This window comes from Cibotium barometz, chromosome 10 (genome assembly GCF_041138505.1).
Source record: "Cibotium barometz isolate CiBa-2024 chromosome 10, ASM4113850v1, whole genome shotgun sequence".
Classification (NCBI taxonomy): Eukaryota; Viridiplantae; Streptophyta; class Polypodiopsida; order Cyatheales; family Cibotiaceae; genus Cibotium; species Cibotium barometz.
In genome coordinates, this window is record NC_141055.1 from 35,465,144 (window position 1) to 35,535,521 (window position 70,378).

Below are 70,378 nucleotides of genomic sequence, written 5' to 3' on the forward strand. Positions count from 1 at the left end.
TTAAGCCTAAGGCTTTACATTTATGTAGCTCATTGTGCTCTTCCAAGGAATCACACACATGTTCAAATACTTCAATGTGCTTCCTAACATCTTCGTTACCACCACTGAAGTTCTGAGTGGGCAACTTGTACCGCCTTGCTTCTAGGCTCTCTCTCAGGCATGCCACGCATGTTTTCTGCAATAGATCGTCCGATCGTTTGAGCAAACGCTGCTAGATCACCTAAGTGAGTAGGCATAGCTGGTGGAGGCACTTCTGGGATGGCCTGGTTGACAAGAGTTGGCAGTGGTCTTGATATGTATGTAACTAATTTGGGTTGGATATGTGACTAGGCCTAGCTCCTCTTGGATAAGGGTTGTGGTAAGGCATTTGGGGAGCATATGCCATTGGCATAAGAGGAGGTGTAGGAGCTACCTAAGCATGAGTAGCGATAGGTACATATGGTCAATATGCACTGGTACGCGCTGTTGTAGGTACTGTACCACTAGGTAGCGGTGTTGTACTAACTACAGTGGTAAAACAAGTGCACTTTCCGTCATGCTCATCATCGGAGTAGGCATTGTGGATTCCCTAATGCAAAGTTGAGCCAAAGTTAGAAAGCTAAAGTTACTGCTCATGGGCTCAACCTGCATTGAGACTCCAGGCGAAACAACATACGAAGGATCTATGGGACTCACCGACCAATTGCGACAGGGTTGGTTGTTTGGCCTTGCGCATATCTAAAAATCTCATAGGGCCAATGGAAACTAGGTTCACTCCCCTATTCTGCCTCTCGAATTGGATAATTCTATAAATAACCTCACATATCATTTGTTGTTGTTATCTAAATTGGTGGCACTAGATGTAGATCGTATGACTTCTAACCAACCTACATGATATGTGTGACCCATGTATAGGTCAGTTAGAGTCTCCGTGTGTAGATCATATTCCCAATTTTCATTGTTGAGAAATATCCCATCTAAACTGGGCGTGCTAAACGGTTCTCTTGAAGTGGACGTAATGTAACTTCTTATGGATTGACTTCTAGGAACCTCTACTTTAGGAAGAGTGTCAGAAGGTGGTAGCTCAGTAGGGCCTTCATTAAACGAAGTGGGTAGAATATCCACATGGACACTCCTTGGGAGGGTAGGGTCTACATGAGATGTGAATGGCGAATCTACTTTCCCTCCTCCTTCGTTTACTTCACTTGTCGCATGTTCAGAGCGTGTAGCTCTACTAAAGGTCTCTATTAGACGACTAAACATGCTAGATCCGGGTTGTGGGGCCCAAACTACCACATTTTGACTTGCTTCCTCAGAGTTCTTGGTAGGGTGCCCTTCCATGACTCCAAAGTCGGAGGACGAGTCACTAGCCGCTATTCGTGGATCTTGGGTTGCACTTCCTTGGGTTCCAACTGAAGGCCAAGATGCTAACGTGGAGGGATGGTGTGAGCCTGCGTAAACTGAAACGCTTTCTAGTTTCTCAGACTCTAGCACCCGACCAGAGCGTAGATGCATGTGACGTGGGTACCCTACGGGTGTTGGTAACTACCCTTGAAGCCCACACAAGTGGTTTCTTAGGTGTTTCGCACCCCGTTTTTACTTGTTTTTATATTGTTTTCAACCCATTTTTTACCCCCTTACTTATGGTCGAACCTCGACTAGGGCGTGTGATAGCTCAAGAGCGTATCATTCAAGGGATCCTAGCGTGCTTTATAGCACAGTGTTCGCCTATCCGGAGCTCCTGTGGTCCTCAGAACACTCTAGTTGCTTGTGGGGGGAGGGTGAAGGCTTTATCCCACATGCCCACTCCACTCCTTGGGAGGTAGACTACATATAGAGCTCCACTCCCCTTAGGCCTTCACTTGAAAGAAAGCTATGGAGGCTCACTCTCCTATATATATATATATATATATATATATATATATCAAAAGACGGAGGCCGGGGCCAATTGGGAGTTTTTTCTTTTCAAAATTTTTTCTCCAAATAAAAAATTTCTTTCCTCTCCACGCGGTTTTTTTTTGAATTGGAATTGTTTTTTTTTCATTTATTTTTTTTCTTGCAAAAAAATATATATTCTAGGGTTTGACCTTGGCCGCGGCGCCTTGCTGCTTGCACACAGTGCACACACGTCGCCTTGCTGCTTGCACACAGTGCACACACGTCGCAGCGCAGAACTAGGAAATCAGAAATCCCCTCGTCCGTGTTCACGCACACACACACAACGCAGAAAAATAGAACGCACACACCCACACTGCACGCAGAACAGAGATATACCGGGTAGAACAGAAGTACAGAAAACGAATTGCATAAAACGAAAATGTCAACACCATACACACAATCACACCGCTCTATGCCTTTCCTACAGTATAAATTTCACTTCACGCAGAAGCTCGAACTGCATTTGGAGCTTGGTACAGGGCATATCCCCGGCAGCGGCGCCAAAAATGTGCGCTTTTACCACACGTGTCAGAGCTGGGGACTTGCGAGGCACCATAAGCGAGCCACGAATGGCTGCAAGCATACAACCAGAAAAACTAGCAAGCTCAACAGGGAGCAAAGGTGTGTCACTCATCCCTCGGACCGCCGTCATGAAGGATTCTCATGCCACAGTGGAAGAAGGAGCCGCCGCTCACTGCTGCTCTACCGCCTCGCCCCGCCACCGTGTCGCCATGCAATGCTCGATTGCTATCTCTCTCTCTCTCACACACACACACGTAGGAGAATGGGATGGAGAAGATAAGGCAAGAGCACTCCTTGTATTCAATACATTGAGAATGAGAGTTTTTAGGGTTACATTTGACTCTTATACATTGAGAATGAGAGTTTTTAGGGTTACATTTGACTCTTATACATGACCTAGCCATTCACACATGGGCGTCCACAAATGGCCGGCCGATCCTAACCCTTATCCTAATGACATTTGAGGTGCGCCTCTCATCGGCAATCACCCAATCCCTTTATCCTTTACATGTGGTGCCGACAAGCCCGGCCCATGACTCATAATACTTAAATTAATTACATGACGTAAAAAGTAATACGTCTCAATGTCCGCCATAGGTTAACACTACATTAAATATCCTACTATCAATCTCGAGGAAATCCCTAACTTACAAGAATTTATAAAATCTCACAAGCCTAGCCACCCACCCCCAGGGTAAAAAAGAATCATCATCCTCATCTTGAAAGTCAACTTACCCCATCTATTCTAATGTCATTTATTAGTAAGCTACTTAACCCTATCCTAATACACCACCTACTACTAACACATCTCAAGAAGCTGATCGCATTTTCTCAACCTTCATTCCTTCAGCAAACAGCAGCAGCTAGATTTTCCCACCAACCCTCTTGCCTTCGAGAAGATACTAGTACCTCACCCATCTCCAAAATCAACGACACTCTCAAGAGGTATGCTATCCTATTCCACAGGATAATATTAAAGCCTTCACTGATGACAATTTCGGAATCATTGTCTAAAGTAGAGTACGAGGGTTTCATTTGCACTGGCCATTTGCACTGGCAATCCTCTTTTAAAGCCAAAATTGATGTTCAAGGTCCTCATGCAAGTCATCCCATTTGAGCCAACTCGACGGATCATGCCAGAAGCCTACTCTGAGGTCACACCAACAAAGCAGCATAATATGCCATACCCTCTACAAGCTCCTCACCCTGATTTAGAAGAATTAATTCCCTTGGCTGGAGAGGGCACATTATGGGCAAATGTGGTAACCCTCAATTTGCTGACCTGCTGGAAATAAGGATCGTCACCTTTATGATTAGCTACTACTTCCCGCAGGTGGAGGAAGGCTCACCCTGTACACACAAGAGGCGGCTATGCCGTCATTATCACCGATGAGGTACAACCCAAATTGGAAGATTTTGGAATACAACCAGACTGGCAAAAGGAGTACTTAACAATTCTGGAGTATAGCCAGGTCTATATGTGCATGCCACCAACCTAAGTGGGTTGACCCATTATACATGCCAGTTAAGAGAAGATGAATGCCGCCATTGTCACCGATGAGGTACAACCCAAATTGGAAGATTTTGGAATGCAACCAGACTAGCGGAAGGAGTACTTAACAATTCTGGAGTATAGCCAGGTCTATATGTGCACGCCACCAACCCAAGTGGGTTGACCCATTATACATGCCAGTTAAGAGAGAAGATGAATGCCGCTAGAGTTTAGGAAGCCAAAAGGCGCAACTCCCATGTCTACTACAACTTTTTGATCTTCATGCTAGCGACATTTGCAGACATACAGGAGAAAAGAAAGCAAATGCTTACATGGATACAAACATGGCAAATAATTCCAGACCCAGCAATTGTGGCAAGCATTAGATTTTTGAAATTGCTGGTGGTGCTGATTAATCAACCTAAGGAGCCCTATGATGGCTATATGAAGCTGAGCAATTGAATTTTGACATGAATCAAGGGCATGATGTTCTACTACCATCGTCTCAGATGTCTTTCGGGCTACATGCATGTCACATTCGAAGACATGGTGGACACAGGATTTTGGTGCTCCCACTTAGCGTTTAGACGCACACTTAGAAAGCTCCAATCTCAAAGAAATTTCTACCAACATGAGTTTGGTGACCAGGTCTTTAGACCTCGGTAACAGGTTCTGCAGATAGAACCTACATTAGAAAGGGGGGATGTTAATCCCATTTCGGATTAACAAACATGATCCTCCAATTGAGGACATTAATAAGTGTCATGAAACGGCACTATAAAAGTTATACATTATGAGATATTGGCCACCCAAGGCCTAGTTAAGTAAGTTTTGGATGCCCAAGTGTGAATAAGGGCCAAATGTATATAAGGCATTTTCTCATAATAATGAAAAGACACAATCCCCTTTGCTACTATAGAGAGCTCTTCTTTGTGTCTTGAGAGAGATTGAGAGAGAGAGAGAGCATTCTAGCATTGTTCCTCTTCTATGCTTGTATGATTCATGCTTGTGTGGGAGAGTGAGAGAGAGTGATTGCCTTATGCGACAATGCAAGTGACTCTACAATGACAGTGTGGAGGTGCTGCTTGGAGGTCTGGAGCTTAACAAGTGAGCTACTCAAGTTCAAAGCATTGGTAAGTGCCCTACGACAGTTGTGATCTATCGCTCATCCTTTAGGTGAATGCTTTGAGTTCCCTCTTGGAGGTGTGGTAGCCCATAACACCAAGAGAAAGAGTCCTTTGGTAATCTACTCCATCAAGAAATACAAGCATTATCTCTTAGGGAGTGACTTTAAGAGTCCTTGGCAATCTACTCCATCAAGAAATACAAGCATTATCTCTTAGGGAGTGACTTTAAATTCCATGTGGATCACAAGGCACTCTTGTACCTTGTGAACAAGTTGGACTTGACTAGAAAGCTAGCTCGGTGGATGCTGTTGCTATAGAAGTTCAACTTCACTATCAAACACTCTCTTGGGTCTCAACATGCACAATGGAAGATTTCCTATCTAGATTAGAGTTCAAAGAATCCCCAGAAAGAGTGGAGGATGATTTTCAGGATGCATAGCTCTTTGCAGTAAAGGGAGAAAGACTGAACTAGCATGATGAGATGTTGCAATTCCTTTCTGACTTATCTTTTCTGGACTACATATCGAGACCAGAGGATGATTTTTTGGATGTGCAACTCTTTGCAATAGAGAGAGAAAGACTAAACTGGCATGATGAGATTTTGCAGTTCATGTCTGACTTATATGTTTTGGGGTACATGTCAAGAGACCAGAGGAAGAAATTGATGCTCTAGAGTAAGTCATTCATGATAATAGTAGGACAATTGTACAAGATGGACGTTGACCAGATTCTAAGAAGATGTGTTCTAGAGCATGATTAGTAAGCTGTATTGGCAGAAGCACACCAAGGGGTCAATGGTGGGACACTTTTCTCTGGAGAAATCACAAGAAGGAAAGTGTTCCACACAAGTCTGTGGTGGTCACAACAACACTCAAGGATGCACACTTGTTATGTGACACATGATAAAGGCTAGAGCAAGTAAATGCTTCCTATAGAATGCCACATAACCCAATACTTACCTTGGAGCCATTCCAAAAGTGGGGGGCAGACTTTCTGGGTTAGTTTAAACCCACAGTGTGGAAAACAAATAACAAATACATTTTGGTAACAAATCGAATCCTAAAAGGAATCATGATTAAGACAGTGGATGAAAATAGGAAAGATTGGGACACAAATCTACATTTAGTGCTATGGGCATTCATGATAGATTATTAAGAATACCATAGGACTCACACCATTTAGCATGGTGTATGGGCTAGAAGCAATGATTAAGACAATGGATGAAAATAGGAAAGATTGGGACACAAATCTACATTTATTGCTATGGGAATTCATGATAGATTATTAAGAATACCATAGGACTCACACCATTTAGCATGGTGTATGGGCTAGAAGCAATGGTACTAACCATGAAGTTCTTGGTGCCAAGCCTCAGGATTGCTATTGTAGAAAGGCTAACTTCGGAAGAATCAAAAGTGTAGATAATAGAGCAACTCTTAAAGCTTGATGAAAAGAGGATGTTCAACACATAGGTAGTAGAGATTGTCCAAAAGAGGAGAAAGCTACAAGTGGAAAGGAGCATGAAATTTAAGATATTTGAAGAAGGGGATGTTTAGCTCCTTTTCTCCTCCAGAATGGGATCACATCTAGGTAAGCTCAAGATGAGGTGGAAAAGCCTATACCGAATCTCAAGGAAACTTGGGACTAGGAAATTTGAATTGATATGGATTGAAACCCTGTTGTGGGCAAGCTTCCAAAAGTGGCAGAAAGGGAGCTAGATCACTTAGAAGAAAAAGGGAAAAAGTTAGAAATTGATGATGATGAGAGTTCAGATTTAGTAGCAGTGTATGACTGTGGCAGCTAGAATAAGAATTTAAGAAATTCACACCGTTGTACATAGCAAAGGTGTTCGGGCTCCCCGCACAAGGCGAAGTAGACGTGAAGCCTGCTGATAAGTCATAGAGAAATTTGGGTCGCTTGAAGGTAGAGCCAAAGAATACAAAATCACAAGCAACCCAGATGAGGACAAGCAAAAGAGGATGAAATTCATTATAGAAATGATATCCCTTACATTCAAGCCCTACTACGTCTAGGAGGAGCTATGAACTGGTAAAGATTGTAGAGGCTGGGACAAGAGTGGCAATAACCTTAAGGAGTTGTTGAATAGGCCTATCAAGAAGACAAAAATCAATGGCTATCTAAAGGCAATGTTCCAAGGGATAGGGGTAGAAGCAAAGGAGAAAATAGGATCAGACAAGCAAACTCCAGAGGGGGCCTTGCTACTCCTACCACCACAATCTAAGAAGACAGTGGAGGAGGCTACTTCCCTCGGCATGCAAGGAAAGAATAGAGTCTTCTCCTTTGGCAAATGGGAAAAGGTCACAAAAGGAGCAAGACATTCAAAGCAAAAATGGGGGGACAGAAAGACATGGCCCAACAGCTCTCATAATAGGTAGGAAATGAGCTAGAAATAGGTGGGATAGAGTAGCCAAGAAAACAAGTGCAGCTATAAGACTCTCTACATTGGCCTTCCCTAAAAATGTCAACATGGAATGGGTGTAGGGAGCCCTAAACTATTTGCAAAAATGCTTAAATAATCAAAAGAAATAGGTGGGATAGAGTAGCCAAGAAAACAAGTGCTGCTATAAGACTCTCTACATTGGCCTTCCGTAAAAATGTCAACATGGAATGGGTGTAGGGACCCCTAAACTATTTGCAAAAATGCTTAAATAACCAAAAGAAATAGCAAAACTACAATCAAGCCTCAAGGAGAAAATTTTGCCTTATTCTCAATGCAATAGGACTTTGCAGAAGTAAAAAGATTCCTTGCAAGAAGATATGGAGAAGATGAAGGCAGAAAGAGCACAACAAGACAGCCTGCAAGGCAGCTTCAAGAACTTCAAGAAGCAATAGAACAATGCACAAGGAAGTGGAGAGCTTAAAAAGCGATGTGTCAATGTAGGAATAGGAGAAGAAAAATGTTAAAGCAAAATTGGACATGGTCCTATGTCCCCTATAGGGGTACAGAGGCCCCTGTGGCCCAGATATTGCAACATTAAAATGTTATAAGGGAGGTGTAGGAAAGAGCTGACAAGTACAAAGTCAGTCTAATAAAGGCAGAAGCATGACTGGTGGTACTAAATGAAAAAGAGTACCCATAAGTGTTTAAGCTTGATGTAGAAAAGATGGAGTGGGAAGTGCATGCCACAAAGGAACTCAAAGGGGTGTGGGAGGAATATCTGAACAAAATACAAGTAATCATGGAAGCCCCCACTTGTTGCAAAAACAAATATCCCAAACCAGGAGCAGGGCAGGAATCTAAACGATACAACTTGACAGTCAGACTTGGCCAAAATAAGAGAAACTTCTTGAAAATAAAATGACATCTTGACTGAAAGCCTACCCAGAACAGGAGTGGCCAACGGGCAGTGGAAGCAAGGAAACTGAGGAATTAAGGAAAGAAAACGTTAAGTTGTGAAGTGTGGAAAAGAAAGTATCGGGCACTAAAGTTTGAAGGCAAGATAGCTATTGCATAGCCAATCCAGAAATAAAAGGTAAGGAGATAGTACTACTACGGACTAGCTCAACAATGGATAGCATACCATCGAATGAGCTCAGAGAGCACATGCTAACCTTCACAACCAAGAAATTTGAAGAGAAAAGCAATGATGAAGCTGCTTTAAAGATACAACTTGATGAAATGGAAGCAGTAATAAGAGTATAGGAACATGAACAACAAATCAAGGATGGCAAGACCATCAAGAAACTAACCAAAGAGTTGGAGTCGACAACAATAGTACCAAGAGCAATGAGGGCAAGGGTGGAGCACAATGAAGAAAGCAAAGGTATTAGAGCTAAGAGTTAGAGTTAATGTCAAATCAGATGGAGAACACACACAAGGTGCACATCTATTTGCACAATCCACCAAAGTCACTAAGAGCTTAGCGGATCATGGCAACAACTCTAGGCACACACAGACACTATAAAGACCTCATTAGAAGCTATTTAAAAATTTCAGAATTGCATTGAGGGGTCTTGGAACATACATACCTACATATATGTGAGTCCACATTCATAGAGATATCCATTTTCAGACCCAGTCATGTGTGCATGCACATTCTAAGTCAATCTGTATGCACAAACCTAGTTGAGGGAAGTACAGTGCACAACCACGTGAAGAATGAAAAGAAGATCAAATGCAAGGTCACATCCAAATCATCAGAGGTCATCCAACTGAAGATCACCCGGCACACATGGAGGAGATTAGCTTGGGAGTGATTTTCGATTCAATGCCATTGAGTGTGTGAGGGATTTGCTAGCGTGTCCGTTGTATAAGGTGATAGCCATCACCTTTATATAAGGGACAAGTTGGCAAATCATCAAGGCCACCCACATCCACCTCTTGGATCAAGATAGCACAATGTGAACCATTGGGTCTACTATGTTGAGAAATATGATGCCATATAGCAACACATAGAAGGTAGGGAGTGAGTGTAAGTCTAACAAGATCCTACTGTTACCATATTATAGTAGTGATGTGTGTGAACACACTTAGGACCGCCGGGGCACTTTTTCCCTCACTAGGAGGTTTTTTCCCCCGTGCATTGTATATACGCCCATTATCTTCTAGGGCTTGTTATCTTTCATTTTTGGCACTCATAATACACTACTGTGTTGTGCTCAAGCTTCCTCATCTTCTTGAAGTTGTGTGTGCATTCCTGCAACCCTAATTCCAACAATTGGTATCAGAGCAGGCTTCCTCCTCCCGGGCAGCATCACCGGCACCTGCCGCTTCATCTCCTCCGATTGCGACGAGGTTTCACGAGCGTCTGCAGGTTAGTATATGCCGTGGGGGAGCCCGTACGGCTCAGTCATTTCAGAATTTTGATCTGAGGTCATTTCGCCCTCCGTTTTTGCATTCCAAGTACTGCGCAGGCGAAATCGTCCTACTGTGCAGATTTTCTGTCAAGATTAAAATCTGCAGGACAGGTGCCCATTCGTCTGTTTTGGGCTGTGCTACATAGCACAGGTCGATTTTATACAGGTTTACCTCTTACAGACAGCATTTACATCTAGTAGTACAGTCATTGGCCATGGCTGACAACAATGATGTATTCCGCATGTTGGCTGCTGAGGATAAGTTGGATGGCACCAACTATCCATTGTGGGCATATATGATGCGACATGTATTGGTAGCAAAGGGGTTATGGAATATTGTGCAGGGTATTGATGCACGTCCTATTGTGGCTGGGAATGCTGCAAACACATCAGAAACAGGTACTGTTGATGATGGTGCAGGCACAAGTGCTGTAGCAGCTGTTCGAGAACCACCACTTTCAGCAGAGCAGATTCGGTGGGATGGTAGAGATGCGCAGGCTCATGCCTTGATTGCGCTGTCTGTCAAACGTACCATTATCCCACATATTCGCTCTTGCAGGACTTCTAAGGATGCTTGGGATGTACTTGCCACATTGTATCAGGCAAGAAATGAGGCTCGTGTTGCTTACCTCCGAAAACAGTTGGAGAGTGAGCATATGAACGAAGGTGATTCTATGGATAGCTTTTTGACAAAGATCAAGGATTTCAAAGAGCAGCTCATTTCTGCAGATGAAATCCTGTCAGACAGTTCACTTGTGCAGACTGTTTTGAATGGTTTACCAGATTCTTATCAGGGTTTTGCTTCCACTCTTCGCTTGATGATGAAAGGCAATCCCAATGCCTTATCATTTGAGGAGTTAGTTTCTGTTTTGCTGCAAGAAGACCAGTCAAGGCAAAACAGGAATATTATGCGTGTCGCAGATCAAGCTTTTGTTGCTAGTCAGAGAAGCGGGAAAGGTAAAGCTGGCTTTTCTTCTAGTAAGCAGAAATCTGCAAATGCTGCGCAACCAAAGAAGGAAGACAAAGATGAGAAGAAGGGTGACAAACAGAAGACATTTTGCAAGTACTGTAAGGGAAATGATCATGTCATCAAAGCGTGTCCTAAGCTGGCTGCGAAAGAGGCTAAGAAGAAAGAGGCTGGTATGGCTGTTGTTGCAGATGCCTCTCCTTCTAACAATGAATCTGCTAATGTTGTGCTAGATACAGAATGGGCATTCAATGCGCAGTGCAGTTATGACCCATCTTTGCATGACACATGTATGTCTGCAGTAGATTCAGATGTATGGTACTTTGACAGTGGTGCCACTAAGCATATCACCTCGCAGCGCAGTTTATTCACCTTCCTTGAGTCTGCTCCCACAGGGAATACTGTCACTTGTGCCAATAACTCCTCTTATCCCGTTGAAGGAGTTGGACAGATTGTGCTGAATGTTGCAAATGGCAACACCTTTACACTTTTTGATGCATTGTATGTGCCAGGGATCAAAAAGAATCTGCTGTCAGTATCCGCATTTGCCAAAACAGGTTTGGTTATAAAATTTGTGGATGACAGATGTACTGTTCATGATCTCTCTTGTGGTGACATCATTGTAGCATCTGGTTCACTATGTCGAGGGCTGTATAAGCTCAATATGGATGGCAAATGTGTAGAGGATTCAGCATGTGCTATTATGGATACGCAGGCTATTTCAAATGCAAAACTGTGGCATGCACGTTTTGGTCATCTGAATTTTGCAAGTTTGCTGCGCCTGCAGAAATCTGAAATGGTGTCTTCTTTGCCTAAGCTTGAGGCACCTGTCAAGCATGTTTGTGAGGGCTGCATATTGGGTAAAATGCAGCGTGCTTCCTTTCCCAAAGATGGATCAGTGAGAGCTGAACGCAGATTGCAGCTTGTTCACAGTGATGTTTGTGGTCCCATGCAAACTCCATCATTTGGAAACTACCTTTACTTCGTGACTTTCATTGATGATTTTACCAGGCATGCATGGGTATATCCTTTGAAGGCAAAGTCCGAAGTGTTTTTGTGCTTCAAACAGTTTTTGGTCATGGCTGAAAATGTGTCACAAAGTAAGATGGGCACCCTCCGTTCAGATCGAGGGGGGGAGTATATGTCTTCAGAATTTAATGCATTTCTGGCTAAGCGTGGGATAAAACACCAATGTACAGTGCCGTATACACCACAGCAAAATGGTGTGGCTGAGAGAAAAAACAGGTCTCTCATGGAAATGGCAAGATGTATGGTTAAGAGTCAAAGTCTACCACATGGTTTTTGGCTTGAGGCTGTCATGTGTGCCACTTATGTACTAAACAGGTGTCCCACCAAAGCATTACAGGTTGTCACTCCATATGAGGCTTGGCATGGCCGCAAGCCATCTGTTGGCCATTTACGTGTTTTTGGTTGCCTGGCATATGCATTAGTGCCTGTGCAACATCGCAGAAAACTGGATGACAAAGCTGTCAAATGTATTTTTGTTGGATATAGTGCTGAGAGCAAAGGCTATCGTTTGTATCATCCACAGACAAAGCGCATTTTGGTTAGCCGTGATGTTGTATTTGTGGAAGATGCAGTTCAGCCCTTGGTTTCATGTACTAAGGAGACAGATATCAGCTCACGTGATGTCTATGATACATTGTTGCCTCTTTTCAGTGGTGCACAGTCAAGTGCAATACCTCATGAGGCAGTTTTTCAGCCTATGCAGGTTTTAAATGATGGCACAGATCAGCCTATATCTGATGCAGATGTGCATGATGCACTTGAGGATGAGAGACAAGAGATTGAGGGCTCTAAAAACATGCCTAGATGGCTGGTGCAGACTTTGCGTGACAGCAAGTTGGATGCCCCTTTGTTTAGTCGCACTCGTTCTGGCTCTCATGGTGCCTCTTATGCGTCAGATTGTTATGCATTGGCTGTTTCTAGTATGTGCGATGAAAGTGAGCCTGTTTCATTTGATGAGGCACAAAGTTCAGAAAATTGGATGGCTGCTATGCAAGCAGAATACGATGCTATTATGAAGAATGGTACATGGTCTTTATGTGACTTGCCCCCTGGCAAGAAGGCCATTGGCACTAAGTGGGTATACAAATTGAAGCGTAAGCCTGATGGCACAGTGGATCGCCATAAGGCTAGGCTTGTTGCAAAAGGTTATGCTCAAGAGAAGGGCATTGATTTTGATGAGACTTTTGCTCCCACATGTCGTATGACCACTGTTCGTAGCATCTGTGCATTAGCAGCTCATAATGGTTGGAATGTACATCAGCTGGACATAAAGACTGCGTTCTTAAATGGAGATTTGCATGAGGAGGTGTATGTATCGCAGCCTCGTGGTTTTGTTCAAAGAGGGCAGGAAAACAAAGTGTGCAGGTTAAAAAAGGCTTTATATGGTTTAAAGCAAGCTCCACGAGCTTGGTATGAAAAAATACATGCATATTTGACTGCACATGGGTTTCAGAATAGTCCAACAGAAAGCACTTTGTATGCTAAACGTGTGGATGGTGTACATCTAATCATTGCTCTCTATGTCGATGACATGCTGCTCACAGGACCAAATGAGAGTCATATTGCTGATTTTAAGGCTGATTTGAATGCCTCTTTTGAGATGTCAGATTTGGGGCATTTGCATCATTATTTGGGGATACAATTTAAGCAGTGTGATGGAGGTATTGCTTTGTGTCAGACAAAGTATATTGAAACATTGTTGCAGAGATTTGGCCTTGAAGACTGCAAGCCTATTGCTACTCCAATGGAGACAGGTTTGAAGTTGAGTCTTCATGATGCTGGAGATCACTTTGATGTCACACTCTATCAGACAGCTGTTGGTTGCCTCATTTATGTATGCATTACGAGGCCAGACATTCAGTTTGCAGTCTCACAGGTGAGCAGATTTATGCATAGCCCAGGCATTAAGCATTGGCAGGCAGTGAAGCGTATCTTTCGCTATTTGAGTGGTACTCGGCATCTTGGGTTGTTTTATCCCAAGGGGGGATCATTGTCGCCAGATTTACATGCTTTTTCAGATTCTGACTGGGCTGGTTGTTATGACACACGCGTGTCCACGAGTGGTTTTTGCTTCATGCTTGGAAGCTCATGCATATCATGGTTGAGCAAGAAGCAGCCTACTGTGGCCACTTCTAGTTGTGAAGCTGAGTACAGGGCAGCTTTCACAGCTACGGTTGAGTGTGTGTGGCTCAGACGCCTTATGGCTGATTTGGGTGTTGGGCAGCCATCTGCCACCACCATCTTCACTGACAGTCAGAGCGCATTGGCAGTTGCGCGGAACCCAGTGTTCCATGCTCGTACGAAGCACATTGAGGTGCACTACCATTATGTCAGGGAGAGACTCTCTGCAGGAGAGATCAGTTTGGCTTATGTGCCAACACAGGATAACCTTGCAGACCTTTTCACAAAGGCTCTGCCTCGTGAGAAGTTCGAAGCTTTTCGCAAAGCTTTGGGCTTACTCCCTTTTGTGGATTCGTCCACATAGCTAGACACTTCCCTATACATGAGTGCTAGCTCTTGTTCACCGCATCACTCCAGGGGGGATTTGTTACCATATTATAGTAGTGATGTGTGTGAACACACTTAGGACCGCCGGGGCACTTTTTCCCTCACTAGGAGGTTTTTTCCCCCGTGCATTGTATATACGCCCATTATCTTCTAGGGCTTGTTATCTTTCATTTTTGGCACTCATAATACACTACTGTGTTGTGCTCAAGCTTCCTCATCTTCTTGAAGTTGTGTGTGCATTCCTGCAACCCTAATTCCAACACCTACATGAGCAAGCAGGAATTATCCCACATGAGCTAACAAAGCCAAGATATACCCATCTCATATAAAAGGGATCACTTTCAAGCCAAGATATACCCATCAAGTAGGGTTGTTGAGCTAATTTTTTCTACATAGAACACATGTCTTCATCAAGGGCAACAAGGCTATGCAAAAATCCCCCCATCAAAAGCTTTAATGGTGAGCTCAATTGAATCCTCCAAGTTTCTACTTCATTAATCTCTAATTTTAATGCTTAAGCACTATCATATTTTACCGCTTAAGCACTATCATATTAATCTCTAATTGAATCCTCCAAGTTTCTACTTCATTAATCTCTAATTTTAATGCTTAAGCACTATCATATTTTACCGCTTTTGCACACCAAGATTTGTAAGAGAGTACATACATTGCCATAGAGATTCAAAAGAACTCATGGTAAGACCCTCTCAAATGGCAAACGCACACAAGGGGAAGTTAACTAGGGAAGCGTTTGATCCTTAGGTAAGCAAAAATGCATGTACACGTGTATACACATCCCAAGCAAAGTAAAGGTGCATACACATCTAGTCTAAGCATGCCTAAAACTAATATGCATGAGGTCCAAAGCAAGGCACCCACAAACAAAGCACTAAAGGCACTTAATAAAGAAGACATGAAGCACCAAGCACCAAGAACAAGTGGAAAACACAAGGCCTACACCAAAGGCTCAATGAAGAAGAAAACGTCAAATGGTGGACACTCCATCAACACAAAGCTAAGAGAAGAAGAGTGCGGACAACTAAATGAAGCAAGCTACATGAATGAACCAACTAGCACTTTATTAGTAAATAAGAAGCATGAAGCTAGCACCAAGGAGTCTTCATCAAAAAAGGCGAGAAGAACTTCAACAACTCACTTCACTAAAGACAAGCAATCAAAACCTACCACTACCCAAGCCTATTTGCTACATGTAAAAAGGGGTCACCATATGAATAGATACCCATCTCATCTCATTTTTGTTGTTTCCACCATACCTTACTACCTTAAGTAGCTATGTTGGAACTAAGGCGGGGCGGGGGGGGGTGATGACATGTTATATCCAAACCTTACCACTTGAGAGTAGCAAACACCCAAAGGGGGTATTGGAGTGTTGTAAACCTCATATCCAACCACCTTACAGTAGCCTAAGAATATGGCACCAAGGGAGGGTGTTGAGAAATATGGTGCCATGAGCACAAGGTAGGGAGTGAGTGTAAGTCTAGCAAGTTGCCATATGAATAAGCACGAATTGTCCCATAAGAGCTAACAAAGCCAAAATGTACCCACCTCATATAAAAGGGGTCACTTTCAAGCAATCAAATTAAGCAAGCTCTCAAGTCTTTCTATGAGTACAAGTCTCAATCTTGTAACCTAACTGAACTTGAGTCTAAAGATTAATTAGTTCATTTTCTCATTATTATGAGTGCACTTAGGCATCATCCACCTTAGCTTAGGATTTTGCATTATCATCATTTTAGCTCCATAGCCATAGCTTGGGTACTCATGTTTTCAAACATATTGGTGGTTGCAAGAGATGGTCCAAAGGGATGCTTACTTTTTTGACACCACCAATATGGCATACGCCTAAGTTCATTCGTGAAAGATCCTTGTCCGCTCCGCGCAACGAATTCAGGGGTGCTAGCAGTGGAAGTAGCACTTCTTGCGTGGGGCAGGGTCCCTCACTCGGGGCCTCTCCCACAGATATCCAGACAAGAGACTAATCCATCGGTTCTTCCAAAACCAAACCCGGAAAAACTTCCCTCGCCCAGAACGGGCGATTCCTCCAGGATAAATTTACTCTAACGTAGTCGAGAGCCTTAACTAACAGAACTGATCTGACCGAACCCGTAAGTCCCATAATCAAATCAAGGAAAAGACTTGCACTTGGATCATAGAGACCAATTCATTGAGAGGCACAGCCGTTGATTCTTTTCTATAGAACAATTTTATCCGAGATTTACTTCATCTATCGTCTCATTTTAAGGATCCATTTAAGAATTTGGTTAGGTTTTGTCCTGGGTACCAGGGAAAAGAGTTCCCAAGGCCCCCTAGCCAGATATTTATGCAAACTTAAAACTAGTCACACCACTTACACACCCAATATGAAATTGCCTTTTTCACAGATTCAGCTGTCTTTAAAACAATCATTTAATGAAACAATAGTATCACTGATTATAATCCTCCAAAATATCCAGTTGAATCCTAATTTCTAAGTTTTCCTTCATCGGTTTACCTGTGGCATCATTGGCAACCAGAACGCTCACCACCTGTCCCCACTCAGGGCCTTTTCGTCGATAGTTCCTAGCTCATAGTACCCGGCAATAGATTCACTTATAAAAATCAAAATGGAATCTCCGTTGAAGATCAGCAAGATCAACCAACAGATCCATATAAAAGAGCCATGGACTCATCCGTTGAGGACCAGCAAAGTCAATCAACCAGATCCATGCCCGAATTCAGAAAACAACTCTTACTCCTTGTTCCAATATCTTCCCCGACGTATGTGTGGGTATCTTTGGCGATCCAGAGCTCGAGCACTGTATGATCAGCACCCTCTAGGATCCTTCGCGCAGGTCACCTAGCGCTTCACTCATAGGCCGCTTCCTTGGTCCCTCATCCACCGTACCGGAAGCTCACCATTTAAATCGAACCGAGGCTGGTCAAGACCTCGGCCGACCTTGCTACGCGAGACGTCCTCCGTTGACTCTCCGTCAGCTGTTGCAACTTTATCAGGTAGGTCTCCATGACCTCTTCACAAGACAGTCAAAATGCTTTCCCAGCATTCTTGACATAAAACAGTCATTTAAAAACAGGTCATAAATACAGTTTCTATAACGAACTCTCGTCTTTCCACATTGTTCCACATCAATCCACATTATTTAAGCCACATCCACCATTTCATATGTATTCCCATTCTCATCCAATCACATCATTTTCCATCTCATCACATCTTTCCTCATTTTTCATCTCATCACATCCAATCACATGTATTCCCAATCACATCATTTTTCATCTCATTACATCTTTCCTCATTTTTCATCTCATCACATCCAATCACATGTATTCCCAATCACATCATTTTCCATCTCATCACATCTTTCCTCATTTATCCTCTTCAGATCTCATCCACTCGCATCTACCCATATCCACTTGCATTTACCCATATCCACATCTCATCCACTCACATCTACCCATATCCACATCTCATCCATTCATATCTACCCCGATCCACATCACATCACATTACATCCATTTCACCTCATATCTCATTCATTCACATCCCGATTCACATCACATCTCATTCACTCACATCTATCCATTTCACATCACATCACCTCCCACCCATTCACATCCATCACATCACATTCATTCATATCCATCACATTCATTCTCATCACCATCCCATCACATACATTCTATCCACATTGCATCACATCAATCTATCCACATCATATCTCATTCATCCTATCCACATTACATCACATCCACATCATGTCTCATTCATATACATCTCATCTCATTCATCCACGTCCATTCCTTCACATACACATCCACATCCATTCCTTCACATACACATCCACATCCATTCTTTCACATACACATCCACATCCATTCTTCACATACACATTCACATCCATTTTCATCACATACACATCCACATCCATTCTTTTACATACACATTCACATCCATTCTTCACATACACATTCGCATCCATTCTTCACATACACATCCATCCATTCTTTCACATACTCATCCACATCCTTTTATTCATTTACATCCCGATTCACATGACATCACATCTCTTCCATTTATTTACATCTATCTGATTCACATGTCATCACATCTCTTCCATTTTATTTACATCTATCTGATTCACATATCATCACATCTTATCACATCTATTCACATCTATTCACATCACATCTCATCACATCTATTCACATCACATCTCATCACATCTATTCACATCACATCCCATCCATCCATTTTGGCGTAAGACAGTCCTTTAGGGAAACAGGGTTTCTATGCAAGTTTTCAGTTTGATTTTCTTTTGAATACAAGGAGTATTTCTTGAATCAGTATTCCCAAAACTTCTTGATCGAAATTCTGAATTTCATATCAGAATTTCTCTAATTCTATAACCTTGATCCACAGATCAATTTGAAGGGTCTCAAACTTAGTTTCATATTTGGCAGAGGTTTGAGTGTATTTTTCTAAAGTGGTCACACCTTCTTTCCTCGAAACTGACGAAAGAGTTTGGTCTTAGTTATAGTCTGATTCAAGGTTCGAGTCGGATAAGATTTTTCCTGAACTATCTTTCTCGAAAAGGTTTGATAATTCAGTTACTATTTTACTGAATTTCTTTCTTTAAATATTCACTTAACTGATTTCTAAATTAGTTACGAATTCCAATGAGGAATAAATTAATCATTTATCTGAATATTTCGATCTCGATAGATTTCTTGAATTTTCTTTTTATAGTCCGTGTGAATATAAAACGATAGAAATTTCTCTGTTAGAGTATTTAATTATTCATTTATCAAATGCTCATAGAATTTAAACATAGAATTTAAGAGAATTCTAATCTTGATATATAAAAATTCTTTATGCATCTATTTATGCATAAAAATCAACTTCAATGGGAATAACACTTTTATAAAAAAAAGCCTTTTATGCATCTATTTATGCATAAAATCAAATTTGATAGGAATAACACTTCTAAAATAAAAAGAATTTCTTTATGCATCTATTTATGCATAAAAATCAATTTTTATAAGAATAACGCTTTTATAATTAAAAAATTCCTTTATGCATCTTTCTATGCATAAAAATCAAATTTAATAAGAATAACACTTTTGTAATTAAAAAAAATTCCTTTATGTATCTTTCTATGCATAAAAATCAAATTTAATAAGAAAAACACTTTTGTAAAAAAAATTTCTTTATGCATCTTTCTATGCATAAAATCAAATTTAATAAGAATAACACTTTTATAATAAAAAAATTCCTTTATGCATCTTTCTATGCATAAAAATCAAATTTAATAAGAATAATACTTTTGTAATAAAAAATTTTCTTTATGCATCTATTTATGCATAAAAATCAACTTCAATGGGAATAACACTTTTATTTAAAAAAAATCCTTTTATGCATCTATTTATGCATAAAATCAAATTTGATAGGAATAACACTTCTAAAATAAAAAGAATTTATTTTTGTATCTATTTATGCATAAAAATTAATTTTTATAAGAATAATATTTTTATAATAAAAAAATTTCTTTATGCATCTTTCTATGCATAAAAATCAAATTTAATAGGAATAACACTTTTGTAAAATTTCCTTTATGCACCTTTCTATGCATAAAAATCAAATTTAATAAGAATAACACTTTTGCAAAAAAAATTCCTTTATGCATCTTTCTATGCATAAAATCAAATTTAATAAGAATAACACTTTTGTAATAAAAAAATTTCCTTTATGCATCTTTCTATGCATAAAAATTAAATTTAATAAAATAACACTTTTGTAATAAAAAAAATTCCTTATACATCTATTTATGCATAAAAATCAACTTCAATGAAAATAACACTTTTATATAAAAAAAATTCTTTTATGCATCTATTTATGCATAAAATCAAATTTGATAGGAATAACACTTCTAAAATAAAAAGAATTTCTTTATGCATCTATTTATGCATAAAAATTAATTTTAATAAGAATAATGCTTTTATAATAAAAAAATTCATTTATGCATCTTTCTATGCATAAAAATAAAATTTAATAAGAATAACACTTTTAAAATAAAAAAATTTCTTTATGCATCTATTTATGTATAAAATCAAATTTAATAAGAATATCAGTGATATCCATGCATATTCATAGGTGAATATGTACATGGAGTAATTAGAATATTTCTTTTAGATGCAGAAATGGTGGGAATTACTCTTTTGGAATAACATAAAAACAAACTTTCTTTTCCACAAAATTTTGGAAAATTTTACCATAACCTCCTTTGTATGGCTGACCATTTCTCATTTTTATCATTCTTTATTTAACTCAAATTAACCTAAATTAGATTTATAGAAGTCTAATCTATATAATTTTCTAAATTCAAGAGAGTAAACAATAAGAAGAGTTTAATTAATCACTTAGTTAATCTTTCTAGGATTAAGAAAGGTTGGAATGTAAAGAAGAGAAGGGGGTGGCCTTTTCCTCAAAGGCATAGCATTTGAATTTAATTCTATCAACTGTCAAACATAAAAATCAAGAAAACCATAGATTTAAAATTTGTAAATAAGTAAGAAAATTAGCTTACATGGAGCTTGTAAGCTTTCCTTTGGCTTGAGGGATTGAGGGTTCTACTCTTGTTTGAAGCAAGAGTGGCCACCAATTCACTTTGGAGAGGATTAGGCCAAAAACAATTGAATTATTAAGAAATTCAATGTAGATGGCTCAGGACACGAGTAGAGTAACAGTGCATAAAACATCATTAAGCTTTTACAAAGGAGGAGGCTTCTATTTATAGAAAAAAGTGAGCCTCTAACCAAGCAAATTGATTCTAGAATTTTTCAGATCAGTTTGGTCAATTTTTGACCATTTTTGGGTCAGTTTAGCTTACTTTTTGGATCTAGTTTTGAAATAGGAGAGAGGAGAGATGAAAATATCTATTATTTTTTAGTTTAAAACTCCTCCACACATGTGAAATAGGCGCCTCCTTGAAGAGCCCCCTTCTCCTTACCAAGGTGTCAAAAATGTATCATTATACCCAAAATATCTCATTTTTTAAGTAATATTCATAGTTTTTAACTAATAAACCTTATACTCAGTCAACTCTTCATCTTATGTGAGCATTTACTCATTTTTGGGAGGTTTTTCTTTTATTCTTCAATTTATCTCCTCCCTACATTTAGATTAATCTTATTGGTCCGTAGGAACCTTAATTGGACCATAATCCAAAAATTTCTGAAAATCTGGACTCTTAGGCTAAGGTCCTTTATACCTATTTTCAATTAATTCCAATTGCACATTGGAAAGTTCTTTTTTAATTTCTATTTCGGGGGAAACCATTTTACACACTAGAAGGATTTTTATATCCAAAAATATCTCAATTTTGGATTACCTCCCTCTAGACATTTTCTCTCTCTAGGGCCAAAAGACGGTAAAACATGATCTTTCTTTTATTTCAGAGAGGGGAATAATTATAAGATCAGAAGGGGAGGTTCTTACACCTGTACACCTCAAAAGCTGGAGGGATGAATCTTACAATTCGGAAGGCCATCGGGGAGGACTGTCAAAGCAACATCAAATCCATAAACCCAAAGGAAGAGTTAGATGATGAGGACACACCCAATGACACCGTAAATGCCTAGGATCCTCTAGCTATCAGTGGAACCTCCTCTAGCAAGACACCACCACAACAACCCTCCTCAAGCGAGTAATCCCAAGTTCCCCCATCCATAACCACCACCACCACACGCACTATGGAATGTCCTTTTTGGTAGCATTGATTTTGCATGGAGCATTCTTTTTGGTGGTACAAACTTCTTTGGGCTACACCCCTCTTTCCCCCCCACCACTCTCCTTGATGAGGCCGTCCAACCCATCCATGGTCTACTCACACACACCCATCACCCATCACCCACCCCTGCATTGCCTCCATTGGATTTCCCGAAAACCTCACCAACCATAACATCTCTTGGAGATATCCTTAGAACTCTCAATATCACTTCCTCCAACCCACACCATCATAGATAGCAACATCCTCTATCCCACCATCATAGATAGCAACATTCTCTATATCATCATCATAGATAGCAACATCCTCTATCCCACTAGCCCACCTTCTTGAGAAAGATGAGATTCCACCCCAATCGCCCCAAAAATTTGAAGAGGTTGACCCCAATCGCCCCAAGAAAGGTGAGATTCCACCCTGATTTCCCTAAAAATTTGAAGAGGTTGACCCCTTAACCATGTAGCTGGCACAATCCCCTAGACATGGAATGGTTTAAGAGGGCATTAAAGAGGGTAATAAATTTCTAAAAAATTAGGGAAAAATTCCTAAAAATTCCTAAAAATTTTAAAAATTTAGGGAATCCATTATACCAAAAATATCCTTTATAAAATATGTGGTATTTTCATAAAAATTTCCATTAATGCTTATTTTAAATCACAAAAAAATAGGAGAGAATAGCATTAAACTCACGAAATTTCCCCGCCACGCGTTCCAATCGCCATATCGACGATCCATGTGCAAATCATCAACACAAATCAATAAAATAATATTTTTATTAGTAAATATTAAAATTTACTTAAAAAAATACCAAAAAATTACAATAAGAAAGAAAAAATAACAACAATTAACTAGAGATTGCTTTGATACCGATGTTAAAACCCTAAGATCTCTCTAGATAATTGTTATGCATAAACCTGCATAAAGCATAAACTCATCCACTCGACCACCCCCGAGCCCAAGGGATGCACAGATGAATTATAAAGAAGTACATCATACCTTTACCTTGATGTCCCATACCATCAAGAGGTATAACTCCAATCCAATAGCATGTAGCTATAGTGTGAAATGGTAGGTGAGTAGATATAATCCTCTATACAAGAGAACATAACATAACCTAGCTTCACGATAACATCAAGAGACCATAGCCTAAGTCTCTAAGCCCCCTTTGAGTGTGCCCCATGCCCCTATTATATAGGAGGGCCCTCACGTGACTCTTGACTCTCCATTTCCCATGTGTGACCCTTGGATGCCTGACCCTAACCTTAACCTTTAAGGTTAGTCCTAACCCATGCTCCACTAGAGCTTGTTTCCATGCTCCCATGCTTACAAGCCTAATGTGGGTTAGCCTCCTAGTATATGCACACATAATGTGTATATAACAATACTCCTCATTGATGAGTGAGGAGATAACTAATGATGGTTTACCAAAACTACTACAAATGTATTTAATAAATCAAATATAGCCACCAACCTTCTTTGGAGGTATAAAGGTATCTAGAAGTTTCCAATTGTGGTGCAAATTACCATGGTGCTGTGATGACTTGATAATGTGTGAATTAAACTTACTAATTATGTGGGAGCAAAGTGGGCCTGTTGTTATCCGCATCTTGATTATGTGAATTGCTTCATGGGCCCGAGGTCTTAATGCTCTCTTTTTGAGTCTACCATTGAATCAACTCATGAGTAGCCTAGGTTTAGCCACTCAACATTTTACAAACAAGTGAATTACAAAGGTTGTTTATAGAATATCTCAACCCTCAAGTTAGAAGTTTATTGGCTGCATGTCATCAAAGTGAAGCTGCTAAATTAATAGATTTATGTCTTGTGTAATGATAATTGCATTTTGTAATCCATGTGCAAAGTTTGTTGAGAGAGATGGACATTTTGATGTACTGAGTTAATCAGTGGGAGAGTTTTATGAAGGGAAATCGCTTGTGGTAGTCGTAGGTTTTTCCCTTTATGCTAGTATGAAGGAGAGTAGGAGTTGGGATAATAATGGGGATCCATCTTTGTGGTACTAGAAGACTTCATTTTGATGATATTTGGCTAGCTCACTCCTCTTTCAAGTCTCTTAGGAGTATTGATATTGGCGGGAAGTTATACATATATGCTGGGGGAATATTGCTATGGTATTTTGTTGTCGGCCTTTGTAGATGGGTGAGTTGGTTGCCTCTTTTGGTTTGATGGGCTTTTTGAGTGAACTAAAAGATTATCTCTATCAGTTATTAATATAATCATATGTTTCCACAAAAAAAAAGTGGAAGTGAAATTCTCGTGTGTTAATTTGAAAGCGGAGTTAGCATTCTTGTTACACCCCCACATGCCCCCCCCCAACCCCCCGCTCCTTCTCTGTTCTCTCTCTCTCTCTCTCTCCCACACACACACACACACACACACACACACACACACATGCACTTAAAGGATATGTTCCTGTGACTTCTCACTTGGAGCATAGATGCCCGAGGCCCTTGGATTTATTCATGCATGCCCAGTAAGGTAGTAAGGTGTGGAGTGCTGCATTAGGTAGAGAATGGTTTGAATGCCAGTTGCCAAACCCTTGTTTCATGCTTGGCCTTAGAGCTAAGGGTGTGCAAAAAAGTGTGCAAACAAGAGCTTTCTCATAACCATCATAAAAAAAAGAGCTTTCTCACGATACTACATAACCATCATAAAACTGCACCAGGGGACGTGTGACCAATCATCCCATTTGCATCGTGTGAAAGGGACAAATTGAAGTGCACAGACCAAGTCATTAGTGGCATTGCTAAAATGAAGTTTATATGATTGCCAAGATGTCACCTACGGTTGGGAGCTCAAGCGGGATGGCCTCCCATTCTTTTGTGCCTCGCTGGAGCTGGATCATTAGAGTGGGTATACCCCCAACAATCAGGCGGAGAGCCAGGGTTTTGGCTGCCTGGAGCGAAGAAGAAAAGAAACAGACTGAAGACAGCAACAGAGCACGCTCTTCCAGACCTCAAAGACAAAACCAAGCCGGCCAGGACCACTACACAGTCCTTGGAATTAACTCAGATGCTACCCCTGGAGATATCAAACTAGCTTTTCGACAGCTTGCCCGCAAGGTAGGTGTGTGTGTGTGTGTGAGAGAGAGAGAGAGAGAGAGAGAGAGAGAGAGAGAGAGAGGACTTTCTTGCACAGTTTTCCCTTCAAAGTTCATAACCCACTATACTTCCACCTCACCCGCATGCATCCACATGCATGGGAGTAACATCCACACTATTATCCAGGCTATTCTCCATACTACTGCCACCTGGCTGAGCCCTCATGTGGCAGCTCCCCGGCTTGAGCGTGAGGGGGAGTGACAACGCACTTATCATCACATTGAATCTTGCAACTCAGCCTTTGGTGATTTCGGCTTGGTAATGATGCATGTGCATGGATTTCATGATGCTATGACATCTCTAGGTTTGGCATACAACCTAGCATCATAGTTGGAACCGGACGCGTCCGATTGAAGATTCCAGACGTATGATACGTTGGATATCATACGCGTATGGAAAACAGTTTCAGACGTGGCCTTTTTGGGGGAAAAAAACGGCGTGCCCGATAAAGTTGTGTTAAACAATTCTGGCTGGAGTCGTACGTCGTGTCGCTGTCATCTGTGGGTGCGCTTCTCGACAAAGGTGCCGCTCTCGACGATTGAAGTTGCAGCCTGCAAGGCTGCAGCCATAGCCTCCACCTCCTACGGTCCTACTATCCAAGTCCTCATTCTTCAGGCAAGTGCGTGTTGGTGGCTGGCCCTCTCATCATCCTTCCCATGGGCAATCACCAAAGCTGAAGGCTTGGAAGTTGAAGGAGACGTGCGTTGAAACGCAGCTCCTTGCACGTTGCAAGTTGCAACCACAACTCCCACGCACGAGGGCTGGTCCCTGGGCCTGAATTTTGCTCTCTTCACTTGCCCAAAGCTCCCAAACTATGTCTCGGGACTCTACAGAGAATTCTCTGTCTGTGTGACTGTGTCTCCCTCAACTTTCAACTTTCAAGTTCTCTACATTTCAATGTTCATGATTTCAGCCTTCATATTCTATAATTTCTATCGAAGTTGATTTGTTTCTTGACTCAATCTTTGTGCATACAGAGTCCAGGACTCCAGACCACAATCTTCACTTGCCCAAATGGGAAGAAAGCGTGGAGCTGAATGGGAGTTTGTGGACGTAGTCAAGCCCTTGGGAAAGGGACAATACACATGCAAATGCAAGTATTGCCCGCATCAATGGGATGGAGGACCGCTCCGTATAAGGGCGCACATGCTTGGGTTGTCAGGCTTGGGGGTTGACAAGTGTACCAATGATGCAAAGGTGGCTGATTTGGGGGCTGCTAGTTATGTAAATATTGATGCAGAGGGGGCAGAATTTGTTGATTTGGGGGCTGCAAGTGCAAGTGCATCATCAGGTCAGCCTTTGCAAAAGAAACAAAAGGTGTCCAAGGGAGCTTTGGCTGCAGCATGGGAGTCACAGGCAAGAAAAGATGCATACATTGCTCTCCGTCGTTTTTTCTTTGTAGAGGACATTCCTCATTGGAAGGTGAGGAGTCCTTATTTTTTGGACATGGTTCAGGCGATTGGGAAAGTTGGACCTACCTTTAAGCCTCCAACATACAGAGCTTTGCGTACTACGGAGTTAAATAATGAAGTGGTTTGCATAGAGCAGGAGTTGCTAGACCTTCAAGAGAAGTGGAAAAAATATGGTTGCAGCATTGTGTGTGATGGTTGGTCTGACACTCGACGTCGGCCTATCATCAATGTGATGGTGTCATGTATATATGGCTCTGTGTTTTTGAAGGCAGTGGATACAAGTGGGCAGTCCTTCCTGATACAAAGGACCATTATCATAATGATGTGAGTATGCCTAATCTTTTTAAGTTTATCTCGTGCCCTCCCCTGACTTGTACTGCCCACTTGTATCCACTGCCTTCAAAAACACAGAGCCATATATGCATGACACCATCACATTGATGATAGGCCGACGTCGAGTGTCAGACCAACCATCACACACAATGCTGCAACCATATTTTTTCCACTTCTCTTGAAGGTCTAGCAACTCCTGCTCTATGCAAACCACTTCATTATTTAACTCCGTAGTACGCAAAGCTCTGTATGTTGGAGGCTTAAAGGTAGGTCCAACTTTCCCAATCGCCTAAACCATGTCCAAAAAATAAGGACTCCTCACCTTCCAATGAGGAATGTCCTCTGCAAAGAAAAAACGACGGAGAGCAATGTATGCATCTTTTCTTGCCTGTGACTCCCATGCTGCAGCCAAAGCTCCCTTGGACACCTTTTGTTTCTTTTGCAAAGGCTGACCTGATGATGCACTTGCACTTGCAGCCCCCAAATCAACAAATTCTGCCCCCTCTGCATCAATATTTACATAACTAGCAGCCCCCAAATCAGCCACCTTTGCATCAACCATTGCTTTCAAATCAGTCACCTCCGCCTTTGCATGCAACCTTCGGCAAGCATCTCTGACATTTTGGGGTGGATTGGTACCCTTGTCAACCCCCAAGCCTGACAACCCAAGCATGTGCGCCCTTATACGGAGCGGTCCTCCATCCCATTGATGCGGGCAATACTTGCATTTGCATGTGTATTGTCCCTTTCCCAAGGGCTTGACTGCATCCACAAACTCCCATTCAGCTCCACGCTTTCTTCCCATTTGGGCAAGTGAAGATTGTGGTCTGGAGTCCTGGACTCTGTATGCACAAAGAGAGGACAATTGAGTCAAGAAACAAATCAACTTCGATAGAAATTATAGAATATGAAGGCTGAAATCATGAACATTGAAATGTAGAGAACTTGAAAGTTGAAAGTTGAGGGAGACACAGTCACACAGACAGAGAATTCTCTGTAGAGTCCCGAGACATAGTTTGGGAGCTTTGGGCAAGTGAAGAGAGCAAAATTCAGGCCCAGGGACCAGCCCTCGTGCGTGGGAGTTGTGGTTGCAACTTGCAACGTGCAAGGAGCTGCGTTTCAACGCACGTCTCCTTCAACTTCCAAGCCTTCAGCTTTGGTGATTGCCCATGGGAAGGATGATGAGAGGGCCAGCCACCAACACGCACTTGCCTGAAGAATGAGGACTTGGATAGTAGGACCGTAGGAGGTGGAGGCTGTGGCTGCAGCCTGCAAGGCTGCAACTTCAATCGTCGAGAGCGGCACCTTTGTCGAGAAGCGCACCCACAGATGACAGTGACACGACGTACGACTCCAGCCAGAATTGTTTAACACAACTTTATCGGGCACGCCATTTTTTTTCCCAAAAAAGGCCACGTCTGAAACTGTTTTCCATACGCGTATGATATCCAACGTATCATACGTCTGGAATCTTCAATCGGACGCGTCCGGTTCCAACTATGCCTAGAATACTAAGTTATTAGAACTTTACACAACCACACATGACTTATAAATCAGCCACGATTGGTGAAAATACAAGGGTGCCAATAAAAGGCCCAGATCCCATGTTACAATGAGATGCACAAATTCTAACAACTTTGCCGTGGATGGTGGCGTGAATAGGGACCGAGAGGTTGTGGGTAGCGGCAAGAGGCTCTCCACAGGTGGCAAAAATGCCTTATGAATTAAAATGTTAATTGCTTCTAGCAAGAGTACCTAGCAATAAAGAACAAGAAACTTGTCTCGCTGAACGGGACCGTGAGTTGCAATTGAGTAGGACAAATCCAAGCTAGAGGTATCTCTTTTGATTCTGCTGTCTGGAGCCTTAAGGGAGGGTAATATCCTGACATTATTTAAGGCCTTGGGAGGGGTGATACTTCTGATGGTAATATCGTGCTTGTCTGTATTTGTCATTTCTATGTCTAGGTGCATCATTAGGTTGCTAGGCTTGTGCAACTAGGAACATGCAGAAGTCTCACTTAACTTACCCAAAACACATCAAATATCTAAATTACAGTGTCTTACAAAGAATTATCAAAAGCTTGTTGAGGTGCTCACAGACCATATGCTTCTTTCACTCCTGTTGCCAAGGTTGGCATCCATCTTTGTGGTACAATTGACCTTCTCGTTACCGTCCATTTTCCTTTCAAACATGAACGTACAAGAAAGTGCAAGCCCTGTGGATGGACACCTGGTCCCTTGTGAGCCCTTGTTCGGGGACACGTCAGCCAGTGTGCCACCTCAAGAGAGTCAATCATGTGTGCACATCCCGCACGAGTCAGTTGTGCTGCTCCTGCACACTGATGTAATCCTCTTGAATGATATATTGATGTTCTGAGCAATTATTAGGCTAGTAGCCGGGTATATGGGCATTTATAAGAGTCTTAGCTTTAGATAGAGGAGCTTATATATGTGTAAACCCAGCATCAGTATGGTAACTAGCAATATACATCAGGGTTTATGGTGGCTATTTGGGGCCATGGGCTGTCGACAGCCCATTGGCTAGGCCGCCTATCCTAGAAGAGGCCACACGTGTGAACTGCAGCAAATATTTGTCATCTTTTGCCAGTTGGCCAATCCATATGCCCAGTCAGCCAGTAGAAACAGCCCCAATTCACTATATAAAGGTGCTCCTGGGCCTTGCTTCATCATTTGGGATCTTTGCCATAAGTCCTTGCTTGTGCACAATGCACTTGCCTTGGGCAGTCCAAGATAAGGTAAAATGCAAGGGAAAGGTGCTGAAAGCAGAGGTGACGTGCCGCGGAAGGGAACCACAGCCTGTAGAGGTCCTCAGGAGGATTAAATCAAGCATCAAGAGGTGTCCAGACTGTACAGAAGAAGGCGACCTGTTTGTCCCCTCCTCGGTTGCTGTGCAGAGATCCAAAGTCAGGTTTTGGTGCTGATTTGCAGTCAACAGTAGTCTGTTACTCATTCAACAATATGAGCAAATACACCTTCATGGTGGAGGCTCTTCAGAGGGTTTTTTGTGACTAAATATGGTGTTCTCTCTCCCGCTTGTCTCTTTTTCATATGTTCATATGCAAATTGTCAAGGAATGCTGAATTTGTGCTCTAATCAAGTTTACAATTCATCTCCAAGTGTTCCACATGCTACATTGGTATCAAAGCTTTGACACTTGGTCAAGACAATTCAGCTGGAATTTTTTATGGTTTGGGGTTGGGAAAAGTCACTATTGGGTTCTTTTGGTATTTTTGACACCTTGTCCCACCCACCCTTCCTGAGTGTGAAGGGCTGCAACTCTCACCATTTTTTCTCTTGCATGGATGGTTTAAGGTGCTGCAAGGAACACTTGTAAGAGCGGCCCACACCGATCTTGTGTGGATGGTTTTACTAGTGCTCCAGGGCAACTTGTAAGAGCAGTCCACACCGATAGTGGATGGTTTACTTATGGTCAGGAAGAACCCTGACTGTCCCCACTATGGAGAATTCTGATGATGAGAGAGAGCAAGCGATACAAGAAGAATTGGCCGCATCGACTAACACGATTATTGGGAGTGGAGTGCCCAATCCGGCATCCGTCCGAGTTAGTCTGGTGCCCAAACAGCTTCTATGGATGTTTCAGATATGATCGAACACACTTTTGCAACCTGTGGGCCGGCTGTCCAACCAACAGCAACCTGCACCCTGACCCCCTTCTCGAAATACCTCTTTTTCTTTATCCCCAGAGCATATTTTTGCTCTTGAGGAGGATATCTTTGCCATAAGTCCTTGCTTGTGCACATGCCCTGGGCAGTCCAAGATAAGGTAAAACACAAGGGAAAGGTGCTGAAACAGAGGTGACTTGCTGTGGAAGGAAAACACAGCCTGGAGAGGTCATCAGGTGTCACGTGCACCCTGCACTGGGGTACATAGTGACACACTGGCATGATCATTAGTGCAACATTTGTACAGAAGTAGCACCTTTTTTAGGAATATTTGTCGTACGCCGTGATCCCATTGTGAGCCCTCGGTCCAGGGACAATCAGGCACAAGCTATTGTAACATGACTACTATGCGGAAGCGTGCTTAGTGATGATTAACGCAAAACAATAAAGACTAATGCTAATCATATGCTCATGACAGAGAAGTAGAGAGAAGGAGAAGAGAGACTCTTTACCTAACCTACTCCTTCTACATATTACTAAATGAATGAGTAATTACAATGATTGTCATAGATCCAATGTAGATCTAGACTATGAATGCTATGAATGAACTTACGCTTATTGTCCTCCATTGGGCGTTAATGGAAAACGCTGATTTGAAGATGTACTTAGTTGATGTGCATGTCCTTGGTCTTGGCTCTGCAATCTCTGTCTTTCAATGATTATGAATGACCCATGACTTGCCTTTATATAGTAAAGCGATAACGAGTCGTAATTAGGTCGGTTTTCACTTTTTAGGCCATAAAAAACTCATAAAAAATGTCATAAAATGTGTTCATATTGTACCCATAATATGTCCCAACCATTGGTGCATGTCCTGGGCACCTCCGGGCACCTATAGGGCCACCAAATTGGCTCCAAACTGCCCATATACGACCTCTAACTTTGCCCTTAAGGTGGCTTTAAGGAATAAGCATGTCTACGTGGCACCGGATTGAGGTGTGCACGTGACATTCCCTCCTACTAGACTTGGAGTTGGGGTGCACATGATGTGCCTTTGCTCCATGTTGTCGATTCAACTACGGACTGGATCTCCCATAGGGTGTCTCCACCACTATCTCCTCAGGAACTGTGGGTAATAGAAGTTGCCTCTTTGTCTTTGGAAGCTCTATTGGCATGGTAGACTCCATGAACACCTCAGAAACTGAAGTACTTATCTTCTCCTCCTTGTCAATGGATTCAGAGATAATTGTGGGAATCTCGCGAATCGTCACCTCCTTGATGGCTATGATGATCTCGGAAACTCACATGGAATCTGGAATTTGTCTGTGGCTCTGCATGCTCGAACAATTGTACCTCTTGGTTGACCTTGACCTACGGATCCAACATGGTTTCTAGTGCCTCTTTGGTATCCCTTTGTCCTTGGTCTTCTACTGTGGTGCTCTTGTCCTCTTGCTAGCTCTTTACCACACTTGCTTCCACTGGAGTACTTTGACTCAACATGGCGAAAAGCTTCTTTATTTCTTTCCAATACTCTTCTTCACATCTTTCGTCGTCTTTTCTTCTTTGCCTTGATTCTTCTTTATGTTGTTCCCTTCTTTGCCTTGCTTCTTCTTCACGTTGTTTCCTTTCGTGTTCATGGGCTTCACATGCTTGTTGGTAAAGCTTTTCCCTTTCCTAGGATTGCCGTTCGAACATTGCCCAATGTAACACGTGGAAGCTCTGGGGGTCTTCTTTCAGCCCTAAACACTCCTGGAAACATGCTGATGCAAAACGCAGATATAAAGAGAGAGTAGAGAGAGAGATATGGCTAGAAATTCAATATATTTATATAGTACAAAAAGGTACTTCTAATCTACAGCCCTTGGCTACCCTCTTGGAAAAGGTGAACATCACCAAAATCTGTCCCTGTTTGGGACCCTAAGGATCCACTCCATAAAGGGGTGAATGAATAAAACTATGAGCACACTTTGCTATTTATAGTCTCTTAATCTTAATGGAGAGCTGGCCAATTGCTGTCGGCCAGTTGACTGGACAAAATCATACAAATGATGCGCCTGTAGCTGCCCTTTTTCTGATTCAGTCAACAGCCCTTTCTGGTCTCAGCCGATAGCTCCTGTTCTGTTTTTGGTACAGCCGACAGGGATCCAAGTCCATTCTCCAGTCCAACACTGCTCCTTGTGCTCCAAGTCCTAGCTCTATCTGGTTCATACTCTTTATCTGGCTGCCTCTTCTGGACCAGCACCTGAGAATGTCCATGGCATCTTTCATGCACATGACATCCCCCTCTGCTAAACTTGATGACGGGATTCCAACTTGTTCTTGGATGACTGTCATCATCCCAATCTTTTCCTGAAGTCCCTTTGTCATCCATCCATCCCTGGCAAACCCTTTTCTCTGAAATCCCGGCCCGGTTCTCCAAAACCACTCTGTCTCAGAACAAGATCTATGCATCTGTTCCATCTAGTCCACAATCCATTCCTGCCCTGACTTTGAACACTGTCTTGGTCTTCATTCCTGAGAAATGAGTCTAGCACTCTCACATCACCCCTTGGAGGGTGATCCTCCCTTGGGTCCGTTGCCCGAGAACCTATCTGGCTCACAGGTCTGCCATCCCCTTTGGCTCTGTGGTGGAACACCACCAACAAACCTCTTGGGAGCTCTTCTCGATTTTGTGTTCCTTGCCTTGGGCTTCGTATCCGTGTACTTTCATGTACCTTGGACCTGTACACCATCATATGGGACTGAATCAGTGTTTAGCTTTGCTGAGCCTGATGCTCTGATACCAATGTAACATGTGGAAGCTCTGGGGGTCTTCTTTCAGCCCTAAACACTCTTGGAAACATGCTGATGCAAAACGTAGATATGAAGAGAGAGTAGAGAGAGAGAGATATGGCTGGAAATTCAGTATATTTATATGGTACAAAAAAGTACTCCTAATCTACAGCCCTTGGCTGCCCTCTTGGAAAAGGTGAACATCACCAAAATCTGTCCCTATCTGGGACCCTAAGGATCCACTCCATAAAGGGGTGAATGAATAAAACTATGAGCACACTTTGCTATTTATAGTCTCTTAACCTTAATGGAGAGCTGGCCGACGGCCAGCTGACTGGACATAAAATCATACAAATAATGTGCCTGTAGCTGCCCTTTTTCTGATTCAGCCGATAGCCCTTTCTGGTCTCAGCCGATAGCTCTCTTGTTCTGTTTCTGGTACAGTCGACAGGGATCCAAGTCCATTCTCTAGTCCAACACTGCTCCTTGTGCTCCAAGTCCTAGCTCTATCTGGTTCATACTCTTTATCTGGTTGCCTCTTCTGGACCAGCACTTGAGAATGTTCGTGGCATCTTTCATGCACATGACACCCAACTAGCTTCACTTTGCCTTTTCATCAAAGCGAAAATATCCTCTATGGTTTCTATGAAGAAATGCTTGCTGTTTTTCTGCAATAATTAGCCCCAAAATCCTAAACCTAGACTTCTACATGCATCCTAGACACCCTAGAACCATGCTAGATTGAAATCTAGACTTTCTAGTACTATACTATGCTGACAATGAGCAAAAAGCTGATACAAAAAGACTGATTTGATGCAAAAACGCAAACCCTATTTTTTTTGCAAACCCTAATTTGCTGATTTACATGCAAACCCTAGCATTGATGAAAAGCTTGTCCTAGGAACAACCTAGACATACTCTGATACCAATGTAACATGACTACTATGCGGAAACGTGCTTAATGATGATTAACGCAAAGCAATAAAGACTAATGCTAATCACATGCTCATGACATAGAGAAGTAGAGAGGAGAAGAGAGAGAATCTTTACCTAACCTACTGTTACTATATATTATTGAATGAATGAGTAATTACAATGATTGTTATAGATCCAATGTAGATCTAGACTATGAATGCTATGAATGAACTTATGCTTATTGTCCTCCACTGTGAATTAATGGAAAACGCTGATTTGGAGATGTACTTGGCTAATCCAAACTGTTAGAGTGCATGTCCTTGATCTTGGCTCTGCAATCTCTGTCTTTGAATCATTATGAATGACCCATGACTTGTCTTTATATAATAAAGCGATAGCAAGTCGTAATCAGGTCGATTTTCACTTTTCAGGCCATAAAAACTCATCAAAAATGTCATAAAATGTGTTCGTATTGTGTCCATAATATGTCCCAACCATTGGTGCATGTCTTGGGCACCTCCGGGCACCTATAGGGTCACCGAATTGCCTCCAAACTACCCATATACGACCTCTAACTTTGCCCTTAAGGTGGTTGTAAAGAATAATCATGTCTACGTGGCACCGGATTAAGGTGTGCCCTTGACATTCCCTAAATAGACCCTATCCCCTGTCAAAATACGCAGCGGAAATGATAACCAAACTTGAGACCACAAGAGCAAGTAGAGTGTAGAAAATAGACAGCACAAGAGAAGGAGAGAGATAGGCGTATAACTCTTCTCTATAGACAAGATCTCGAGAAATAACTGAATGAGTACAATGTTGAAGGAGAAGGTTTTTTTTATAAAACTTAAGGTGGAGTTACACTAGTGATTTCCACGCTTGCATGTGGGTGAGGAGTGTGGGTAGGTGACCATGCCCACCCCCACACTCACTTAAGTGGGGCTCCCCACCTTGGCCCCTAAGTGGGTGCCCACTTTTAAATGAATGTGAACACTTAACCTTATAAAACAAAAGGTTAGGAATAAAATATTAAAAACAACAAGTGCGACATACTTACCACCTGTTCACATGCACCAAAACTTGTCAGAATACAGAGCAGACTTCACGATTCACTGGCAGGCGTCCCCGCTCAGTAAGTAACACGTCAAGCAGGCAAACACAAAAATACAAGTCATGCGAAAACAGTTTCAAACATGCAAATCATGTGTGCATGTGCAAATAGTAACATGGACATATCTCCCGTTCATGGAACTAGTACAAAATATCTGTCGGCACAAAAACTGGCACGACATAAAAACATAAAAACCTGGTCTTCCTTTGGAGTGACAGTCCCATAGGTAAGACAGTTCCAGGCACGAGTCTCCCTATGGGGTGTGATAGTCCCATAGGCAAAACACGGCACGAATACTGGCTCTTCCATGGCGTGACAATCCCATGGGTCGAACACAGTCCAAGTCATACACGGGTGGCACTAGTCTAGCTCCCGTCCATACGACACCATCCTGCTAACACACGGGTGGCACCAGTCTGGCTCCCATCCATGTCAGCAAAATATTGGCCTCTTCACACGAGGCACCGGCCTGGCCTCAAGTGAACGAGACGCAAAAACTGGAGATGGACCAAATGGTCGGCCAATTGGTGACATCCCCCCGGGCTTCTAAAGAGTTGTCCTCAACTGAAAAGCCTCAAGATATGCCTGCAACAACTGTGGGTAATCAACAAAATAATCCTCATTTACCCACTTGGCATCAATAGGGAAATAATTCTTAAACTTCACAAGGTATCTCCTGGAAAGCTTTCCGGCAGGTAGCTTTCGCTCCTTGTGAAAAACAATCTGTTCTGGCTGGAGGATCTCCTCAAGCTCTTCAATCTCTGGCAGATCGTTTGTGATAGGCTCGTCAGGATCTGGCCCCACATATTTCCGAAATAGACTCACATGAAAAGCATTGTGAATCTTCCAATGACTAGGTAAAGCAAGCCTGTAGGACACTTCATTGATCTTCTGAATCACCTTGAAGGATCCATAATAGTGAGGAGAAAGCTTAGGATATGATCCTTCTCGTCCTGGCCTCTTCCAAAGCCTAGCCTTCTCAAATTTCAGCAGTACCCAATCACCTTCTTTGACTTCCATGTCCCTTCTGTGCTTGTCAGCAGCCATTTTATGCTTATCCTGAGATCTTGCAATGGCTGTCCGCACCTGACCAAAGGCAACATCCAAGTCACGAACATATTCATCAGCCTGCAAATATCTCATCCTTAGTACGAAGGATGGGTGGTAATACCACTCTGCCATAGATAATCTCAAACGGAGCCTTTCTCGTGGAAGCAGGGATCGTATTGTTGTAGGCAAACTCAACAAGTGGAAGATACTTCTCCCATGCACTCTTTTGATCTGCCTCATAACACTTCAGTAAATCGAACACGGCTGAATTTGTAGCTTCACTTTGGCCATCCGTTTGGGGATGATAAGCTGATGAAAACTCAAGTTTAGTACCCATATTATCAAACAAAGCCCTCCAAAATAGGCTCGTAGGGATCTCTATCCCCAACAATGGATTTAGGCATACCATGATGCTTGAAAATATTAGCAAGAAAAAGCTTTACCATATGATCAGCTTTAATGGTTTTCTTGACGGGCAAGAAGTGAGCTTGCTTGCTAAACCTGTCCACAATGGTCCAAATAGCATCATTCCCATGCTGGGATCTAGGCAAGTCCATAATAAAATCCATAGTAATGCTTTCCCAAGGTTGCGAGGGAATAGGCAATGGCTGAAGCAAACCTGGAGGTTTTTGCCTATCAAATTTCACTTTTTGGCAAGTGATACATGCACGTACATAAGCCTCAATGTCTTTACGCATGTTCGGCCAAAAGAAATACCTCTGAATCATGCGAGTAGTAGGCATGATACCTCGATGACCAGCATATGGTGGAGCGTGACATTCGTCCATAACCTTGGACGCAAATCCTTCACCACACATAGGCAATTATCCTTCATAAGATAACCCTCGTTGATAACATAAGAGGCATGTGAATGACTAGCCATCAAATCAGTCCATATATGGTAAAAATCAGCATCCAAATGATACAAATCTCGCATAGCAGATAAGTCGCCATGAGAGGCCACTGAGACTGCAGCTACATAAGGCCTCCTTTCTTCTTGTTGTGCAGCACTCACTCGGTATGCGGGTTTGTTGGGTGGAGAACTACCTGGCACAAGATCTATGCGATGATCTTCGGGCCTTTGGGGAGGTAATTCACCTGGCAATGAATCAGCAAAACAGTCGTTGAATGCATTAAGAAAATTCAGCGTATCATTAGACATAGCATCGACATTTTGATGATTTGGCACAAGGCTATCACGAACAAAGACCAAGTACGCTGAAAGACTCTTTTTCATTGCTTTATTAATTTGGATGTGTGATACAAGTGGGATGAAATCCCCTTCTTTGCCAGCATGAATAAAATGTATGCGGCCTTTATGCATAAAAGAAATCATATTGGACTTGTAGTCTTTGCGGGGCTCAAGCCTATGGTGCCACGGCTTGCCCAACAATACATCACATCCATTCAGTGGAGCAACTGGGAAATGCTCATTATCAAGGTAGCCTTGAATATGGATACGCAACTTCCCTATCAAAGGGGTAACCTGCACCTCTTTACCAATAAATGCAGCTTCGGCTTCAATCTGAGGTCCCATCATATGCTCAACCTCAATACCCAATGCAGCTGCCATTCGCATAGAGATGAAATTATCAGTTGCACAGTCATCAAACATGAATAGTGCGGGCTGATCCTTGATTTGCCCCCAAGCCTTGCAAACCATTCGCTCTTTTGCATCATGACCTGTATTTCCTTGCACATCAGGAACTGCATGTACGTTAGCCTTGGTGTGCTTGTCCTCGTGCTTTGGTTTGCGATTTGGGCATTGTCGAAACATGTGGTCTTTGCTACCACAAGAAAAGCATTTTCCATCCTTGGCATATTGCTCTCTTTTCTCCAGAGTTAAGCCGAATTTGTTCTTTCTTGGGCCCTGATTTTTAGATGTGTTATTTTCAGCTTTACCACCCTTGTAGGACTCCCGGAAGTTCTTTTTAGGTGGCTGTCCACCCTTTTGCTGATTTGGGACAGCCTTGTCTTTCCCCTTTGAACCTCCTTGATCCTGTTTAATCTTGAGCACCAATTGCTCCGTAGCAAGAGCAGAAGCTGTGAGTTGTTGCAAAGTATGTTTCGGGTGCAATTCTATGCCCGAATGATATGCTGGTTGCAGTCCAGAACGAAACTTCCTCTTTCTTTCATCCTCAGTGATTTGCATAAAGGGAGTCACTTCCAGCAACACTTTCCAGAATTTGTTAACATACTGTTGCACGCTTTCATTATCTCTTTGCTCCAGCCTGTCCCACTTTTGAGTGAGAGTTTGCTCCGCATTTGGTGGCAAAAACTGAGCATAGAATTTGTCTTTAAATTCCTTCCAAGTGGAGATGGGATCCTTGGTGATCTTTTCAGTGATCCACCAATGAGCAGCAGTCCCTTTCAAAAACATGCTAGCATGGCGTACTTTTGACTTTTCAGTAAAGTCCTCATCGCTCGAACTGTGCCACAAATACTAACACCTTAGAAGCATCATGTTCACCATGAAAGACATCAAATTTGACAGATTTGTCACCTGCTTTGAATTCCTTGAGCTTCCTGGCATGAGGCTCATGGTCTTCTCTTTTTCTTTTCCCCTTATCCAACGGGACAGCCCTATCTGCATGGGCTCCATGGGCCGTCATAGAAGTTTCATGAGGCATGGTGGCATGTGCTCCATGAACTCGAAACTCCGATGCACGTGACTTACCTGCATATGGCAATGTCTCTCCATGAGACAACTCAGAAGGCAAAATTTTTCTAGAAGCAGACCTGTCACCATGAGATACATGTCTTGCATGCATGTGACTTTCATGCCCTCCATGAGCACTGGCATACATATATCTGTCAGGCTTTGTGCCTTGTGGAGAAGATGCATGTCGAGAGGTGACTGTCACCTCTTCCTTTTGCATAAAAGATTTCAGCCTTTGAGATGCGGGATCTCCATGCTTCAAACGAGGTGGATTTCTGAATTTCAGCTCTCCGTCATCCCCCTCTTTAATATCACCTTTGCGGAGGAGGTAGGCAAGTGCCAACTCCCTTGGTTTCTTGCCCACTTCCCGAGCCATTGATTCAAAAGTTACTTCTACCATTGCATCAGCCTTCCTGGCTTCAATAGCACTTTGCAGATGGGGATCTTCATGCAAAAACTTCAACTCTTGCTCTTGAGTCTGCAAAAGTTTTCTCATATGTTCCATTTCAGCCCTCATAGCATCAGGCTCTTGTTCAAGCATAACTGTATTTCCTGGAGACAGTTAGATTCACTATCATTAACCCTTTCAAGGGGCTTGTGTCTTCCTCGCAGGGCATCAGACCCACGAGAGGCACTAGATGGACCCCTCGAATTTGGCACTTCCAAAGGGTTACCTTGGCTGTCCATTGTGTTTTAAGTTTGCTAAAAGCTGGATGTCCAACACACAGGTTCGTTTCCCCACTAGAAAGAGGGAAACAACCGTGCTCTGATACCAATGAAACTGATCCCGTCAAGTGGGAAGACTCCGTTGGACACCCACACGCTTAATAGCACAACTTTAAAACCACAATTTGAAATAGACAACTTAATTCAACTTGAAATTGAAATGAAAATGAAATGGAAAGATGGACACCAGCACTGGGGTCGGAACGGGCCGACCCCCCCCCTCAATATAAGTATTTAATAAATACAATGCTCCATGGGTTCCAAGAACCAGATGATGTCCATGTACATATGAAGACAGAACCAAACAAATAGGCTCGAAGTCGAAATTCGATGTAGATGCTCGAAGCAGAATGATCACTAGTGTGGTCCAGTCTCTACGGTCCTGTGCTTTCACTGGACTCCGCGGAGAGCGCCTCATTGGTGTTCCGAGACCACGCACAAACAGGCGCTCTCGTACTAACGCCTGGCTCCCTGATCTCAGCACCTTTGGACCGAGGTTCTCCAATAAAGCTTGGACAACCCGGCACTAAACGGGTGTTGGCCGTGTCATGTGCATCAGCAATGCCATGGACATTTCTAGGGCTAAATCCAGAAGGGGCAAAACAGATAAAGATTATGAACCAGTAGAACCAGAAGGTAGGAGCTTCAGGTGACTCATCTGAGGTGGACATGGAGCAAAACATGATCAGATGACTGTCGGCTGCAGGGCAGTGGATGCTGGCTGCCAGAGGAGCTGTCTGCTTACGTCAGCAGATGGGTGGGCAGCATGCGCATCAAAGGCAAGAACCAGCAGCAGTCGGGCAGGGCAAAAAGGGGATTGTTTGGACATGGAACTGGCCGACCAGCAGTCGGCCAGCATAAAATGTCAAAAATCCCATATAAAAAGGGCCCCTTGCTCAATGTCTTAGGCATTCTCTCCCACTAGGGGATTGGATCATAGGAGGTCCCATAGGGGATAGATTTTAGGGTTTATTACCTTTTTATGAAGGCAGCCCATGGCTGTACAGATATGTACCTTTTTGTACCATAGTATATACTGAAATTCCAGCACTTCTCACTCTCTCTCTCTACTCTCTCTCTACCTGCGTTTTTGCATCATGGTGCGTTTTTTGCATCAGAAGGTCTTCAAGAGTGTTTAGGGCTGAAAGAAGACTACCCAGAGCTTCCGCGTGTTACATTGGTATCAGAGCATCAGGCCCAGCCAATCTAAACACTGATTCAGTCCCATATGATGGTGTACAGGTCCAAGGTACAAGAAAGTACACGGATTCGAAGCCCAAGGCAGGAACACAGATCGGGAAGAACTCCCAGGAGGTTTGTTGGTGGTGTTCCACAGTGCCAGATGGGGATGGCAGTTCTGTGAGCCAGATGGGTTCTAAGGGAACGGTCCCAAGGGAGGTTGATCCTCCAAGGGGTGATGTGAGAGTGCCAGACTCAGTTCCAGGAACGAAGACCAAGACGGTGTTCAGAGTCAGGGCAGGAATGGATTGTGGACTAGAGGAAGACCAGATGCATAGATCTTCATCAGAGACAGAGTGGTTTGGAGAACAGAACGGATTTTCAGAGAAAAAAGGTTTGCCAGGGATGGATGATGACAGAGGGACTTCGGGACAGGATTGGGATGATGACAGTCATCCAAGAGCAGGTTGGATTCCCGTCATCAAGTTTAGCAGAGGGGGATGTCATGTGCATCAGCAATGCCATGGACATTTCTAGGGCTAAATCCAGAAGGGGCAAAACAGATAAAGATTATGAACCAGTAGAACCAGAAGGTAGGAGCTTCAGGTGACTCATCTGAGGTGGACATGGAGCAAAACATGATCAGATGACTGTCGGCTGCAGGGCAGTGGATGCTGGCTGCCAGAGGAGCTGTCGGCTTACATCAGCAGATGGGTGGGCAGCATGCGCATCAAAGGCAAGAACCAGCAGCAGTCGGGCAGGGCAAAAAGGGGATTGTTTGGACATGGAACTGGCCGACCAGCAGTCGGCCAGCATAAAATGTCAAAAATCCCATATAAAAAGGGCCCCTTGCTCAATGTCTTAGGCATTCTCTCCCACTAGGGGATTGGATCATAGGAGGTCCCATAGGGGACAGATTTTAGGGTTTATTACCTTTTTATGAAGGCAGCCCATGGCTGTACAGATATGTACCTTTTTGTACCATAGTATATATTGAAATTCCAGCACTTCTCACTCTCTCTACCTCTCTCTACTCTCTCTCTACCTGCGTTTTTGCATCATGGTGCGTTTTTTGCATCAGAAGGTCTTCAAGAGTGTTTAGGGCTGAAAGAAGACTACCCAGAGCTTCCGCGTGTTACAGGCCGTATAGGGAGTCGGGAATCCCTTATTAGATTTAAACACAAAATACTTTTACTTAAATCTGAAATTCACTTGTGGATGGCTGATAGAGAACCAATACCCGTGGTATTTGTGTAGAAGATGAAGCCACCCAGGAGATGTGAAGTCCTCTTGTAGTCGCCGGTGGATAAGATGAGCAACCTCTTTCAAAATAGGAAATAGAGAGGCAGTCTTAGAAGATATAACACCTTGTTGAAGAAACAGTCGCCTCGTGGTGAACCACCAAGACAAGTACCACCGCAAAAAACCGCAGCCACCTGCTGTGAGGGAAGGAGTACCCGCTAGCAAGGGAAGAGATGTCTGGCTGCAGCGTGGAAAGGATGAGCAGCTCGCAAGAGATGGAGCGCACAGCCACCGGCTTTACTGGAGATGTAGTGTACAGCTGCCTGCAGGTGGTGATGCTGCGCACAATCGCCTACAGGTGATGATGCGCAGCCTGTATAGATGGGAGATGTCTGGCTGTAGAAGTGCACACAACCGCCTGTTGAGAAAAGGCAGCGCAGCAGTTCTTGAAGTGGAGGTGGAGATGGCTGATTTGAATGGGCAGCCGTCAGTAAATGGTGGTCAGTTGCCTGTGGATGGTGGGCAGCCTTGCTGAAGGACAGGCACTTGCAGCCGCCAGTAGATGGTGGGCAGCCTGAAGCGTGTGCGATCGGTAGAGCAGCCAGCCGCCTGGGAAAAAACAAGCGCAAGAGAGATGGTCGCCGGTTTCTCAACGTAAGAAGGTGATCACCGGGTGATGATCCACGCTTGAAGGAGAAGGTTTTTTTTATAAAACTTAAGGTGGAGTTACACTAGTGATTTCCACGCTTGCATGTGGGTGAGGAGTGTGGGTAGGTGACCATGCCCACCCCCACACTCACTTATGGGGCTCCCCACCTTGGCCCCTAAGTGGGTGCCCACTTTTAAATGAATGTGAACACTTAACCTTATAAAACAAAAGGTTAGGAATACAATATTAAAAACAACAAGTGCGACATACTTACCACCTGTTCACATGCACCAAAACTTGTCAGAATACAGAGCAGACTTCACGACTCACTGGCAGGCGTCCCCGCTCAGTAAGTAACACGTCAAGCAGGCAAACACAAAAATACAAGTCATGCAAAAACAGTTTCAAACATGCAAATCATGTGTGCATGTGCAAATAATAACATGGACATATCTCCCGTTCATGGAACTAGTACAAAATATCTGTCGGCACAAAAACTGGCACGACATAAAAACATAAAAACCTGGTCTTCCTATGGAGTGACAGTCCCATAGGTAAGACACAGTTCCAGGCACGAGTCTCCCTATGGGGTGTGATAGTCCCATAGGCAAAACACGGCACGAATACTGGCTCTTCCATGGCGTGACAATCCCATGGGTCGAACACAGTCCAGGTCATACACGGGTGGCACTAGTCTGGCTCCCGTCCATACAACACCATCCTGCTAACACGCGGGTGGCACCAGTCTGGCTCCCGTCCATGTCAGCAAAATACTGGCCTCTTCACACGAGACACCGGCCTGGCCTCAAGTGAACGAGACGCAAAAACTGGAGATGGACCAAATGGTCGGCCAATTGGTGACAAAAGCCAGTCTTGCATACTTCATGCACTGACAGAAGATGAAAACCCAGAGCAGGGACAAAGAACACGGGAAGCATGCTTGCCCCCCTTGCCGTCGGGAATAATCTTCATCCGGCCCTCACTGTGTATCGGAATAGTGGAGTTGTCGCCAATAAAGATGCAACCTGACTGCCGTTTCAGAGCCAAAAAGAAGTCACAGGACGGAGTCATGTGCCTGGAAGCACCACTGTCAAGAATCCATTCCCGGGTATCCTTCGCGGTGAAGCCAACTGCCTCCTCGCTCGAAGACGATGAAGCATCAGAGTCCATCATCTCTAAGTGCACAAATGCAAGAGTCTTTGCAGCTGAGGTTGAAGAATCAGCACTCTTCCCAGTCCGCTTAGGACACTTCCTCCAATAGTGGCCTTTCTCGCCACAATCATTGCAGGATCGTTCGGCCTTCAGCTTTTCTCGTTCTGAGTCGGGCTTCTTCTTAGAAGACTTCTCCAGTGAAGCCTTCCCTTTGCCCTTGTTGTTATTCCGGCCTTTCGACCGTTGGCCAGTTAAGGCCTCCGAACCTCCGCTGTGAGGAGGGTTTGTGAAACGTTCCTCCTGGTCCAAGACCATGGGCACAAGCTCCTCCCAAGTAATGGTGCTGAGCCTGCCACTCGTAATCAAAGAGGAGTAGAAAGCGGAATACTGAGCAGGCAAGTGGGACAGCAAAGTAATGGCCATGTCTTCAGACGATATCTCCTTCCCAGCCTGGAGGACTTCCTGCTGAAGAGCATGCAGCTTGTTAATGTGCTTCCGCATCATCGATGACTTTGCAGGGTTCATAACCCGCATCTGCACTTCCAAGGAGATCCTCTACATGGGTGATACCTTGTTATAAAGAGAAGCCAAGTGCTGCCATATGCCTCTGGCCAGCGTCATGTGCTTTACGTGATTGATCACTTGTGGTGTGCAATCGAGGAAAATAAATGACCGGACCCTGGCGTTGACACGATCCCACATCTGTGCCTGTGCCTCTCGGTCCTTCTTCATCGACAGGAACTCCAATTAGCAAGGTCATATGACTCCAGCACAGACTCCATCATCACCTTCCAGATGCCGTAATTGTTCCCGTCCAACCAATGGTCCACTAGGAACGTGGGGAGAGTCGGGATCTTCACATGTTTCTCAGCCATCTCTAACAATTCTGCCATCGCGGGGATGTAACTGAAAAAGGGTGGGTGGGTGGGGAAAAAAAACTCTAAACTTGCAAGTGGTTGCCAGCACTTTAGCCCGCCTTCCTCTTGCAACTTCTCTTCCCGAACAGTCCAAACAGTCCACCAATGGGCAACGTAACTATCCCCCTCTTGCTCAGAAAACTCCAAAGATCTATCAAGAGCCTAGGGCTCTGATACCATGTCAAAATACGCAGCGGAAATGATAACCTAACTTGAGATCACAAGAGCAAGTAGAGTGCAGAAAATAGACAGCACAAGAGGAGGAGAGAGATAGGCGTATAAGTCTTCTCTATACACAAGATCCCGAGAAATAACTGAATGAGTACAATGTGGGGCAATGGGCCTTATTTATATGGCCCCATCATGCAGTCGGCCAGCACTAGTGGCCCTCACGACTGGGCACATCCAGTCGGCCAGCAGAGAAAAATACCACGACCCCTCCTAATGAAGTCGAATGTAGCTGGGGCGTTCGTCAAGCCAAATGGCATGACCACAAATTCATAGTGGGCCCGTTCTGTACGAAAGGCTGCCTTGGGATGTCCCCCTCCACAATCCGTACCTGATGGTACCCACTCTTTAAATCCAGTTTCGAGAACACCTTTGCTCCATTCAGCCTCTCGAGAATATAGTCAATTCGAGGCATCGGGAATGTGCTCTTGATAGTCAGCTTGTTGAGTGCACGATAATCGACACGTAATCGAGAAGACCCATCCTTTTTCTTGATAAATAAGATCGATGCTGCAAATGGCCACACGCTGGGGCGGATGAAGCCAGATTGCAACAATTCTTGGAGTTGGCGGTCCAACTCCGATTCCATTGCCTTGGAAAGGCGATACGGAAACTTGCTTGGGGGTTCCGAGCCTGGGAGGAGGTCAATCCTGTGATCCTCTGGTCGGGACGGGGGGAGCTGGGAAGGGAGGCTGTCCCCAAGAAAAATCTTTTGGAACTTTTCATGGAGAACCGAGTACTTCTCGGAAGCACTGGCCACCGTCTGGGCTGTTTGGATGTAAATCATCGCACAGTGTGCACCTTTCTTGACTGCTGGCATAGCCTGTAAATGGCTTATGGGCGGAAAGTTCGGAATACCTGGCTCACACTTAATGGTCATTGGGGCGTTTGACACATTCCGATTGATCTGGAACGTGTGCTTGTCCCACTTGACATCAGGAAGAAACTTGTGAAACCACTGAATACCCAAAATTATGTCTGCTTCTACAAGAGGGGCAACCATAAAGTCACGCACAAACTCTATGCCCTGAATCACTTACTTAGCACCTAGAGCTTCATACTTGACGCTCGTTGTCATACCTGTGCTAAAACCCTCAACTTGTTTGTCCACGGAAGTAAGCTCGAAACGGGCATGCCTAGCGGCCTGTTCCGTGACCACATCCTCCGTGCTGCCGCTGTCAAACAAGACAACGACTCTCTGGCCACCTATGTAGCCAAAGGACTTGAGCAATTCGTTGCGCTCATACTCCTGGTCATGGGCGCCCTTCTACTTATCTTCGAGCTCCTGGCTAATAATTGCTCCAACTGAAGCACCGGGGTTTGAAGAACTAGGGTTAGCCGCCGCTGGGGTCTGTGTGGGAGCTGAGCTCACCACGGAAGCTGTGGAGGCGGCGGCGGCGGGCTTTGGAGGCTTCTTCGGACAATCCCGAGAAGTGTGTCCTTTTGTATCACAAAAGGACAATCTACCCTTCTCCTTGTACTGAGAAAGCTCCTTAGCACTTAACTTGCCACTAGTCTTGCCTGCCTCCGCTTTCTGGTCTGGAGTAAGCTTTGACGCATTGTTCGAGTTCTTGGAGCCAGAGGCTCCCGGGCTCTGTCCTGGGGGAGACCTTGTCTGGTTCTGGCTTTTGCGCCCTGAGGCGTTAGCCTTGGGAGAAGCCTGCTGGGAAGTCTTGGGCTTGCCACCATTGTGTTTCATTTTTGCACTCTGCGCAAGCAAGAGTGCGTCTTCAAAGGTGGCTGGCCTAAACATACACACCTCCCATTGGATTTGCGTATCCAGGCCAAACAAAAACTGCCCTTTCTTGCCCGTATCAGATAAGCCTAATTGCAGACATAAAGTCGAAATTTTATTGGCAAACTGAAGGACTGGTTGCGCGTTCTGACACGCTCCCCTGAACTCGTCTTCGAGTTGCTCAAGGTAGTGGGGCGGTAGAAACCGCTGCTTAAGGTCGCGGACGACGAACTCATCCCACACATAAGCTGCCATACCTGCTCTGGTGTGGGCATGACCCCACTGAGTCCACCAAGGAATGGCCTCACCTTCCAAGTACCAACTGGCTAAGATCACTCTGTCGGTATCTGTTTTCCTCATTGCGGCAAAGTAAGCTTCAAATTGATGTAACCATGAATAAAGAGTTGTGGGATTGAGTTTACCATTATACTTACTAAAGTTCATTTTCTCGGGAAAATGATTCGAGGGCTCCGTTGGTGTCAATCTGGCGTCCAAAGCTCTGAGGTAACTCTCGTGTTCCACGCGTCGCATGGCGTCGTCGTCTTGTTGTCGGATCTCCAATGCACGCATCTGCAACTAAAGCAAGGAGCTTGGTTGCAGTTGTGACCCCGCGAGAGGGTCCCTGTGTCGAGGATCTGGTATCTGGGATACGGAAGGAGAGGGAGGAGGAGATGGAAAACGCGATGTTGGAGAGCGGGTACGCTCCTCCAGAGCCAAGATCTGCGCCTTCTGCTCATCCAACTTGGTTGTCTGTTTTGCGATTGCTCGCATCATCTGCTGGAACATGTCTGTGACACTCAAGCCTTGTGCCCTAGCTGGGCTGCCCGGTGCACTCTGGTCCCATGGTTCTTGGTCTCTCTCGTCGTCGAAGCTCGCCATAGCAAGAAAATGCAATTCCTTTCCGGAACGCAATCTGACCATCCACTATCTGTGGGGGAGACGTCCGGAGGGTTCCAGAGGCTAAAAACCAACCGTCCTTCGAGGGACAGGAGTCACTCCGAAAGGGGTAGTCCACCGGCGTCTAAAAACCAACCACACGAGCGAGAAAAACTTCTGGTTTCTTTGCTGAATCTTTGTACTTGAAGTAGGCTATGATACCACTGTAATATGCGGAAGCTTCGGAGAAGAATCGGTAACTTCAATACTCAGAATTCAGCACTCTTTTCGCGACGGAAATTAACGCACAAATTGAAAGGAGAAGTGTAGAAAATAGAGAGAGAGAGGGAGAGGTGGAGAGGACACAGTATTGGGTCCCAATTACCCTCTGTAGGGCCCCCACCACGGATGGTGTGTTTGCTTTATTAGAATGATGAGAAATCTGAAAGAAAATACAGCAATCTTGGACCTTTTCTTGGCTGGGAATACCCTGCCCTTGACCTGAATCCTTCACCCCTTTGCTTAGCACCCTCTTGGCTTTGTCTAGCGTCTTATGCTTGAGCTCTTGGTGGAGAATGAGATGAACAATTGGGATTATGGACTCTCCTATTTATACTACCCAATCATGAGCAGTCGGCCAGCATAAAATACTCCCACGTCTGAATTTCCAGCATTTAATGGTGAATTAAATCACATAAAATGCTGCGTTTTTTTCCTAACTGGCTGGGCATCATGCGCTTGCTTCCAGAGGGCTGGGCACAGCTTTTGCCCACAATCCAAGGGCTGGGCAGCCTGTATGGGCTGCCCCATACTTGCCCTACGGCCATATAAAGGCTGTAATCTCTTGGAAATTGCCTTAATCTTGCCCTAGGGCTGTCCTACAGCCCCTCCATGGCTGGTGGGTTCAGCCTGGGTCTTCCTGGCCCTCATGGGGGTGGTTCTACACCATTCCCATGCCCACACTAAGATCCGGGGTAGCCCTATGGGCTGGCCCCTTGTCTTAACCACTATCTACTCAGTGATCTGGCATCCGGTACCATACCAGATACACAGAACTGGCATCATTCTAGAGGGAGACTCACAGCGCGGACTGGCAATGTTTCATGTGCAGGACAGTGCACACTTGACCTTGGACTCATGTGCAGGACAATGCACACCTGACCTCGGACGACTGAGACAGATCCCTGGCTGACTCGTCCCGGACTGGGCTCACATGGGACCAGTTCACCATCCCAGGTCCTGCACCTTCTGTACATAAATGTCTACGTGGCATCCAAGTGCGGGATGCACGTGACAATGGTCTTCAACACATCCCCTCTTCACATCTTGATTGAGCTTCACCAACATGGGCAGATGAGTGGAGATTTCACACTCATATGTGTACTTGGAAGTTGGGAGTCGCTTTTATTGGACCGGTCTTCTCGATGAGCCATGTTGCAGAGGCTAGACTAATGTGAGGGTATTTTTCTCTTGCTCTTATGGAGAGACAATGCTTCTAGGCCCATTTCTAGGAGTTGAGGACCAAGATGTGGCTATTTGACACCTTGGTCTTGATGTATGGAGCACCCTTTTGGGCACTTGATCCTACAGCGACCAAATGGCAGAAGATAGAGAGGCCTGAGGTCATGATGTTCTCCAGTATGACATGCAGCCAACCATCGGTCCCACATGATATTATCTTGGCAAAGTTTGCTGCAATATCCATGGTAATAGAGGCACTCTTCCAAACAATCACATACATTCACAAGATCAGTGCCATGGCCCCCTAGAGACTCCCAAGGCAGTCCTCCCAGCAGCTAGCAGCAGATGGGCACGAGTCATGGTATAGCCGAGTATGCACTTGGTTCACGAGGCAGGGACTCAGGATGGATTGCCTCCCGCCACTCCAGTATGAGCGGGACTCCCCATTCATCAGGTTCTCTTAGGATGACAACCGGGTGATCAGATATGATTTATTGGGACTATCCATACAGCATACCTAGATCACAATACGAGCCACTCACACACAAACGACAGTGCTACATGGATACTTATGAGACTTAACAGAAGATGGTTTCATATTGAGGGCTAGATATCTTGACATATACATGTCACACGCCATGCGGATTGCAATGGGCCAGTTGTGGATGTCATCACACCCTTTGAGAATAGAGACAGGGAGAGCCATGAAAATACCCCGTGTGAGGAGAGAATATGCACTTTGTGCTAGCGAGAGGTTGAGTCAGAGGAGCACTTCGTATATGCAGGTGCACTGTATATTATGAGATTCGAGGGAGGTTCCACGTCTCTTGAGAGAGGGGTTTGGACCCTTATCCAGGTCATGGATTACCCGGATCGGCAGTGCCTAGGCCTCTTCCTAGAGCTTCATTGCCACAGAGACTCACTAATTAGGGAGTCGAGACCATGTGGGAGACATCCACCCTGGCCCCAAGTGACCATCACTCAGATCTTCTGACCACAAGACGATGCCACACCAGCCATGGATGACATACCCGCAGCCTCATCGAGCCACACATTCTGGAGTGTCCGACCCCCCACCAGGCCCCACTGTGGTGTGACTCTAGATCGGGCCACATCACTACAGCGAGCCCGACGTCCCAAACTCTCTAGCCCTCGCTAGCGACACAGACATCAGCCCCAACTTGAGGAGATCTTGGAGAGGCACAAAGCCACCTTCCTACGCCCAGCAGATCTACAGTGCCTTCTACAGATGTCCTTGATGGCCCCCTCCTCCTACCAGGGGGTTAGCTCCATAGGCTGTATGATGGTGATGGTCCCATTTTGTATCATATGGCTCGGATTTGACATTCCCAGCTCATAGCTCTAGTCTTTATTACCATGATGAGGTTACATGGACACTATTGTATTACTTTTGGTCTCATAGACCCACTTGGTCTTTTGAAGACATTTAATATAACTTTCTTTCTTTCTCCCTCCTCCTTGTCCATGTCTATGCTTCCACATACCATGGCTTGATCTCTCCACCTCTCCTTCCACTCACTCACTCCCTTTTGGACCTGGTCATGTTTCGAATACACTACGCACTCACACAACTCTACACCGAAGACTGACAGTGACTTGAGTGATAAGCAAGTTGACTCAAGAGACAATATAGAACATGACGAGCGAAACAGTGACACTTGATTCATTAAAAAGTCTCTTTTTTGGTAATCCCAAAGTTACATGTTTATACCAGTAGTCATCCCACGGTAGGTGCACCATTTGGCAATGAGTAACATGTGATTGCTGCACAGTCTGGTGGCACCATCCACGCACGTTTGTGGTTTGGGCCTACAAGGTGTGTTTGCTCTTTCTTTCATGGTATCAGAGCAAAATGCTGATCTACAGGCAAGAAACTACTGCGTTTTTTCTGATTGGAGCAGGGGCTTCGTCAATTTGCTATGTTTTCTGCATCTGTACTGTTGGACTGCTGTGTTTTTGTTGTTGGAGGCTGAAGCTCTCTTCTAGGTGCTGAGGACAGGGTTCTTGAGAGATTTGCTTTCTCTATTTCTCTTTTTCCACCCCCCCTCCCTTTCTTCTTTCTCTCCTCTTGCTGTACACAATTTGAGAGGAGGCTATTTGTGTCATGTGCATGAAAGATGCCATGGACATTCTCAGATGCTGGTCCAGAAGAGGCAGCCAGATAAAGAGTATGAACCAGATAGAACGAGGATTTATGGAGCACAGAGTGCAGATTAGCCAGTGTGGACTTGGAGCAAGGCATGGAGGACATGAAGAGGAAGCTGTCAGCTGCAAGTGGGACTGTCGGCTGCATCAGAAGATGACGTCGGCTGGACCAAAGGATAAGGCGGCTGAAGGTGTAGCAATATAAGGAATGATGTCCAGATGGCGCAGCTTTAATGCTGAATATAACCAGTCGGCTGGCCGACTGCAGGTCGGCGAGCATTCCAATGTCCCAAGAGTACTATAAAAGGCCACATGTGCTGATTATTGGAGTCATTCACTCCCATAAGGGGTGGGTCCTTAGGGTCCCATTTAGGGACAGATTTTGGTGATGTTCACCTTTTGTAAGAGGCAGCCTAGGGCTGTGGAAGTAGGTACCTTTTTGTACCATTAGAATATACTGAATTTCCAGCCATCTCTCTCTCTCTCTACTCTCTCTTTATGTCTGCGTTTTGCATCAGCATGTTTCCAGTGGTGTTTAGGGCTGAAAGAAGACCCCCAGAGCTTCTACAATTTGCTGTTTTTTTACAGCCCTCTTGCTTCAGAGCAGGTTTCTTGTCAGAGGACATGGCTAACTATCATACATGGTGGAATGCAGCGCTGGTCCCAGCAAAAGCGCTAGAAGTAGGTAGTTGATGGAGAGGGCTGCAAGTGGGTGCTGGATGTGACTTTGACTTGTCAGCTGAACGTCAGCTGGACACTTGTCAGCCAAACAGCTGTCGCAAACATTTGGCAGGGCAGTCTGGCGGGCTACAAAAATGAGGCAGAGGGCGTTTTTACAGTCCGTGGCTCTGTAGGTGAGTTGGTAAGTTGGTAAGTTGGTGCAGGAATACCATTTTTGGAGATAACAAGGTGGTCTTGAACCCGAGGCAAAACGTTTCACACACGTTCAAGCATGTATCAGGAGACTAAAGTGGACAATATTTGACAAAGCTCAGAGGCATGATTAAAGCATATTTTCACAACTATCCATCCGTCCCACTGTTCCAACACAAGTAAGGGAATGGTCTGTGAGCACGTCTCTAGAAGGATATCTAATAACCAAAGCCATTTAACTTAAGAGAGTCATACAGCATGCTAGGGTCATATGGAGTGAGTTCCAGCAGCCCATAATATTTCAATGCGGACATCATGTAGCAACCAGGCGACAACCTCTAAAGAGGTTTTGACATGATTTTGGGCAGCCATGACACATGCACCTGATGTCAGGGAATCGTGCATGTCACAGGTTGTTTGTAACGCTCCCAAACTTGAGTGCACACACACAAAACTCTCACTACGTTAAGTAGACTAGTGGAGGTGTCTGGCCATTTTGTGCATGAAAATTACAAGATGGAGATGCATTCTGTCACTTCTCACAAATGGTCCAGATCAGAAGATTTTGTCCTATCTAAGTGACGGGCAGCCCTGGGTTAAGCTCATTTTGCACATGGGTGTAGGTTGGGTCTGTGCAGCGGGCAAGCCAGACCAGTTTTGGGTAGCAGGCAGGTCAGACTGTCTGGGCAGGGCACTCGTGGGCATACATGCCAGGCAGCATTAAAGTTTAGCCTTGCTACTTCTAAATAATAATAATCTTTGTAAGTCAAAGCATGTCACGAGCAGCCTGTCTGGATCTATGCAGTGAACTTGCTAACATGGGACAATAAGAAGCTACCCCACCAAGTTTGCAAGTTCCCCTTTTGGGTGACTTGGGTTGTACTTGGAGCAGTTTTATCCTAAGGGTATTCCCAGTTTTTGGCCTTCAGCCCACATTGGCTTTTGCTCACAACAGTAATAGAATATACACTAAGACAGATAGGCCATACACATGTACTTTGGGCAATTTCCAAAAGAACCACACCCTCAATGAAAGAATGATGGAGATGATGGTTTATTGTCTTGTGGATGACCACCATGAGGTTATAAATTGCAATTTCTTATAAGGTGAATTTGGGCATGTTCCTGGATTCATCTAGATATATATATATTCTCTCTGCCCACCATCGTTATCGGGCCATTATATGCAGGAAAGATCGAGCACATCCCTGAGTTCTAAGCATTGTAAATTCTATAACTTTAACTAGTTTTATTCTGTGTATCCAGTATCATCCTGACGTAAACAACAATTTTGGAGCTGCTGAAGTTTTTAAAACAATACGCTTTGCATATGAGGTGAGTAGCCTTTGGTGGCAATTTTGATAGCTGGAATTTCTTTTTTTCTAAAAAATTCATAGTTTTTTTTTAAAAAATTTTCTGTTATTTATCATCTTATTGTGCGGTTGAACATACAGACCTTATCTGACAAGACCAGCAAACATGCTTATGATCATTCTTTAAAGATGCAAGCTCATGCAGCTAGAAAGAAGATCCACAAAAGTCACCAATACAGCTCTATCCACGAGAGAAGAGCACGAGGCAGCTGTAAGCAAGCTAGAGCATTCTACCGGAAAACCATAGCTAATGAAGATATATGGGAATTCCATTCAAGATGGAGTACCAGTCAAGGGGACTTTGGTGAATACTACTCTGGTTTTGGTAAAACAACAGGAAGGGCAGGCAAATACTCTGGGTCTAAGGATGATTCAGATACATGGATCAAACACAGAGGTCTGTTTTTGCGCCAAGGCTGGGAGACTTCAATGGTGGAAATTCTTGTTATCTTTTGCCTCGTAGGGTTTATCTGGCATGCTTTTGGGGTTCGATTGGCCTTAACATATTTTGTCTTCTTCATGCCGCACAATAAAGAGCACACAGTATGGTACAGGTTTGCTTCTTTAGTGGCTTGGCTGATTGGTGGGACAAGGGGTCTGGCTTTACAGTATGGCATAGTGACAATGGGATGGCTTTATGGCAAGGGATATGATATCGTTTTGGCATTTGTTCTCTCAGCTATCTGGATGGGAAGCCATTTACCACATGCTTTTCCTGTGCCACGTGGTGCGATTTTGCTCATGGCATATTTATGTCTAGGTGGTATGGTGAACTCTTAGCTTTCTTCCCTCTATCACTGCTTTCTCATATGGATGTATACATGCAGATGGGGATAAGTTGCAAATACCATGTCTCTCGATGGTTTGCATAAGAACCTCTCATTGACAACACAGCAGTGTAATTATATGACTTTGGTTCAGCTAAATGCTTTGTTCAATTGCACACATGCTGTTCCAGAGGATCAAGAGTGCATGAGTTCAAGTTGGTCATGCCGATGAGAAACATGCAACGTTCTTCTTAAAATGGAGGGGGGCGGGCATTCAAATGCCAAGGCAGAAGTAAATTAGAATCGACACAACGAAGGGTTGAAGAAGCATCATGTGTAAAAAGAAAAGCCAGGACCTAGAGGTCTTTGACATGTTATCTGTTAAGTAATGGAAAAAGAGCAAGGCATAGCAGAAGTGAGAGAACAAGGAGGGAAGGAGTGTAAGTGGGAGTTCGTGAGGAAATATGGGTTTTTCAGTGTATTGCGAGAATCATTTGATGAATACTAGAACATCGCCTTGCACCCCTACGTATAGACTGGTGTACTAGTGGTACAATCACTCTCCTATGATAAAGGTGAAGTCATTTGGTTGAGATTAATGGAAGAATTGCTCTTGTTGAAAAAGGGGGGATGTAGGTGATGACCCATAAGGATGTAGAAATCGACTGATGAGTTTGATGAGGAGGAGAGTGAATTTAGATGTGCATAGTTAATGACGACGACGGAAAACTGATCAATTTGAACACAAGATGGTTTTGTGGAACTGCATGGGAATTCTACAGGCACAACAAAGGTTGGCTGGTAGTGGATGTCACAAGAGATTTTGAATTCAGCTGGATGTTTTTTACATGCTTACTCCACCGCATTAAGAATGTTGCTGTTACCTGGAATCAAGGAGAATGCTTGTTAGATTCTCTTGCAAAAAGGTAAAACTTTGGTATTTGGCATCACAGAATTTTTGAGGAGAAAAAACCCTTGAGTTTTTAATGAAGTGTATCTTTGATGGATGGAGGTGTTGTCAATCTCTCTTTCTTTTCCTATCTCTCATATTATATCACTGGTGGTCTCATGGGCCCTGTCCCCTTCCTCCATGTGCGTGTGCACATATTCTTGTCACTTTATTTGTGCACAATTTCTTGTTTTTGCGTGAAATTGGCGATCGGCATATATCTAAATTTTGAAGGGCAGTAAATTTATAACCAAAGCTTAAAAGCAATTTTCTTTGCATACAGAAATTTGGCTTCGGTGTTCAATGAGTAGTAGTTATACTTTAGCTTGAAACTCACTGATTGCAGCTCTGCTTTTAACTTCAAATAGGATTCGACAAGTCAGTTTACCTGGTGTTTAGATGGGATGCGAGGTGCCCTTGACTAGAGAGCATAGGAGCTTTGTGCATAATCTTATGTAAGATGGTCATGTTGTATTGATGCTAAGAAAGATGAGGCTAGTTTGATTGCCTTGGGTCCAACTCATTACGTAGAGTCATATGTACCAGTCTAGATCTACGTGAATTTGTGCTTGCATGGATTTTGTAAGCTTTGAAATCTACATTCACAAAAACAGATCAGTAGATGGGTTGAGTATTTAAGTACCCTTGCTTGTGTATTTCAAGGTTTTTGTGAATGTATTGAATGCAATAGATTTGTATTATTGCTCATCTATGGGGGCATTGATACATAGGATGAAGTTGAACATGGTGTAGGAAAGGTTTGTTCACCTTTGCAATTTCTATCAATTATTACATTACTTTGTAAGTAATAGCATTCCTCCTATAGAGGGTGCGCGTAACAAACATAGCAACCTTACACACAGCCAACTTGTTTTCTTGTTTTCTTGGTTGATTATTACAGATATTTATGGAAATGCCCATTTGCTATATATGTTCATCTCAATATACACACTAATGCTTTGAAAACTAACAGTAAAGCATCAAGGTTAATCACATTCACTAACCTTTAATTTCCTTTGCTTGCCATATTTAGAAAACCTAAATTCACTACCACAACACCACCACTACTCTCTAAAGAGTCTTTCATTTACCAATTCTTTTTTACACTCCAAATCTTACACAGTTGGTCCTTAACCCCATAGTCTTCATTTCTAACACTACTACCAAAAATTGACATGCTTGTTTCTTTATCAATGTTCTATTTCATTACATATTTCTTTATCCTCGTAACGTGTTTCAAAAAACTCTTTTTACAAATTAAATTAGCTAACTCATGATTAATCTTATGTTTTTACTCATTACCATGTACATCCAGATTTTGTTTGTGGGTTGCGTAAAGTTATGTATGACTTGAAACATACATATAAAACATGGTTAGACAAGGTAGGAGAGTATCTTGTCACTATTCGATTTCATGTATCTATAATAGAGTTTTCACTTTATGTGAAAAAGATAGACACGGGTATTATTATCGCAGTCATCTATGTTGATGACTTAATTGTCAGGAAAAAGTGACATTGACATTCATGAGGTGAAGATGCTCCTTAAAAGGAAGTTTACAATGAAGGATTTGGGTGAGTTACGATACTTACTAAGTATAGAGATAGTATGCTTGAATGATAGTTATAAGCCGATCTCAGTGCTATTGGAGTAGAATACAAAATTGGCTACAAATACAAGTGATCTTTTGGAGGATCCTACTATGTGCAAGCGTATTGTAGGGAGTTTTATTTACATGACTATCACCAAGCCAGATTTGAGATATGTTGTTGGGTTAGTGAGTCAATTTATGTATGCCCCAAGGAAGCCACACTTGGATGCATCTAGGAGGATACTTTTGTATATAAAGTCCACAATACACTATGGACTTTTCTATGAGACTCGAATAAAGGTACAAATACATGGATATACAGATATAGATTAGGCTACTAGTATCTTAGACAAGAGATCTACTAGTAGTTTTATGTTTTCTTTTGGGAGTGTTATTGTTAGTTGGACCAGCAAGAACCAATAATTTCTTTCTCGAGTATAGAGCGTAAGTACAAGGGCATTATTATGGCAGCATGTGAGGTAGCTTGGTTGTAAAAGCTACTGGCAAATATGAGAGAGTCCATGGATAGGGTTGTTATTTATTGTGACAACATGAGTAGCATACAATTGGGCGACGAGTAATCTCGTGTATCATTCTAGGATGAAGCACATTGAGGTGCATTATCACTTTGTGAGACGGAGAAGGTTCTAGCACGTGATGTGTATTTAGTGTTGTATGTTAGTACACAGGATCAGGTAGGTAACATCTTCACAAATGAATTGGGTATAGACAAGCTCCGCAAGTTTAGAAGCTTATTTGGAATGCAAGGTATGGAGTTGACCTTGAGGAGAAGTGTTGAGATATCGAGCTTAACTAGTGCAGATATGGGTGACATCCCAAAATGATAGCTACACACTTACACTACTAGCATAGTTGGTGATATTATGGGTGATGTGCCGTTAGTGGTTTACAAGCTGTGTTAGAAGTATGGCATAATTATAGCGCCAGCTTATGTAGTCGGGTTCACAGTATAGACCGATCTTGTATGTTATAGTAGGAGGAGAGTATTTTTCCGTATAGTATATACTCTTATCTTTGTTCTATGGTTGTAGATAAGAGAACATAAAGAGGAAAATTCAGCCATCCATTTGTCTTGTGTGCTTGTCTACTCGTGTATGTGTGTTTGCTCTTGCACAAGGAGCTCAAGCTCACTCTTTGCCCCATATTCTTTTCACATATATACATGTGCATGCGTGTGTGTGTACACATAAATATTACACACACACACATTTTATATACATATTCTACATACATACACATAGACACATATATATTATACACACACACACACACACACACACACACACACACACACATATACATGTATATGTATGTATGTATGTGTGTGTGTGTGTGTATGTATATATGCATATGCATATGTATATGTGTATATATGTATGTGTGTATATATGTATATATGTACATATATATGTGTTATGGGTGATATGCCACTAGTGGTTTACACGCTATGTGACAGCCACTCTAGTTCATTGGAGTTATGGTATAGTTATAACGTAAACTCATATATAGTTAGGTTCACATTATGGACCAACCTTTGAATGTTATAGTAGGAGAGTACCTTTCATTATAGTATGTACTCTTATCTTTCTGTTATGGTTGTAGAAAAGAAAAGATGTTACACACACACACACACACACACACACACACACACACACACACACACACACACACACACGTATGTATGTATGTATATGTGTGTACATATATGTATATATATACAGAAACAAACACACACACACACACACACACACACACACACACATTTAGATGTGTACTGCAGCCATTTATATGGTAATACATGCATACACACATACATACATATATATACATATACATACATATATATATATACATACCTACACCGACTCCTCCATATAAGCTTGTCAGTACATCATATATGATGCATCATGAATTGGTTGCCAAATGGCTTTGGACTATCGTCATTGGCATTGAGGCATGGCTTATCTCGCCACCACAGGATAGTATAAGTACTTTGGATGGTTATACTAGTTTAGATGTAACTATCTTCATAGGCATTGAGGCATGGCTCATCTCGCCACCATAGGATAGTATAAGTACTTTGGATGGTTATATAGTTTAGATGTAACTATAGCATTCCCACAAGCCAGGCGGGAGGGATGCATATGCACATTTATTGGTGGCACTCTCGATGAAGAGGAGCATTTTTCCTCATATTCGCTCATGTAAAACTACCAAGGAAGCTTGGGATATTCTTGTTGTGTTTTACCATGTGAGTAGTAATGAGGCACGAGTAGCCTATTGTGCAAGCAATTAGAGTTTGAGCATATGAATTAAGGAGATCTAATGGATGAGTTCCTCACAAGGATTAAAGATCTTAGGGAGAAAATTGCATGCATTGATGAGCTATCTGGACAATTCATTGGTGTACTGTTCTTCTAGCTTTGTGAGATTCATGCCAGGGTTTTATATCCACACTTTGGCTAATGATGAAAGGTAATCTCAATGTCTTTATGTTTAATGAGTTGTTTGTAGTGCTTTTGTAAGAAGAGTAAGATATGTGTGGGAGATCAAGTATTTGCTACTAGTCAAAACAGTAAAGGCAAAGCCTCTTCTCAAGGGGTGGCTATAAGCCAAAGGAAGAATCAGCCTAGTCTTTTGGAAAGGATACGGGTAGGGGGGTGATAACCCTAAGAAGAAGGCAAATGCAACTACTATTGGAAGCCAAGCCATTATATCAATGTAGAAAAAGACTAGAGAAGGAGAAGAAGAAAGAGTTAGGTATGGCTGTACATCTGATGCATGAGCACCAAGTGCTGAAAAGAAGGAGTCAATGAACTATGCACAAGATGATTGGGAATTCATTGTGCACTATAGGTGTGATCCTTCTATCCATGATGTATGTATGTCAGTGACCGATCAAAATGTCTGGTACTTTGAGAGTAGTGCTAGCAAGCACATTACTACTCAACATGATGTATTTTACTCCCTTGAGTCTGCTCCTCAAGGAGGCACAATCATATCTGCAAACAACTTCTCATATCTAGTGAAAAAAGGACTTGGTAAAGTTGTTAAGTTATACCCCTTATGACGCTTGGAAGGAAGCCCTTTGTGGCTCATTTTTATGTTTTTGGTTGTCTTATGCTCTTGTATGAGCAACAACACGATAAGGCGGATGATAAGGTAATGAAATGCATTTTTGTGGGATATAGCTTAGAAGGCAAAGGATATAGAATTTACCATCTAACCACAAAGAGGATTTTGGTGAGTAGAGATGTTGTATTTATTGAGAACTCAATTTAATCCATGATTTTATGCAAAAAATAGCAAAATGTATTTCACATGCCATCTTTGATATGCTCCTACCTTTGTGTACAATGCCCTGTAGCCATATGTGGAGAAAATGAATGCTCAAGCAAGTGCTACAAATCAACCCATACAATCTTTAGCTCAAATTTCAGCCCATAGATCAGCTAATTTGATGAGACGATTGTGGATGAGGAAAGGCATACGTACATGCATCTAAGACTATATGGCAAAATCTATAGTGTAGACATTATTACGAGATAGCAAATTAGCTACTTCTTTACCTAGCAGGACACGTCCAGGTTCTCAACATGCATCTTATTCTTTTGTGGATTATGCTCATTGCCAGTATATGTAATAAAGAGGAACCATTTTCCTTTGAGGAAGCATAGGAAAATGATCGTTGGACACAAGCCATGCAGGGTGAGTACAACTCAATCCTTAAAAAAATGACACTTAATATTTAGCACATTTGACTTATGGTAAAAAAGTCATTGCTACAAAGTGGGTTTCACTACAAAGTTAGGCTTTTTTGCAAAGGCTTGTGCACAAGGGTATAGATAATGATGACCTTTTTACCCACATTTCATATGCGTATTATTGTGTTGGTAGCACATCATGGTTGGAATCAGTTGGATATCAAGACTGCCTTCTTAATGGTGAATTGCATGAGGTATATATATCTCAGCCTTGTGGTTTGTTGAGGAGGGATAGGAGTCTAAAGTATACACGTTATCTCAGCCTTGTGATTTTGTTAATGAGGTGGGATAGGAGTCTAAAGGATACATGTTAAGAAAAGCTTTGTATGGCCTTAAGGAGGCTCCCAGAGCATGGCATAAGAAGATAAACATGGTTGTAAATGGATTTTGGAATAGTCCAACTGAGAATATCCTCTATGTAAGGAGTAAATATTATTTTTTATCATCATTTTATATGTTGATGACATGTTGCTCACAAGTCCTAACGAGGAGAAGATTTTAACTTCAATAGGCTGAATTACATGCGTCATTTGAGATGACAGATTTGGGCTCGTTGAAACTTGCATTATTATTTGGGCATACAATTTATGTAGATGGTATTGTGATGTTGAAGTCAAGTACATAGAGAGGCTTCTTTATATGGTTTGGTATTGAAGACTGTAAGCATGTTGCATGTTGCTACACTAGTAGAGACAGGAGATGAATGTGAACCATTTGATGCATCACTTTATCAACAGGTTGTTGGGTGCCTCATCTATCTAAATATGAGGCCATAATTTAGTTTAGGGTCTCCCACAATTGAGCATGTTTATGCTTAGTCCCAGATGTAAGAGTTGGTAGGCTATCAAGCGAGTATTTAGATAGTTATAAGGAGCTTAGACCCTTGGACTACTCTATGCTAAGTGAGGTGTTAGTTGCATGTTATTAGTGATTCCGATAGTTATAAGGAGCTTAGACCCTTGGACTACTCTATGCTAAGTGAGGTGATATTTAGTTGCATGCTATTAGTTATTCCAATTGGGCTAGATGTTATGACTCCCACTAGTGGCTTTTGCTTTCACCTTGGTGATTCATGTATATCATGGCTTGGCAACAAGAAGCAACCACCAACAATGGCCACTTCGAGCTATGAATTTGAGTATAGGGTAGATTTTATAGTGATTATAAAGTGCGTATGGCTCAGACGCCTTTTAGCATATCTCGGTGTTGGACAACAGTCTCCCACCTCCATCTTCATGACAACCAAATTGCATTAGTTTGCCGTTGTGATGAGGAACCTAGTGTTTCATGCTCGTACAAAGCATATTTAGGTGCATTATCATTATGTCAAGGAGAGGGTCAATACATGAGGGATTATTATGTCTCTATGATAATGTGCCAGATAAGTTCAGGCTTCCTCACCATAGAAGCTTGAAGCTTTTCACAAAGCTTTAGGCTTATTGCCATTTGGGGATTAATCAATCACATGATCATTCCACATGTTCACTACAAGGGGATGTGTAGCTATTTATATGGTAGTGTTGTGTGACTTATACTTCACGCATTCTCATTAATCTATTTTGAGTGTTGTGCTTCCATCTCTCTCCTTGCTTGATGTGTCTGTGTGTGCTGCTACTTTGATCTCCACACACACACACACGTGTGCGTGCATGCATGTGCGTGTGCATGCATGCATGTGTGTGTGCGTGTGTGTATTACATATGTATGTATATATAAAGATACATACATACATACATACATACATACATATATACATACATACATATATATATATATATATATATATACATATACATACATACATACATACATATATACATGTATATGTATATATATATACATGTATATGTATATATATATATATATATATATACATATATATGTATATATACATACAAGGATAGATAGATATACATATATATGATGACATACACAAACACACACGTGTATATATATATGTGTGTGTGTGTGTGTGAGTGTGTATTATATGTATACACATACACGTGTATACATATATACGGTGACACATTCACACACGTGTATACATATATACGGTGACACATTCACACACACGTGTGTGTGTGAATGTATATATATGTGTGTGTATGTGTGTATATTATATTATATGTATACACATACACATGTGTATATAACACACACACACACACACACACACACACACGTGCATAGATATGTGTGTGTGCACGTGCACGTGCACGTGCTAGCGCGTGCACACACACACACACACACACATAGATATAGATATATATAGATATTATATGTATACACACACACACACAGACACATGGTTATTATATGTATACATACACACATACATATGTATGTGTGTATAAATATTGATACATACATACACTTTCTAGGAGAATCTAGCTCAAAAGGCAAGTAGATTCTACTAGTTGGTGGTTTTGTTTCAAATACATCTGAGCACAAATAGGGATGTCGAATAATCATGCAAACCTTATCCCCCAGGCTTTTGTGGAAGAGCATTTACATTAGGCAAAATTTGGACTAAAAGGGCCTTCTAAGAAAAGCCATGCATGTCATCACTTTGTTAGGAAAAGGGGCCATGGTGAACCTTATAAATCTTATGTCAAAACCCACATGTGACATATCGTTGGAAATCCCTTGAAAAGTAGATGTTAAATCTACCACCTCCAATAAATGTAGAGTTGAAATTCTCAAGTTAGGCCTTCCCCACTAAAACAAAGATCCTAATAGTTGTGACATCTATGTAACATGGATGTCATAATCGTTAGAATCTACCTTTTAGGGAAGAAGCCATAACTTGAGCATATCAACTCCAAATTTGTCGGAGGGGGTAGATCTAGAATCTACTTTTTAAGGTCTTTTCAACGATATGTCACATGTAGGGGTTTTGACCTGAGATATATACAATTCACCATGGCTCCCTTTTTTTTTATAGCAAAGTGATAATATGGTTCTTCTTAGAGGGCCCTTTGAGTTGGCTGATTCCCAGGAGTGGCTCATATTCTTAGTCCTCATCTTAAATCCAACATTTATTACAACCTCTACACATATCAATCAAAGTGGTGTGAGCTTATGTATTACATGCTACATATATCATCTAAATGTGGTCATGTTTCAAACTCATTGGCGAGAATGCCTTGATCCATGAAATGAGTCTTCCTTATTTTTTACTTTTTCTTGAAAAAGAGACTTTTTTAAGTATGAAAAAATCTACAAGAGGGAGATTTCAAACCAAAAAAGGGAAAAATATCAATCAATTTGATACCTTGGTTACCAACAAGGTCCCATATGAGTGGGAGTGAAAAAGATGCCATAATCCCACTCTTATAAATTAGCCGTATTTTCTCTTCATAGTCCTTGAAGATCCCCAGATTCTAGCCCAAGTGGTTATGAGGGTGTGGATTATATCACTCCAAATCCTATAAATGCACTCTAACTCATGAAACAAAGATCCTTTAATGGCCTCATCGCATCTAGCCTTCCAAATGTGTAGGCTGCAGAACTAGCAATGATCTCCCATGCACTATCCAACCTCTCTATTGGGGGGATGTATCCTAACTCTGGCATGTTCTAAAGATGGCTCTCTAACTTAGCATAATGAGATCCCTAACGTTCCCCTCATACATGAGATATGGGATTGTGTCAGCCAAATGATAGCACCAAAAGAAATGTGGGCATCCTTCCTCATCCTTCCAAGGAGATGTGTTATCAAATTCCAAATCCCATGTGCTTTCCTGCGCTCCCATAAGCAATGGTAGGCCATTGTTTTTGAAGCTCCTACACGTCTCGAGCATGCTGGGCTAACACTGACAAATGGTCTCCATTGGTGGTTGGTGGAAAGGCCACCAAGTAGGGAAAGCCAAATAAAGGAGGATATATGTGTCCTCTTCTCAGAATGCCACAACCTCCTCCAAAAATTCCTCTAAATGTCAGGTGTGATACCATAAGCCTCCTAATAAGGTATAAGAGTAGGGACTCTTTGAATGTGTCCTAGGGCAAGATGCCTGGCGTTTTGCACAGTATAACTGAAGAAATCAAAGTCATTTTTGATCAATTTATAAGATAGAAAAGTAGCATTCTCTAAGAAAAGGAAATGCCTATATTTAGCAGTCTTGAACTTACAATGAGGTGGCTTATATACAAGTTAACTCTAAGGTGCCCGTTCACACTTGGATGACTATGGGGAAAAACCCAGTGGGACAAAATACCCATGGTATAAGTGCATGACCTCACAGTGTAGTACTACTACATATCTAAAAAACCCCCCTTGCAGTACAAATATGAGATTTGAGGAGATTCCAAATCAGCCTCTGAAAGGAAAGATGCCCAAGGCTTTGTGAAAGGCCTCAAAGTTTTTACATGATAAGGCTTTGGTGAAAAGATCTGCCACATCATCATGTGTACTACAATAGATTAGATTGACCTCTCTTGCATGGAGCCTTTCTCTAACATAGTGGTAGTGCACTTCAATGTGCGTGGTCCTATCATGAAAGACATGATTCTTTGTAAATACCATTGTGCTCTAGCTGTGTGGGAGAATAGGACTAGGGGATTATGAAGGGACACAAAGATCCTCCACCAATATTCTCAACCATACAATTCAACTGTCACACAGTGAATGCTGCTGTGTATTTAGCTTCACAAGATGATGTTACCACAATTGGTTGTTTGTTGCTTAGCCAAGATATGCATGAATTACCATGAAAGAAACAGTTTCAAGATGTGGATTGTCGTGTGCCTACTACCTAATCGGAATCACTAAAGGCTTGTAGTTCTAAATCACCCCCTTGGCATAGAACAATCCAAGATTGTAAGTATATCAAAAGATACGTTTAACTGCCTGCCAATACTTCGTGCTTGGGCAATGCATGAACTTTGAAAGTTATGACCATGAGTTGCACAAATAGATTAGGCATCCAAAAGCTTGATCATAAGCGGCTATGTTGAATGTTTCACCGGCATCCGACAGACTAAGCTTTACACTAGGTTCCTCCCAAAGAAGAGAGTAAGACCAGTTGTATTTGCTGTAATCATCAATGGATGTAACAAAATATAAGTTTACTGTCAAAGAAGAAGTCCTTATTGAACCACACACATCACTGTGTATGAGTTGCAATTTGTGCTCAGCTCTATCTGTTACATTCTTTGGGAAAAGGTTGGTGGGAAAGGTTGGCGAGAAAGTTTACGAGGGATATTTTCATAGTAGATCAAATTGAGGAAGATCCTCTAACATCCCATGTTGCTGCAAAAGCATCAAACCACCAATAGAAGTGTGGCTAGACCTAACATGTCACAAGTGGGCATCTTTCATTGCATTAGAAGTGTATGCTAGACAAGCAACATCACACTTGTCAGACATATCCGATTTGTACAAACCACTACTAGTTAAAGACCCAGTAAGCACAATATGTTTGTCTTGTTCAAACAATGCATTTATTATATGCAAATTCATCATTAAGATCCCCCCCTTGCTAGAGTTGGCACAAAAAGTAGATTCTTTTTAATTGTTGGAAAGAAAGTACATTTTGAAGACAAATATCCTCACCAATTGCAGTAGTTTGAACTATCTCACCAATACCTTTGACGGGGTAAGAGCAATTCTTGGCACATGTAACAATATAACCATTTTGCACAATCTTCATATGTTGGTGACCAAACTTCCGTGAGAAGTTATGTACTATCAAAAAACCAACTGTCAAAGACAATTGCACTGAGACATGCATCCTATTCAGGATTATAACTGTAAATAGACATTAGTGAGAAGTCTTGATGCACAATGACATTAGGAGAGGCCTCTTTCTTGGCGCTGTGATTATGTGAGGTAGAATTGCTAGAACCCTTATTGGATTCCTTTTGCTTATTTTTCTTATTTTGAAGTTTGAAGCAGTTTTCAATTGCATGGCTAAGCTTTTTGAAATACCGACAAGTCATCTTCTTTTTGGCTATTTGGAATCACCCTTAGCCTTAGAAGCTTTGTTGGAATTGTTCTTCCGCTAAAATTTCTTGCCCTTATCCTTGGCTCTGCTGGAGCTTGATCACTCCTAGAACTCTCTCAGACATTCTTTCTAGATTGTTTCTCCTACAATAGTAAGCTAATAAGCTCTTGATAGGTGAGAAGAACTGCATTTCCTCTCAACGAAAGACAAAGAGAAGTATTGAGACCCTGATAAGATTCAGGCAAAGAGTTAAGGGTGATGTCAATCATATCCTTTTCACGAATAACTTCATCAATATTGAGAAGTTGCTCTCTCAAGTCCTGTAATTTTGTTAAATGTTTATTCATGGACCCCTCTGCTTACATATTTTCATTATCAAGTTACCTTATGAGAGAAAGGCAATCCTTGCATCAATTTTATTTCGATACATAGTTTCTAGAGTATTCCAAGAAAGCATGAATATTTTATAAGAGCAAATGTGCACAACATTTTAACTGACAAGGCAATTAAGACCAAATCTTGAGTATCATGTGAATCCCATCTTCTTTGGTCAACATTAATTTAAGGAGCTTGATCCTGGGTCTATTCGCCCTGATCTCTTTGTGGAGTAGTAGGAGCAATTATGCCCAAGACGAAGTTCGTCTACACTACCATGATCCCATAGGCTCTTTCCAACAAGGACATTTCTAACCATAAAACTCGAGAGGAAGTAATTTGACCTATCTAACTTATCCTCTTGGGAAAGAATACCAAACAAATTATTTGCATACTTGTTGGCCATTTGGCCATATTTGATTGTTGGGAAATTTGAGAAGAAAAGATGCGAAAATGGAGCTTAAATTAATGTCAACCTACTATTGAACTGTTCAGAAAGTTGCTAGAAACTATTAGCCAGATTTACGGATTGGAGTCCCCGATCGGACGACAAGAGTCCCCAATGGGACGAGTAGAGAGGTACGATCAAATGATTGGAGAAGTATAATCGAACTATAGAATCGAACTATAGGAGAATCGAAAGATTGGAGAAGTACGATCAAAAGATTGGAGAAGTACGATCGAACGATTAGAGAAGTACAACCGGACGATCGGAGAACCACCAATCGCGATACGGACAATTGTAGACGACTGATTGAAAAACACTGATCAGACGATTGAAAAAAGTACAATCATCGATTGGACTGATTGATTGATTGAAGAATCCCCGATTGGAAAACCAGAGCGATTGCTTTATGCAACGATTGGAGAAGCTGGCAACGATTGGTTGGTGAACCATACAGTTGAACGATTGAAGAAAACCTGCAAGCGATTGGGAAAAGTTGTAGATGATCATAAAAAACGGACAATTGGAAAGCGGAGCACGATTGCAGAATTGCGAAAAGTCGTACGATTCTTAAAACCTGCAATTGCAGCAGCAAGTGGAGCAACTAGAGAGCGAGCCAACCGACAGAAGTTTGGATGCTGCAATCGACGGAACTACAACAACGGAATCAACAAATCGTGAGCTATCGCGTGCGAGATTCGAGCTGCATTGCCTACACCCAAGTGTCGTGTTTAATTAAGCTTTAGCTACTGATTGCACGACCACTCCCGACTGTGTGATGTTTGCACGCAAGATGTAAAAACTCCACAAAGCAAAGAATTGCTAAAGGCAAGGACACCACCTGCAATGAAAGCTTGAAAAGTTGTGAAGCTTGAAAACCAAAGAAACAAGGAATGGAGAGCATGGACACAGTGTAGAAAAAACACCAAAAAGAAAGCTATGGAAAAGCCTTGCTCTTACACCATTGTTAGCTTTGATGAAAGAAAAGCTTCAAACACTCACTCACTCAATATCTACAAATTAAAGAGAACACAAGGGGTAGGGAGTGTGTAGGCTAGTCCACTAGAAGCAAGAGCTCAAGGTACAATTAAGTACAAAATGAAAAATAGCCCTAAACCCAGGATGAGGTGACCCAATGGAACAAAAGTGCCCGTGGTATACATGCATAACCTCACAATGTAGTACTACTACATATCTAACACCAAGATCTTGATAGATTATTTTATTCAGCTCTCTCATATCCCATCACTTATTGTACTATACCTACCAAAGTACGATCTAGATTTCTCATCTACAATCTCAGAGTCTGAGATCTTAGCTTTCAAAATTTAGTTTTAGTTTATTGTTACTGTTTCTCATTTCATCCATCATAGGATTCCATGGACACTATGTCTACATCATTTTGGTCTCATATACCCTTGAAGTCTTTTGAAGATGTTAATATAACTTCCTCTCTCTCAAACTTCATCAGAGGGAGATTACAAAGATACAGGCTTGACATCAGCACCATATCCAAGAGCGGCTAGCTCACTTACACTCAAACCCGGAGATCATGCTCCAAGGGATTTTTGCCTCGCCATCACCTATGTATCGCATATTACACCCCCATTATGATACTGGCTAGAGCTAGACACATCTGCATTGCATTCTTGTATACCCTACGCATATAGGTTGCATACTGAGCCTTTAACAGTAGTGCTCCATCCATCACCCCCCCCCACTAGCTCAGTACTTTCATAGTTTATTTCATGTTTATTTTGTCCTTTTTTCTCACATCCAGAGGACATTGACAATTGTACATTGATTTGTCTCATAGGTCGAGTTCGGCCTCTAGTAGACGTTAATACAGCTTTCTCTCTCTCTCTCTCTCTCTCTCTCTCTCTCTCTCTCTCTCTCTCATCAGTACCACGAGATTGTTCGGTTGAGTTGGGTGCCGCACCAGTAGTGACCGAGGCCCTATTCTAGGCAGTTACCTTTTTACAACAGCTATGGTAGCTCCCTCAGCAGAGGTACTCCTGATTGGCATTGACCTCATCCATACAGTTGGTAGAGGATGGAGATACTCCTTGCTAGTATGCTCAAATGAGATCATGGTTTGCGGATAGACACTCCCACCCTTTCAATATAGCATGGATTGTCCATTTTTGGATCTCACCGGCTCAGAGCAGAACCGCGTGGTTAGGGTGGATATCATCAGAGTGGACATAGAGAGGACATGGACTAGTCCCCTTGAGTCCTTAGGCACGAAAATGGCTCATTATCACGCGCTCGGCGTACATGGATGTACACCTATCACATGGGATACGCTGTGCCATTGGACAGATCCGGACCTCATCACATCAGCTACGAATTGAGACAGAGCGATATGTGCATCAGATCTCGGATGACCGCATTTGTCAACTATGCTACCAAGAGGCAAAGACAGAGAAGCACTACATTTGCCAATGTGCAGTCTATTATGAGATTCGAGGGAGATATCACTACCTCTTCCAAGAGGGTTTTGGGCCGTTACGCAGGGTCATGGAGTTTGGGAATCAGAGATGCCTCGGATTGTTCCTAGGAGACACAGAGAGACCTTCTTAGCAGACAGGCGACCGAGTCATGATGTACTTAGACAGAGGATCCTGGTAGATTTCTTCAGCAGCGACACCAGCAGCCCAGCCCACACACCTCCTGATACCTCCTCCATCGGACCATAAGGGCACCAACCATGCTCCCAAGGAGTCACCATTGATAGAGCAATCGTCTTATTT

General features: G+C 42.7%; 1 protein-coding gene across 1 annotated transcript; it reads left to right on the forward strand.

Annotated features, from left to right (window-relative positions):
• Positions 1–24,887: 24,887 nt before the first annotated feature.
• LOC147634835 (Chaperone DnaJ-domain superfamily protein) lies at positions 24,888–55,540 on the forward strand. Its single transcript, XM_086804020.1, has 4 exons — positions 24,888–25,256; positions 53,662–53,730; positions 53,850–54,495; positions 54,596–55,540. Exons 1-4 carry the CDS (start codon positions 24,957–24,959, stop codon positions 54,652–54,654), a joined length of 1,074 nt encoding a protein of 357 aa, XP_086660146.1. The 5' UTR covers positions 24,888–24,956; the 3' UTR covers positions 54,655–55,540.
• Positions 55,541–70,378: the final 14,838 nt, after the last annotated feature.

Excerpts from the sequence above, each read along its gene's own strand:
- LOC147634835 (XM_086804020.1), top strand. The coding sequence starts at position 24,957 with ATGATTGCCAAGATGTCACCTACGGTTGGGAGCTCAAGCGGGATGGCC. Across the intron at positions 25,257-53,661 it reads TTCGACAGCTTGCCCGCAAG|TATCATCCTGACGTAAACAA; the intron begins GTAGGTGTGTGT and ends CTGTGTATCCAG. Across the intron at positions 54,496-54,595 it reads TGCTTTTCCTGTGCCACGTG|ATGGGGATAAGTTGCAAATA; the intron begins GTGCGATTTTGC and ends GTATACATGCAG.